Consider the following 72089-nt stretch of genomic DNA (forward strand, 5'->3'; position numbering starts at 1 on the left):
GGACATCTGCAACTAGATCAGGTTGCTCAGAGCCCCGGCCAACCTGACCTGGAATGTTTCCAGGGATGGGGCATCCACCACCTCGCTGGGCAACCTGTGCCAGTGTTTCACCACCCTCAGCATAAAAAATTTCTTCCTTATATCTAGTCTATATATATTTTGCAGAAAGGTGGTTGGAAACTCCTCATGGCTGATTCAATTTGGTTGGCCCTGGGAAGTTACTTGCTTAGGACATTGGTTTCTCCCTTCAGAAACACAGAATTCCTTCTATTTGCTGTGGAGAGAGTGGAAACACTTAACCTGTTTCCCAGACTGTGCCTCTGAGATAAAGTGCCCTGGCTCAGTACAGAATTGTCGTTGTTTAACCCCATCTGGCAGCAAAGCCCCCCCTGGTGGGATGGGGGAGAGAATCAGAAAAGTAAAAGTGAGAAAACTCGTGGGTTGAGATAAAGACAGTTTAATAGGTAAAGCAAAAGCCGCACACCCAAGCAAAGCAAAACAAGGAATTCATTCACTGCTTCCTACTGGCAGGCAGGTGTTCAGCCATCTCTAGGAAAGCAGGAGAAGGAAGGCAGGACTCCATCAAGCGTAACGGTTACTTGGGAAGACAAAACACCATAACTCTGACCATCCCCCCCTTCCTTCTTCTTCCCCCAGCTTTATATGCTGAGCGTGACGTCACATGGTGTGGAATATCCCTTTGGTCAGTTGGGGTCAGCTGTCCCGGCTGTGTCCCCTCCCAACTGCTTGTGCACCCCCAGCCTGCCTGCTCGCTGGTGGGGTGGGGTGAGAAGCAGAAAAGGCCTTGACTTTGTGTAAGCACTGCTCAGCAATAGCTAAAACATCTCTGTGTTATCAACACTGTTTCCAGCACAAATCCAAACCATAGTCTCATACTAACTCCTCTGAAAAAAATTAACTCCATCCCAGCCAAAACCAGCACAAGAATGAACACGTATACCAAGTTACAGTGCCTAAAGAAAATACAAATTCAGACTAGAAATAAAGTCTATGTATTTAACAAACAGAACAATTTAACATGGGAAGAACTTACCAAGGGCTAGTGTAGATTTTCCATCACTAGAAATTTCAAAATCAATAATGGCTGTGTTCCTAAGACATATGCTCTACTTCAAATGAACACTAATTCACAGTCTTTATAATGGCCTGTATCATGCAGAAGCATAGACTATTCAATCCCTTCTAGTTTTATGCTCTGAATTTTTGAAGATAGCTGTTTCCATTAACTGGAAAAGTAGAAAAGAAGCTTTTGTCAATAATAGCAGTGATATATGAAAGCAGAGGTTAAAATAAGCATAAATGGGACAGTTCGTATGCTGCTGCTTCTGTAGTAAACATAAGAAAGAAGACTCTCATGTCCCCTCCATAGTGCATCCGTTCTTTACTCATCATGTTATATTCCTGATAAGGTGACACACATTCATCACCTCTGCCTGTGAGTAGGAGAAAGCTTATAGCTCTTCCCCAGACCTTAGAAAGAAAGCCCTTCCCCTTCCATCTCTCTCCTAAATAAATTTATTTGAAATATAACATGAAGGAGAGAGGAGAAGATTATTGAAAAGTAGGGGGGCAAGGTGACAAAAAAATTACTTCAGTATGGTATGCACAAATATAACAATTCATAGGACAATTAATAAGGAATGCAAGGTTGCCTTGGGACAGGGGAGGGAGAGAGAAAATAAAGGAGGGAAAAAAAGAGGAACAAAATGAAGGAAAACAACCTTGAATTCACAACAGACTAACATGAGGTTTTGTTAATTTGCAGGGGCCCTCAACAAGCTGCCTGTTGATGAAATAAATAAGTAATTTACATACATCCATCAACAAGTCTATGAACACAATGATGGGATCACCAGACTTTTAACCTCTAAATTATAGAAGTGACAAGAATCCAGAAAACTAGTTAAATTAAAACACCCCTTGACACAACAGATACTTAATCTTGTAGGCTTCACAGAGGTTTTTGCTTTCTTTTATCAAACTCTGTGTGGTGATATACTAGATTACAATTACCTGGAGAGATATTCAGGATTTTATAGACGATAAAGCCAATATACTTTTATTAATCACATAGTAGAAACAAATATTTAAAGAACCTATTTCCAGAAAAAAAAGCAGAAGATATGACTATAACTCCTAAAAAGTAAAAAAGTGCCAGGGCTGGTTTAGTATAGCATGTACATGAGGGCATTAGTGAAGAATTATTAGTCCTTGTGGAGAGTGTCGTTGGGTATATATTAAGTTCAAGATTCTGTCTAAAGACAAATTCTTTTGCTCTAATTTAAAATCTATCTGTATATTGTATTCCTAAACAGGTCTGAGAAGAAATTTTCCTACGAAATTATTTTTTTATAGAAAACTAAGCTTTTGAAGAAACAAAATGTTACACAATTTGAACTCTGTTCAATTCAAATAGTAGTGAATTCAGAAAATTCAATGATATGTGATATGAATGACGCCAATGACTAGGTAGTGGTAGATAACTATTGCAGATAACATCATTGATAACAACATTGAGAGGGCTTTAAACTAGGTTTGAAGGGGGAAGGGGATAAAACCAGGCTCGCTAGAGGTGAGCCGAGGGGTGGCGTGCCGATGCCGGGGGCGAAATCGATAGCCCAGCTCAAGTGCATATACACCAATGCACGCAGCATGGGCGGCAAGCAGGAGGAGCTGGAAGCCATTGTGCAGCAGGAGAGATATGACTTAGTCGCCATCACAGAAACATGGTGGGGTGACTCTCATGACTGGAGTGCTGCAATGGATGGCTATAGACTCTTCAGAAGGGACAGGTGAGGAAGGAGAGGCGGTGGGGTGGCCCTGTATGTTAGGGAGTGTTTTGATTGTATAGAGCTCAACGATTGTGATGATGATACGGTTGAGTGTTTATGGGTAAGGATGAGGGGGAAGGCCAACGAGGCAGATATCCTGCTGGGAGTCTGTTATAGACCACCCAACCAGGATGAAGGGGCGGATGAAGCGTCCTATAAGCGGCTGGCAGAAGTCTCTCAATCGCTAGCCCTTGTTCTCGTGGGGGACTTCAACTTCCCGGACGTCTGCTGGCAATACAACACGGCAGAGAGGAAGCAGTCTAGGAGGTTCCTGGAGTGTGTGGAAGACAACTTCCTGACACAGCTGGTAAGTGAGCCTACCAGGTCGCTTGACCTGCTGTTTACAAACAGAGAAGGACTGGTGGGAGATGTGGTGGTTGGAGGCCGTCTTGGGCTTAGCGACCATGAAATGATAGAATTCTCGCTTCTTGGTGAAGTAAGGAGGGGGGCAGCAAAACCGCAACCATGGACTTCCGGAGGGCGGACTTTGGCCTGTTCAGGACGCTGGTTGAGAGAGTCCCTTGGGAGACGGTCCTGAAGGGCAAAGGGGTCCAGGAAGGCTGGACGATCTTCAAGAAGGAAGTCTTAAAGGCGCAGGAGCAGGCTGTCCCTGTACGCCGCAAGAAGAATGGGCGGGGAAGACGACCGGCCTGGCTGAACGGGGAGCTCTTGCTGGGACTCAGGAAAAAAAGGAGAGTTTACCGCCTGTGGAAGAAGGGGCAGGCGACTCAAGAAGAGTACAGGGATCCCGTTAGGTCGTGCAGAGAAGAAATGAGAAAGGCAAAAGCCCAGCTAGAACGCAATCTGGCCACTGTCGTTAAAGACAACAAAAAAAGTTTTTACAAGTATATTAATGACAAGAAGAGAGCCAAGGAGAATCTCCATCCTTTATTGGATGCAGGGGGGAACATTGTCATTGAGGATGAGGAAAAGGCTGAGGTACTTCATGCCTTCTTTGCCTCAGTCTTTAACAGGCAGACCAGTTATCCTCAGGGTACTCGGCCCCCTGAGCTGGAAGACAGGGACGGCGAGCAGGATGAAACCCCCATAATCCAAGAGGAAGCAGTCAATGACCTGCTACGCCACCTGGATGCTCACAAGTCTATGGGGCCGGATGGGATCCACCCGAGAGTGCTGAGGGAGCTGGCGGAGGTGCTCGCCAAGCCACTCTCCATCATTTATCAGCAGTCCTGGTTAACGGGGGAGGTCCCGGACGACTGGAGGCTTGCCAATGTGACGCCCATCTACAAGAAGGGCCGGAAGGAGGATCCGGGGAGCTACAGGCCTGTCAGCCTGACCTCGGTGCCGGGGAAGATTATGGAGCGGCTCATCTTGAGGGCGCTCACAAAGCATGAGCGGGACAACCAGGGGATCAGGCCTAGCCAGCACGGGTTCATGAGAAGCAGGTCCTGCTTGACCAACCTGATCTCCTTCTATGACCAGGTGACCCGCCTAGTGGATGAGGGAAAGGCTGTGGATGTGGTCTACCTGGACTTCAGCAAGGCCTTTGACACCGTCTCCCACAGCATTCTCCTAGAGAAGCTGGCGGCTCACGGCTTAGACAGGTGGACTCTGCGCTGGGTCAAAAACTGTCAGGACGGCCGGGCCCAGAGAGTTGTGGTGAATGGAGTTCAATCCAGTTGGCGGCCGGTCATGAGCGGTATTCCCCAGGGCTCAGTACTGGGGCCGGTCTTGTTTAATATCTTTATCAATGATCTGGATGAGGGGATTGAGTGCACCCTCAGTAAGTTTGCAGACGACACCAAGTTGGGCGGGAGTGTTGATCTGCTCGAGGGTAGGAAGGCTCTGCAGAGGGACCTGGACAGGCTGGATCGATGGGCCGAGGTCAACTGTATGAGGTTCAACAAGGCCAAGTGCCGGGTCCTGCACTTCGGCCACAACAACCCCCTGCAGCGCTACAGGCTTGGGGAAGAGTGGCTGGAAAGCTGCCTGGTGGAAAAGGACCTGGGGGTGTTGGTCGACAGCTGGCTGAACATGAGCTGGCAGTGTGCCCAGGCGGCCAAGAAGGCCAATGGCATCCTGGCCTGTATCAGAACTAGTGTGGCCAGCAGGAGTAGGGAAGTGATTGTGCCCCTGTACTCAGCACTGGTGAGGCCGCACCTCGAATACTGTGTTCAGTTTTGGGCCCTTCACTACAAGAAGGACGTTGAGGTGCTGGAGCGTGTCCAGAGAAGGGCAACGAGGCTGGTGAGGGGTCTGGAGAACAAGTCTGATGAGGAGCGTCTGAGGGAACTGGGGTTGTTCAGCCTGGAGAAAAGGAGGCTGAGGGGAGACCTCATCACTCTCTACAACCACCTGAAAGGAGGTTGTAGCGAGGTGGGTGTCGGTCTCTTCTCCCAAGCAACTAGCGATAGGACAAGAGGAAATGGCCTCAAGTTGCGCCAGGGGAGGTTTAGATTGGACATGAGGAAAAATTTCTTTCCTGAAAGAGTGGTTAAACATTGGACCAGGCTGCCCAGGGAAGTGGTGGAGTCCCCATCCCTGGAGGTACTTAAAAGACGTGTAAATGAGGCACTTAGGGACATGGTTTAGTGGGCATGGTGGTGTTGAGTTGACAGTTGGACTCGATGATCTTAGAGGTCTTTTCCAACCTCAATGATTCTATGATTCTATGATTCTATGATCTATATTGATAATCTGTGACTCTTTTAAGGGCAGATATTAATTTTATGTTCATAAAATTACTGCTTCAAACCTGTACTATTTCAGACACAATTAAAAATAATTTGATATTAAACCAAAGCACTTTGGTTTCTTGACAAAATGTTTAAAAAATCACCCCCAAATAGTCTGTTTTTTCTCTTTTCTCCCCCTGCCCATTACCCTTCAAAAGGAGAGCTTTTCATAGTTAATTTGAGAGGAAATGGCTTTCTTGCATGTTTTCCCTTGTATTTCCTACAAGAAAAGAAAATACCTAGTTCTGAGTGCACAGTTTGAATACTGCTGTAGTCCAGACTTTGAAAACTTCTATCTATTTCCACTTTACTCTGCTGGGTGTACACACAAAGCAGAAACTGTACTAGTGCTTGATTTAGGTTAAGAAAAAAAATCCAGGTTAGCTGACGTAGGGGAAGCAGAATGTTACTCGTCTGATTGTCTGAACAGCACAATAGGTGCACTCTCCCCCTCTGTGTCTGTGTGTGTGGCTCTTCAGTTCCTCAAAGAACACATTTCTTCTTCACAGAGAAAACAGCTATTTTCTTCTCTGCAAGAAGAAAAGGTGGGGCAGGGGGAAGGTTACACTTCAGGGAAGAAAAGTCTCTTACACTTGAATTAGTTTTGCAAAACCAGTTGAGAGTAATTTATAATGCTTCACTGTTAAATGAGTTCATTTCTGAATGCAGCTACTGGAGATGGAGGAGAGCAGCGTGTTGTTATTACAAAAGGCAGACAGGACCCACTCTGTGTGGGGCATGCTAAGCATTATCTTTATTAAATATTGATTTTAAAATCTTTAAGTCACTAAGAGCTTGGAGACACTGATTAAATTACTTGCTAATCTAGAACAATCTGGTTCTGTTGTAAACAGAATCAACTGAAATAATCTCAGGAGGTTTCTTTATGTTATGGGTAAACAAAAAAACAACCTACTTTTAGGCTCAAACACTGAAAAAAGTTCTGGAACTGGTGGACACACAATATTTGGACAAATTCTCGTCTCACATGAATAGCCATCTGAATTTGTCTCATAAATTTATGCCAGTTTGGCTTTATCTCTCTGGGTAAAGTAGATTAGTTTTGAGTAAAGACAAATTCTATCACTGAAAATTAAACACAACTGCCACTGCCTTCAATAAAATACCCTAAAGCAAGTTCTAGCTCATTTGTTTGTTCATGGTATGTTCTAGAGCAAGCTTTGGGGTATGCTGTTCATAATGTTTCTGCAGAGGCTTGCAAACTGGGACAGAGGCTAGTACTGCCAGGTATGGTCTTTAAAGACTACCAGAATTTTTTTCTACTACTTCAAATAAAAAAACAGTGATGATCCAGAATTTCAGACACAGTTCTTGTTTTCTGACTTAGATACTCCCATTCTTCATCTGGTTAACCTGTTAGCTGGTTCAGCCTTGTGTTAGCTGCTCTAATCAGTACTTTCTCTCAGATATATTTTCACAATTGCTAAAGATGTTTCTTATTTCATTCTTCATCCATATGAGAAAACAATATGCAAGAATATTTTCCAATCTTTAGTATACACATACAACCAGCATTTCAAGCAAGGATAAGTACAGTTAGGATTCTGAATGTTTATTTAGACTTCTTAACAGTAAAAAAATGCTGAGTATCTGCAGGTCCAACTTATGGCAGAAACTCAGGTTCCTCATAGTTTTTGAACTTCAGAGTATACCTTATACCTCTATACAGGGTCAATGAAGAAAAAAAAAAAGGTCCAGATAATTTAACAGCCAAATTACTTTATTTCTTTTATCTGAAGTCTTCATCTTAAACCACCTAACTGGCGATGAAGACTTTAATCTACTGATCATATTTCAGGTACCGTACATTTCTAGATAACTATTGACCAACTTTTTTTTTTTTAACAATGGTGGTAATTAATCATTTGACCTATTCAGTAAAGGATGTGTAGATGTAAAATCACTTAAAGCAAATAAATCATGTTTGGTGGTCTTCTAAAGCATATAATCTAGTTCAGTGAAAAGTCATAAGGTAAATACATGAATCACTTGTGAAATCCATAGCTTATTTTATCTAGAAGGTGAGATTCATCTCTATTGAAATATCTATGAATTGATTGACTTCAAAGTTAAATACATGCTCACTGCTTAGCTCTAGTGAAGTCAAAGGCATTTGGATCATCCCACATAAAAACTATATATTATTGTAATTTCTTCCCATTACCTGAGATCTCAATGGGAACATAACTACTAATGTATCTCTAACTTAGACTGTTGTAAGTGAATTCAGAATTTTATCACCGTCTTCAGTATTGCAAGTGTTCCCATCAAGGTTGCTTTCTGTCATGTCTATATTCGGTGTGACTACATTCAGTGTGCACAGTACTGCTGTGATAATGTAACATGAGATTCTAGTGCACAGCAAATAATTGGTTTTATGCTTACATTTTTCATGCCCCACAGTTTCTTCAGTTCCTGCCAGACCCTATTTGCCATTTTTTATTTATTTTTTAATTAAACAAATTACAAAACAGCAAAGTCCATAGGGAGGCACTCTTTTCCCTTCCTCTGCATAAGCCCCATATTTGGTGTTCTTCAATGTACTTCATGAACATTAATAATTTTCAGAAGACTAGTAACATTTTTGTATCTTTCTTATGTACCATTTTGTTGCACTTTTGACAGTATGGCATCTCTTCTGTTTTAAGCTCATAATTCCTGCAAAGTTCCTAGCACTTAAGACTGTCAATTCTGTATTTTATATGCATCCCTAGTGAATCTGGTACATCTGCTTACATATGATTAATAGTCTCTAGGTTCTGGCCACATATCATACATTCTAGATTTACACTTTTTCTACTGTGTCTCTTTCCTTTATCTTTTGTGAGTGATCATCTATATATTAATAATTAAACTTTCTGGGTAAACACTAATTCCAACTTGAGATGCTTATATTTAGGCATTACCATGTATATATCTATAGGCTTCTTTGGGCCTTAATTTAAGTGCATACAAACAAACATCTATGGTCTTTATGGGTGCCTTAGGTTGTACAAGTTGTCTACAGAAGGCAGTTAGCTGTGATGCAAGAACTATGTGACCACCCTGGCCTTTCTGAAGGGGCAACTGGAGGCCAGATAGAATTCCTTAGAGCATCATAAATGGTGCTGGACACCCACTTTCAGGCAATGGTGCCCAGGTGCCACCAGAGTCTCCCATAGGGCACTTTAAATGGCAGGAGATGTGTACATGGGGGCAAACCCCTACTCATTCACACACAGTGAAACTTCAGCTTATCTTGAAGTAGACATCCAGATTTTTGTCAGCTGTCTGAACTCTATTCTTTCCATTGAATATAAAGGGATGTTAGACATCTAATACACTGGTTCACACCTAAATCTGCTCTTAATTTCTTTTCTCAGGTTTGCATTCCATTTAAAACTTGACACCTTCTTTTGTAAATCTGTACGTAACTCTTCTTTTCTAACTCTGTTAGCCTTCTTTCAATTTATTTCTAACTACAAATCTCATGTTGGTGTCTTTACAGTGACTTACTCTCAGTGGCATTTCATTCTTCTTTTAGTGTTAGAACTTTATCCAAGATACATTCAGTCCATTTTCTGTCTCTTCAAGAGTAGGCTGTCACAAGAAAAATCTGTTCCAGGACATTCTAGTTCACTTTCAGCCTGTTGTACTGTTTCTATGATCATAAAGCCTGTTCACTCTAAATTCACGTTCCATGCCTTGCAATAAATGTTAAATTTAGGCTGGCTCCTCTGCCCAACTCCCTTATAGCAATCTTTGTGCAATGTAATACTGCCACAAAATTCTATGTATTTGTGATGGAATATTTTTTCACTGCCTTGGCCATATTTTCTACCATTAATTCCCCCTTCCCCAAGAGCTTGCTGTTTGTCCAAACCAGAATATCTTTGATATATCTTTATTTCCTCATCAGAAGTTAAGTACTCTTAAATATTTAGAGTTCCACCTTGTAATGTTTCTACACATTTCCTAGTCAACTATTTCAGGCAGAGTATCTTCTTTTCCATGTAAATTTGCTATGCAGACATAGTTCTACTCAGTTTTCTTGTAGAGAAGCCAAGGGTGCAAGGTTGTCAAACTCTGTACCTAAGTGTGGATTCCACTTCCTTCCGTGATTCCTGTTCAAATGTGAATTATCATGGTATTTTTTCATCCCTCTACTTCAAATCTAGGATATATTTTTGTCATTTTAAAATAATGTTATGCTGATATAGTTGTTTTAATGTGTAATCATATGCATATTATGTACCATCTCTGTTGTTTCTGCTTTGATTCCTCCTTGGCTCTCATAAAATCAAAATATAAGATTTATACTCTTCCAAACAAACTACACTGTCTTGATCAACTTTTCAGTTTCAGTTGACTCAGCCACTGACTTACCTTCAAACTGTCTTAACCATTGGATCTTCTGACTAATCTGGGTCACCTAGTAATGACTCTTTTCTGATAGCAGTTTATCTTATTCTCTCCTATGATTTTCAGTTCTCTTTGAACTGTAATACAGATTTTGCAGACTCCTCATGTCCTTAATAGTTATTGCTCCAAGGCATTATTAACATTTTCTGTGACTTGTTTAGGCTTCTTCTTATCGACATTGTTCAAGGTTCTCAATGGCACATCTTCCCCAGTTTGCTCAGCACAACCACCAGTTCCTCGTCCACAGTGCTTTCCTCCTGTTGTTTAGATCCTTTAACAGGATGATATTAATAAACTTTTTTTTTTTTTTTTGTAATGGCCAGGGCTTTACTCAGTAGTCACACCATTTTTCCTGTTCTTTCCTGAAAAAATTGTGAGAACTGTGCCATCTTTCATAAGGATCTAAGCTAGTCAAACTACCATTATAATTAATACTGCTACTATTAGTATTCCCCACCTCTGCAACACTTGTGTGCTGCACTTCCCAGCACTTCAGTTATTTCTGCAGAATATATATGTCGAAGTCTATGCAGTCTCTGTCAACAATTCAGAATCTACAGTATACTTAGAGAAGAATAATGTTGTTCAGTTAGTAGAAGCAAGTCAAGTGAATCATCAATATTGCATCAATATTTCCTGGGCTGCATTGATGTCTGGTCATTCTACATGCAGATCACAGAAGTTTGAAGCCTTTATAGAGGTTTGTCTGAGCACCTATTTGAACGCTAACTTTAAAAGTTCTTATCCCTTTCCACTGACTCGGCTGGATTCATGCAGCACCATTCACTCTTTGGTGCTGTCTAGTGGTGACTGGAAGTGTCATAGGGCTTGCTGAGCCTGTTGTGGCCTGATGTGCTTGTCTGCTGCACCTCTAGAGGCAGAGGACCAACTCAGAGGCTCCAAATTCAACTGTGATGATTAAACAGAGATTTTGGCATTACTGTAACAAGGCTCATTCTACTCCAAAAGCAGAGAACATTATTTATTGAGCCAGGGGAGGCTCATTGCTGGGCACTGGAAGTAGGCATATGATATTAACTTAAACAGTTCTTACTCCATGCAGCAGAGAGGAAGAGATGGTTCTTGCTTGCCCCAGGCTGTGATTGCACATAATGTTATACACAAGTACATCATGGCATGGTGCTGGGTTCCTAAACTGCTGAATTAGACTGTAATTGCAGAGATTTGAGAGAGAGAGCCTCAAAGGATTAAAAAATTGCCTAATTTATGTGACATCTGAAGCTGTACAAGCTGTTGTCCATGTTGTTGCTAGAACAATTTAGCCTGTAATACTGGTCGCTACATAAACTCAAGAGAGATATCCTCTCTAAAACTCTGGTTCCTTACCTGCTGCATTACTTAGTGCTGACAGAGCAATAAGTTCTTAATTAGACTATAAATTATTTGCAGTAGAAACAATGGACAAGATTCTCAGCTAGTACAAAATCGGTATAACTCCCTTGACTTCAACAGGAAAATGCTGATTTTTATAGTGTTGTCAACTCTTAAAATTTTATTGGTGGTCTTGCCATTTGTGATGCTTTTCTTAAAATCTTGGCTGCAGGAGATGTGTTTAGGTGAGAATCTCAACTTTTTTTTTTAAATCTGCATCTCGACTTTGCAGAGAAGCAGAGCTTGAAAACACGGTTTCAGAAAATTGTCAAGGCTTCAAATACACTTTCATGATTTCATTGGATGACTCCAGAAAAGGCCGCAGGAAGAAGGTTCAGTTTATTAATTTTAAAAACTTGGATTTGGCAGTAGAGAATTTGGCTTGGTATTGGCTTTGATGTATTTCTGTTGGGTGTCTAACAGACTTTGGAAAACTGTGGATTTACTAATACTAGCAACACGTCTACCGCTCTTAATGCTCTTCCTGTTGCTAGTGGTATAAATACATTTATTGTTACTACTACTACTGCTGATATTTTGTGAAGGGGGGGAAACACTTTTTACTTGTTTTAATAGGGACGATGCAGCTAAATAGGAGAGCTAGTGTATCTTACTCACAAACCATCAGTGATCTGGAGATGGAAGATTCGATGCCTTCTGCTTGGCTCCCCATACTGGATCTTGAGGAGGGAGCTTTAGGGACACATGCTGTAATGTGTTCTTTGAGGAAGAAGACTTGAGGGTGGCATATTTGAATGCATCATCTGAGAACATCTACTCCTCTTTGTGAAGTGAGATGCATTGAATAAACAATGGACGAAGACAATGACTTGTCTATTGTCATGAAACCCAAACTTTTCATTCTGTTACCCTTTGGCAGAGCTCTCTCTGACTCACCTGATAGTACAGGTGTCCCTTCTGTGTCTTCTTTAATAAAGGTGAGTGTGAGAGGGAGCTTGTTTTCACTCCCTTATCAAGGGAGAAAGAAATTGCTGGCTGCTACAGTTTATCTGAAAAGTGTATTTAAAAAGGAAAAATAACAAACATAAAAATTGTTGTTTTCTTAAGTGAAGAGGTAAGGGACTGGAACATGGCAATTATATTAAATCAGGTTGCATTTTAAACTGCTTTGTGCTCTCACAGGAGAGACGGTTTTATACTGAGTTCTGTAAATGGGCATTCTGAAACAGAAGACTTAAAAACTGTCATACTTAATGATACCTACAACAGAATGCCAAGAAGAAGATAAAAGATCAACTCTGTTATTCCCACTTTGGCTCTCAGGAAGAGGTTCGCCAAGTATCCTTCAATCTTTTAGAAATCTGTGAAAACTAGCACTAGCTGAAAGGTTTTCCACGTTTAATAATATGAAATAGCTTTTCAGTTAACCAAAATGTTCCTGAAAAAATATCCACTTTCATGAAGAACATCTGGTTCGGTTTTCATGAAAATACATAAAGCTGTAAATGGAACTCATTGTTAGTGGAAAAAGAATGCATAATACTTATTAAAAAGGAATAAAGAAAAATTCCAAACCACAGAATGTCTCTCTTTATACTGTGCTCACAAAAGAAAATTTTCTGGTCAACATGTTCTAGAAATTTCTAGAAATTCTATACATAGTCAGAACTGGATATTGCTATTTTAGAAGTGAACTATTCCAGAATAATGCAGTAACTTAATTAGAGCAACAGTGGGATAATTCTACCCCAAATATTGATGGGTCCTGTCAAAATCTCATGAAAGTCTATGGTAATATTTCTGCTGAATTCTGCTGCTATTTAGTGAACTGGATTTTATCTTTTTAATAGTGTATTAGCCAAAGGCCTTATTAAGGCTGGAGCAACAGAATATTAGCTACAAGACCATTCTTACTTCAGGAGTTTATTATTATAAATAGTTTTATTTATTCTTCATTCTGAAGACAATGGCTATGAACTCTACTCTGGCACCTTACTCTTGTTGTTTTTATCAGGAGTTAGGGATTTAAATAACTTTGAGATTCTGGACCTAAGACTTTAGGTGCCAGCAGCTGTGGCAGAGTCAGGAGTGGTAGTCATAGAATGATAGAACAGCCCAGGTTGAAAGGGACCTTGAAAGATCATCTGGTCCAACATTTCATGGGAAAGGGAGCCTACATAAGATTACCTAGCACCTTGTCCAATTGCATCTTGAAAACCTCCAGTGAAGTGGACTCCATCCCTCCTCTGGGAAGTTCTTACAGTGGATCATTGTTCTCACTGTAAAAAATTTATTTCGTATATTAAGGTGAAAGCATTTCTGGTGCAACTTGTACCTGTTGCCCCTTGTCTTCTCCATGTGGCTCCTTGTGAAAAGATAGTCTCTGTCCTCTTTGTAACTGTCCTTTAAGTACCGGCATATTGTGATGAGGTTCCCCCTGAGCCTTCTCTTCTTCAGGAAGAAGAGACCTAACTCCTTCAGTATTTCCTCATAGGGCAGGTTCTACAGCCTTTTGATCATCTTTGTGGCCTTCCTTTGGACCCTCTCCAGTCTCTCTGCATCTTTTTTGAATTGTGGGGACCAAAATTGAACACAGTACTCTAGACGTGGCCTGACAAGCGCTGAGTAGAGTGGGATGATCACATCTCTATCTTTGCAAGCAATGCCCCTGCAGATGCAGCCTAGGATTCAATTTGCCTTCATTGCAAACTCCTGAGCTATAAACTCAAGACAATCCTTTCTGTGGAAAGGAATATTTGAATACATGTTCATTTAATATCAGAGAAAAGATAACAACAATCAAAAAATATTTATGTTTCTAAGTCCATTTCACATTGTACTTGGCAAAATGAAGCATTTGGTGTTCAGTGACAATGCCAGGGCAGGCCAAATACTACAGAACATGCTTGAATGAAAATAATGAATTAATTTGATGGCCTTCCTGTTGTTTTTTTCTTTTAAATATTCATGTAAGAAAAATTGCATCCATTGGAACTTGTGGAAACAGACACTACAACACTTCTGATCACCACAGTACAAGCTTTTTATTTTTTTCTGATGCACTGATGAGCTGCTATAAAGCATATCGGATGAAGAAGCCAAATACAAAATAGGCATAATGAAAAGTTAAAACAAGGTTTTGTGAATGTTATCCTATAGATTAAAATGAAAGTACATATACCATACATGGAATAATTTCAAATAATGACAAAGCTAATAAGAACTAAAGTCCATCCACATATATAGAATTTACAACAATAGAAAGATTACATTTAGTGATTGCGTTGTTAAATGCTAATTTTCCACTCACTTCTAGCCAGAGTATAAGAGAAAAGTTGGGATTAGTAGAGGCATATTATTTTGATTTATTGGCTCGCTGAGTTTATTCATTATTTGTGAATGATTTTTTTTTGCTGCTACATAGGTCTAATTAATTGTTACAGTGCTAAGAAGGTTTTTTCATGAACAATTTTATCATTCTGTGTCACAAGAAATGAATTAGAAAATAAAATATTAACAAATGGTTCTATTTCAGGGTTAACCTTGATGAAGGCAACAGCCTTGCCTTTTTCTTGTTCTTCTATTTCTAGTATGACAACACATCTGTTGTCAGCAAAAGCTTTACTTTTGTTATTCTGTTATTCTGTTGTGTATCCTGACTGATGAGGATTTTAGGGTGTCACCAGGGATCTTCCTTCTGCAACAAAAACAATTCCATTTGAAAGAGTGAATCTCAGCTGTTAATTGTGTCAGGACTATGAAACTGTGTTCAAAATTTCTGTCCAGTGGTACATGCAGAACAGTATGTACTATTATGTATAAGAATAATATATTATTCTTTTCTAGTAATAAGTACCAGATACGGACAAGAGAGCTTGAAAACTACAAAACAGGGCCGAAGTGACCCACCCTAAATGTATGCACACAAATAAGGAAGCGCTGAGAGTTCCTGAGGACCAGAAGAAAGCAAATGTCATTCCTATCTTCCAGGAGGGCAAGAAGTACCCAAGGAGCTGCAGGCTGGTCATCCTCAACCTCACTTCCTGGGAAGGTTATGGAGCAAATCATCCTGGAAACCATTTCCAAACAGGTGAAAATTAACAAGGTGATTAGTAGCAGCATAAATTTGTGAAGGGGAAATCATGGTGGACCAACTTGATAGTCTTCTAGGATGAGATTACTGGTTGGGTAGATGAGGGAAAAGCAGTGAATGTTGTTTACTGTGAATTAAACAAGGCTTTTGACACACCCTGATGGCACTTTATAGTCCTTAATGTCCCTGACCAGCCCCACCTGAAGCCCTCCCCCACATCATCTTCTCCACCTCAGCCTGGGGCCTTCAGTTCACTGTGAGGGTGGTGTGGTCTGAACAGTAATGGAGTCTAACACATTATAAAACAAACTTTATTAAGGCAGTAAGAAACATGAGCAACAACGTGCCCACACGGTGACTCACCCGATCACTGATACCAAACATAGGATCACAAGCAACGCCGTGGCTCTGGCAGGCTGCCAGGGACACTTAGTGTCCAGGTCATCTGGCAGCAACAGCCAATCACTCAAATGTCTTTTGAATGTGGGTAAGAGTCACACCACCCCTTGGCTCCACCAATGGTATTGTGATTTGAGAGAATCAAATGTGGTTGGCACCTTGCCAATGCTGCCAGGATCGGTCAAGAGGCAGGGTGGCAAGTGGCATGGTGTTAGCAGTCTGTTTACTCTGACAATGTCGGTCAAGGGGCAGGGTGTCAGGAGGCAGGGTGTCAGGTGCTCAGACATTGGAACAGGTTGCCCAGTGATAATGTGGAGTCTCCATCCTTGGAGATATTCAAAAGCTGACTGGACACAGTCCTGGGCAACCTGCTGTAGATGACCCTGCTCTGACCAGAGGGGTTTGAGTAAGTGATCTCCAGAGGCCCTTGTCAACCTCAAGTGATTCTGTATTATATTAAATATCTCAAAATAAATTAGAAGATATGAGCCATGACTGAGTATGAAAATAAGAAAGAAGAAAAACATGGGGGAGAAATGTAGCAAAAGGTGAACAATGATCCATATTCCCAGGGTTGCTTAAGGTATCTACAGAGGTATGGAACTCCTCTGATTGAAATTAGTGGTAATTAGATGCCTTAACACTACTAAGGCTCTGGCCAAAGTAATCACTACAAGATTAGTTGATGTCACTTTCTTTAGTTTTATGGCATTATTTCCATCCCTTATTAAGGCATCTGTCTCTTTATTAATTGGTAAAAGCAGTGCACCTCACCTTCCATCTTTCTTCATCCAGTGTAGCCATCCCAGTGCCACGATTTACTGAGCCAAAAGAGGACGTACCAGCATGTCACAAGATACTCTTATTCTGCAACTAGAAATTTTCCTGCTGGTGGAAAGAGGGTGGAGATGAGTTCAGTAGGCCTAGCTATGTAAGGGGTGCTTACCCCTAACATGCCTCTGTAATTTAGGGGATGCCACTAATTTAGTCCTATATGTTGCTGTTGGATCAAGTCTGCTACAAGGGAAACAGCAATTCTGTTTCACTGCTGTAGCTAAACTGTGAAAAATATAATAATCTCATCCCACGTATTTCAGAATTTAGAGATATGTTAACTCAGAAAAGAAGAATACTGTGAAGATATTTGAAATTAGTCCTTAGGAGAGTCACTAGATGTTCAACAAACTAGAAGAAAGTAAAGTTTGGTTTCAGAGGATATGGGTCATGCTTTTCATTGGTATGAATGGAACCTGGTTCTTTCTATTATGTTATTATTAAACAATCTTATGGGTGCTTTCTTTTTTTTTTCCTTTAGAAGGAAAAACTTGTTCTGTGCATGAGTGAATATTTATTTGTAAAGTTCATTTCCTCAGTGCTACATATGCTCTACTTCAATAAAATACACTGCTATGACTATACAGCAAATACACAACTCTTGCAAAAAACAAAACATGCCACTCTATTAAAGGTATCAAATACTTTATAATTCACTGACGTAAATCAGTAGATAGCACAGTGGAAGTGCAGTACATCACCTTGTGACATGGTTAGACTATGCACTGATAGCAGTACTGCAATGTTTTTGAAAAGCTAATTTACCCAGACATGGCATGCTACAAACCAACAGAATGATATTGAATACAAAAGGGTAATTTGTATGTGGATTCAAGGCTAGAAACCAGCCTCACGATACCATTCTGCATGTCTCAGCTGATAAAATATCAAGGCTTTTCCATTCACCTTTCCTCAACTCCTAGTTTTCCCTCATTTAAAGGGCCAGTATTGCTGGCTGTATGCTTCTACATTTTTCCTTGATATTAAACATAATTTCTTATTATTAACCCCCTCAGTTTTTAGCAGCTTGCTCTTTATCTATTATAAAATACAGTTGTCTTTCATATAATAAGATGGTGAACTGCTATAACCTCCAATCTTGTAGGTTACAGCACTAACTCTGTAATGGAAGAGCTGTAATTCACACATGAATACAAATTCTTTCGCAATATTTCTGTTATTTCAGACAGTGCCATTACATTTTTAATTTCTGTCTTTCTAAACATGATTTCCTTGAGTTTCTTTGTCAGACCACAGGAGGGGCTCCACCACCTTTTAAGGAAGCAAGTTTCCCTTCCATTTAATCCTTCTGGTTTTCAGAGTTCTCTCATCAGGCACAATTTATGTCTGGACGATTGCCTTGCCAATCCATGACAGTTGCCTTTATGGCAAAAAGTGTGTGTCCACAGGCCTCTCTGGCCATCTGAGCACGGATTCCTTGGTAGAAGTGTGGAGGAAGATGTCTGTGGCTGATTTTTTCAGACACTATCATCAGAGCACTATGACATTTTGTTGCAGATGGAACAGAAGATGCAGTCCTGGTAAGGGAAACATTGCAAGCCACAGGAAGGTTTCCATTACTTCTGAATTACATGTGATCCAGAAGAACTGTGTGATCAAAAAAAACCTGGGACTGCAAGAAGATAGAGAAGTCATCTCATCTATTCTACAGCCCCAATACAAGATTAAGTGTCCTTGACTGTTCCTCACAGATGTGCTCTTTAAAACACAGCCTCCCTAAACTTGGTGACAGGACTCATAGATTTTCTTTCCTTACGGTTGAAACTGAATCTTTATTGAACCAACTTAAACCCATTACCCTTGCTGTAACCACAGGGGACATGAACAGTCTGTCTAGTCTTTTACTCTCTACAGCTACTTTTTACATTATTATGTCTGCTCTCAGTCTTCTCTTCTATAAACTAAACTACCCCAATTGTTTCAAACTCTCCTCATCAGTCTTGCTTTCTAGATCACTGATAATTCCCAGTTGGTCTCCTTCAGCTTTTTTTGAAACTAGTCCACACTTTTTCTGAAATGCAGTTCAGAAAATGAAACACAGTGTGCTTGCTGAGACTGAGCACAGTATGACGCTGAGGAAAATGAAAGAACTATTTCATATCGTACAAATGATATTGCTCTTTACACACCTTAGTAAGTTGTGCGTCATTTTTTTCGGTCTTTTCATTTTTTTAGACCATTCCTCCAGCTTCTCAAGAAAATTCTGATCTGGTTCTCCAGTATATAAAACAGGGAAAGGAGTTACTGAGTCAGTACCCATTCTTTAGTAAAGAATCTTGGCCACTTAGTGGATCACAAGCTGAACATGAGACAGTGGTGTTGGATGGTGCCCATACACATAAGTATGCTCTCCACCCCAGTCACTACTGAAAACACTGAGCAGCAGCAGACCCAGAAGAGGCCCCATCAGAATTTTGCTCGATACTTCCTTCCTGATTAATAGAACTGCTTACAGTGGTTGTACGGTTCTACACACACACTTCACTATATTCATATATAAGGTGCTGATGTATTGGTACTGCCCAGACATATGTTGGCCAGTGTTTAAGCAAAGCCTTATTGTGAGCAATATATGATTTGATTGGTGTTCCAGTGCAGCCTACACAGCACTGAAGCTGCTTTCATTTGTCATCTAAGTATTTCAGGGCAAATTTCATTGGCCCAATCTGACTGAAAGTTTTGAATCCCCAGTTCTCTAATCTAGTTTAGTTCTGGCAAAAAAAATGGTCTAGGTTTCCTTTTGACTGTGAGACAGAGCAGGCATTCTCATTGATTTTGCTTTGTATTCACATCCACATAATAGAAAGCTTCCTATTTTTTTTTGTAGAAAAGCAATAGAAAGCAACTATTTTTTTAATACAAAAATGAAGCAAATGTGGTCTTGTTTTGTTTACATTTTGAACAGGTTCAGGTTGTTCTGACTGAGCTCTGAGATCATGCCAGAGCCATGAAGATACGTTTGCAGAGTTTTGAGGCCAAACTGATAAACTATGTCCAAAGTATCAGTCTGGACTGGGCACGCCTCTAGCTCTTCTCACAGTTTTTAATTGGTTCAGTGTGAAAACAAATTCAATTTTGCCTCTACTAAAAAAACCCAAAAAAACAACTCACAAGCATAAAACACCCCTGTGATGCCTGTCACAGGGAAAAACTGCTCAATTCATGTGGTTAAAGTCAGAATAGGACTGAAGCAGTTTATTGATTTATTAACAGCATGTAATTAACTTGCAATCAGTGAACTATGTATTCAGGATCTGTATCAGCAAGACAACTGACAAACCACAATACTAGATACAGAATGTTAATGGATACCTACAAGTTTCTAAACAACCTTCTAAAACAAATCCTGGGAAGTTCTAATCACACCTATACACACGCAAACACAAGCACATTCACATGGCTACATGCACCCCCCCCAACACACACCTCACAGGCTGTGTGGGTTACCAGCATCCCTCTCTCTATAGGGTGTAGTCCCTACGTGCACCCCCCTTCCATGGGAGATGCAGATGCTCCAGCACTACATGGGCCTGTGCTGCTCCCTGCAACCCCCAATGCACATGATGGGGAGAAACCCACATGAGGTTGCGCACGTGCATCCAGGGGTCCCTGCTCGCTGTTCTTCAAGGTCACACGTATGTACCTGGAGGTCCCCGCTTGCTAGCATCCAGGCCATTTTGCCAAGGAGGGTTTTGGGGACACTCCTGTAGTGGTTAGCTGGGGTGCTGCTGGTGCTGGAAGAACATCAGCACCTGTGCTCAAAGTGCCTGTGTTTACACTGGGAAGGGCTACACTGTTATCACATTTAAATTTAACTGATTTTCTCTAGAGGTCCCACTTCTGTCCTGTGATCATCTGTCCTTTGTGCATCTGAACAGATTACTCACTGACTATATTTTTTCCAGTCATTGATGTTCAATAGCCTATGAGGCTGGTACATTTGGATTTCTTTTGTGATATATTGGAAAGGCAATTCTTTGTGGTTTTCATATGCTTGTTTTTAGTGGGATGTTTTCTTTGTTTTTTAAAGAAGGGGGTGAAGAAACTGAGTAGTGTTTTCCTTTTTAAATCCCTGGAAATGGGTCAGGATCTATTATTGTTATTGAAAGAAATTGTTTTAACTAACATTTCTTCTAATTTCTTCTAACTCTCCTCAGTTGCGTTAGATCTCCACACAAGAATGTCATGCTGACTCATACTTTTTTGTTGGATTGTCTTATTGCAAATCACAAGATTACCCCACTTTTAATTTCTTTTTATTTTGATTGTGGAGGATTTCCAGAAGCCTGGAACATTTTCTGGGGTTATTTTTCTGGTGAAAACATACATGGGTACTCATTAAGGAAAGTAATCTTTTTAGATGTAGAAAAAAGTAATTAAGGGCACTTCCACCTTCACTAAAGCCTTCTTACCCCACACCAGCACACCTGCTTTTGTGATATTATTTCTACATTTATTGTTTTCTAGTTTTTCTAGTTTCAGCAATATAATTTCTGCAGGTGTGCTATCTGTAAATTCTGAGCTTTTTACTTTTGCTCTGCTTATCTATTTTCTTTTCATTCATTTTCCCTTAGAGGTCAGACAAGTTTACTGGCAACTTGCTGGACATGCCATTGCAGTTTTTTTCCTTTCGAGTCTATTTCATATCAACATCCTCCTCCCCAGCAGCACTTGGGTTAGATTTTTGTGTACCAGGCATCAAAGAGATACCTGCTGTTTTTTTTATTTTTTTGTAATACTATTATCCATATGAACAGCAACCCAGGGAATGTAGCCTTGGCTTAAGGCATTGCTTCACTTCATCTATTTTACAACTCTCAGCTTGTGATCATCTCACTGTATAATTAACAAGAATAGTGCAGGATCACATGGTGAACCATAACACTAGAATTTACTGTCACTGAAAAACAAACAAAATATTGTGTAAAAGAAGGAAAGTTATTCTGAGACCTACTGAGTAGTTGGTTTGTACCAAGAGAGAGAAATCTCATAGATATAAGAGGGTTGGAAGAAGTCAGATGGTTGAAACTGCTCTAAAAGCGTACGTTAGAAAGGCTAGTACCCTGCTGACCATGTGTGACTGGAAGTAATCTTCTGAGATTAAAGAAGTGAAGGGGTCTAAACCAATAAAGTGCTCAATGATTTCAATCCCCACTTACGTCATTAGAGTCAAGAAGGTCAGTTAAACTCAGTATTTCACAAGTTCAGAACCAAACTCATGGAGAAAAATACTGCCATACATAAGGTTAGGCTATATAGCACTCTATGAGACAAATGAAGATCTTGGAGCTTTAAGGTTGGTGGTAAGGGAATATGTTGGTGGAGATCTCCAACAAAAGCTTATTTGGAGAGGCAAGTCATCACTATAATATTAGTACTTACTTGGATTATCACAGAAGCTATTGGGAAACAAAATTCAAACAAATTCATGTAATTCTTAGAGATACAAGTGAGTGTATCCCTATAAAAAGGCCTGCACAGATGCATAGTACTGATTAGTCTCAAATCTAAACAGTTCACAGACTAAATAAGTGTACTGGTTTTGGTTGGGATGGAGTTAATTTTCTTCACAGCAGCTCGTATGGGGCTATGTTTTAGATTTGTGATGAAAACAGTGTTGCTAACACAAGGATGTTTTAGTAATTGCTGAGCAGTGCTTACACAGAGTCAAGACATTTTCTGCTTCTCTTGCTGGGGTTGCACAAGAAGTTGGGAGGGGACACAACTGGGACAGCTGACCCCAGCTGACCAAAGGGATATCCCATATCATATGACAATGTGCTCAGCAATAAAAACTCAGGGAAAGAAGGAGGAAGGGAGGACATTCAGAGTTACGGCGTTTGTCTTCCCAATTAATGCATGATGGAACCGTACTTCCCTGGAGATGGCTGAACGTCTGCCTGCCAATGGGAAGTAGTGAATGAATTCCTTAATTTGCTTTGCTTGTGTGTGCAGGTTTTGCTTTTCTTATTAAACTGTCTTTATCTCAACCCATGAGTTTTCTCATTTTTGCCTTTCTGATTCTCTCCCCCATTCCACTGAAGGGGAGTGGGCAAGTGGCTGTGTGGTGCTTAGCTGCCTACCGGGGTTAAACCACAGCCAATAAGGCAAACTAAAGAAAGTTTGATTTATTGCTTTTTAGAGTTAGGGAAGAGAGACCCAGAAAGTGTTAAAATTTAAGGACCTAGATACTTTGGTATGAAAATAAAATTAACAATGCTGGATTTCATCTGGTCATGTGAGAAAGGGAAAGCCACAAAATTTAACCTTTGAAACAAGGAACAGTTTAAGATATTAAAAAAACAATGGCAAAGATATGCAATAAGAAGTAGTAAAGAGTAGGCTGTTTCTTAAGCTTTGTCTCACACTTTTTCAACAAATGAGTCACAAATTCAGTGTGGGTCATATGGAATCATTGAGTGCCATGATAACCAGAGCAGATCAGTAAACCCCAGTTATCCTATAGACAGAAAAGCAGCACAGCAAGGAGCTGTTGAGTTTGGGTAGAAGGTCCTCTCTAGTATTACAGGTTTTGCTTCTCAATTTTGGTACTGACATACCTTGACTAGTCTGGAGCTTTCACATTTCATTTGAAGTTTCTAATCCAGTCTAAAGGGACATTTAACAGTTTATAGCTTCTATGGGCTGGGGCTCCTCCTCAGCTTTTGGTGCTGTAATGTGGACACTATAGGCTGGAGAATGGGGATTTATGTGAATACACCTGAATGTGTTGTGCTCCTTATAATCTGACACTAGCCTGGTTAACAGAGATTCCTTGGGACATGGAGCTGCCTGCAGATCAGCCTTGGTTAATGGTCTGTGCTGTTGCTGGCAGAGCCCCTGTATGGCTCTGTATGGTTAGGTGGTGCTGGGGTGGCAGAAAGAGCATCCCCAGACCAAAAGGAAGGACCCATGACCTCCAGGGAGAGCAGCCACTCCCTTTCATGGAACTGAGACAGATGCCTGGGCAAGGCAGGGCTCTTCTGAGCTGGCGTTGGATCTCCAGAGGAATGCTCATTTGTTCATGTACACTCCTAACTTTTACCTACACCTCTACCTAAAAAATAGCTGAATATTCTTGCTAATCCTTTGGGGGACTCGGAGATTTAATCATCTTCCCAGGCAGCAGAGTTGTTTATTTTGAAAGGAAGATTCACAACCCTCAAGGGTTTCCCAAGCTTTCCTATTATTTTTCTTTCAGAAGCTAGAGACAATCATTCCTTCAATCAACCATCTTGTGGAGATGCTGCCCCTCTCTTTTCATCCAACATTTCAGGTTAATGGAACACTGAAGATGTGGAAGGCCTACATTCAATAATTACCTTTCTCTGATAGGGTACAATTTCCCTTTTGAATGAAAATTCTAAACAATAAGTCATGACTTAATTAGAAAGAAGAAAAAGTAATACGAAAACTGTTCTTCCTTGAGAAGCTGTTCCCTTTCATCTCTGAACTCTGCATTCATTTTAGAAAAGTGGAAGTGAGCTTTTTCCAAAGGGGAGCAAAAGTATTCTTCCATTAATAAGGGAAGGAGGACAGCAATGTTCCAGAGCCCTTGTTTGTGTAGTTCACATAAAACAGTCAACAAGTAAATTAGTTAACTGCCATTTCAGAAAATGGATTAGTATCCAGGTCTCCATACTCAAAGCTGTATCATGCCATATCTACGTCATTAAGCTTGCCATGGTAGGAAATTATACTTGCTCTTCTTGGCCTCTTGCACAGCTAATTCATCAGTACAAAGAGGAGTGTCTTCCAAGAGAGACTGAGAGACCAAATCCATTCCTGCTTCCTGGCTTGAATACATAGTTCAATTTTTGGAGTACTCTCTGAGAGTTAGAAATCTCCAACTCTTCAGACAAGCCCACATCTTCAGTGACTACTTTAATCCCTGAGTGCACAGATAAACTGTTAGGGAGGCAGCAGTCTGAAACACCGCTCTGTTTTTTGTTCTTTCTTTTATTTTTCCCTTCCCTTCCCTTCCCTTCCCTTCCCTTCCCTTCCCTTCCCTTCCCTTCCCTTCCCTTCCCTTCCCTTCCCTTCCCTTCCCTTCCCTTCCCTTCCCTTCCCTTCCCTTCCCTTCCCTTCCCTTCCCTTCCCTTCCCTTCCTTTCCCTTTTCTCTCCTTTTCTCTCCTTTTCTCTCCTTTTCTCCCCTTTTCTCTCCTTTTCTCTTCTTCTCTTCTCTCCTCTTCTCTTCTCTTCTCTTCTCTTCTCTTCTCTTCTCTTCTCTTCTCTTCTCTTCTCTTCTCTTCTCTTCTCTTCTCTTCTCTTCTCTTCTCTTCTCTTCTCTTCTCTTCTCTTCTCTTCTCTTCTCTTCTCTCTTCTCTTCTCTTCTCTTCTCTTCTCTTCTCTTCTCTTCTCTTCTCTTCTCTTCTCTTCTCTTCTTCTCTTCTCTTCTCTTCTCTTCTCTTCTCTTCTCTTCTCTTCTCTTCTCTTCTCTTCTCTTCTCTTCTCTTCTCTTCTCTTCTCTTCTCTTCTCTTCTCTCCTTTTCCTTTTCCTTTTCCTTTTCCTTTTCCTTTTCCTTTTCCTTTTCCTTTCTCTTCTTTTCTCTTCTTTTCTCTTCTTTTCTCTTCTGTTTGCAAGGTCTAAAGCTTAAAGTATATTTAGGTAACACCTGCTGGATTGGACTGCACTTGCAAGTCTGGAGAAGCAACACTGTGTACCTGAAAAGGTTTCAGTTTCAGCTCATCCTCGAGTTGCCCCTTACTATCAGGATTTGGGTACATCTGCACATAGGCAGATTAGTGGGGGAAACACACAGTGCTAAAAGAGTTTTGGAAACTACAGTGTCAAGCAAAGGCTTCAGATGATTTTTAGAAATCTGACTTCATGGATAGAACTTGGTATTTAAGGTCTTTTATGTTTCTATTCTTTGGTAATTTACAGAAGAATCATAAAGAAAACCTAAAGTATCAACAACTGGACTCAAATTTCCTTCATACTATAGCCAGGATTTTCCCACCAGGCCATTTTTTCCATTTCAGTTATTTAATTATTGTTGACCCTAGACATAGCTAGACTAAATATGAATGAGTTCAATATGCCCAAGCTCCAGTCCCAAATTTAAGTATTACTCTGTTAATCATTCTATCAATTGATTTATTTTTTGTAAAATAACGTGATATGATTTGCCTAAGAAGAAAACCCCAGAAAGATAAAAGAAGCAGAAGAGGGAACATTTAACCCAGACTAGATTAGCATGTACTGTTTTCCTTTGGGGATAAGAATAAAATAATTGTAAAATAGTGTTTATAATTACCACATTGGATAAAGGTCAAATAAAAGCTAAGCTTTATTATAATAGCTTCATTTTAGAAATTAAAGGGAAATCAATACAATTCATTAATAGTGAGTTAGGGCTCTGGATCTCTCCGAGGTACTTATAGGGCCCCCATTAACACAGTATCTGAGCACTTACTAATCTTATAATGTATTTATCCTCCCAACACTGCTGCAAGCTAGGTTTCTAATCCTTATTTCATTTTGCATTGGAGCATATCCCAAAAACTGTGGGGAATTGTAAATGAAGGAGAGAAATTTAATCATCCCTTGTCCTAGGACACTCTGTCATTAGTAAATCAGTGAATCATATAATGATAGAATAAAACAGGTTGGAAGGGGCCTCAGGAGGTCTCTAGTCCAATGTCCTGTTCAAAGCAGGGTTATCTTTGGGGTCAGACTATGTTGCTCAGGGATTTATGCAGTTAGATCTTGAAAATCTTCAATGACAGACACTGCACAACATCTGTGGGCATCCTGTACCAAAGCCTGACTGTCCTAATGCAGCAAAACCATACCAGTACTAGGTTCAGGGTTTTTCAGGACTGAGGGCATTGTGTATGGCATCCCATATTCTGCACAAGTTTTATAAGTTTCATGCTTTTCTCTCAGGGAATATGGCTAAAACTTACCTATGTAATCGCATAGAGCTCCAGTAAGAGAGACTGAGGTTGACTTTTAACCCTGAAGTTAGAATTACTCGTGTAGAAAGCCCAGGTGCCCAGCTTGAGATGTAAAAAGATTAGTTTTAGCCGTCTAAATGCCATTGTGGCTAGGGTTCCTCTAACCCCAGGGAGAAGTTTACAAGTAAATCTCACAGACACTGGGGGTTCTACATCTATTCTATGCCATTTCACTCTCGACTAGCTTAAGATGGAGATACAGCTGTCTGACTTCTCCAGATCCCTTCTGCAGGCACTTTTATTACCCCAGTCCCGGCCTCATTGCTCAGGGATGAAAATTACACAGGGCAATTACAGCTGTTGAGATTTAGGCAACATAACACTGACCAGAGCACTGCTCAAGTACCCTGAGCTTTGTGCCAAAATGATTTGCCTGTGGGGAAGAGCACTGCCCACCAAAGGTAGTTGGAAGAGGATGCCATGCTGTGCAGAAGCTCACATTTCCCTGTGATGACTTGGAAGTCTGACACTGAGCAAAGCCAGCTTTTGCCACATCATGAAGACAAAGAACCTCGGAAATGTATGTATGTGGAGTAGTAGTCAAAGAACAAACAGAGAATTTATTAACTTTAAGGTACACAGGTTCATAAGCCAATATTTCACTGAAATTGTAATAGCAGCCTAGGAATAAACAAATAAAATAGATAATAATAAAAAAACCCCACAACAAACATCAATATAAGAGGTGAACATATAAAACGTAAGATTCAAAGTGATAAGCATCTCACTCACAATAGGTTTGGGTAAATAATAAACTTGAGAAAAATACAGCACAGTTCAGAATTGCACCAAGACCAAAAGCACCCAGTATACAAGGAAAAATGTATCAATTCCTTTGTGTTCTCAAAAAGTACACTTATTGGAGGGATAAAAGATTAAAACAAAAGAGGAAACATTTGATGAAATCAAAACAAAGAAGCTTTCAGAAGCATATGTTCAGAAACCTATATTTTGGGACCATTTATATTTACTTCAGAAGTATACTTATATTTCAGAAGCAGATAGGTATAGTTTGTGAGGAAGAAGTGTTGGGCATCTAGTCCAATGCTATTGGCCAAAATCTGGAATCAAGATACTCTCCCAAAACCTGGAACTGAGCAGATGATAGATGAGTATCAGACTTTGGGTACAAATCAGAAGAGGGGACTGGCCCAACTGCCCCAAATTTCACATACAACACACTAAGAATCAGTCACAGTTGCTGCTTGAAATAGAGGTATTATCTGTGTCATCTATGAGACCACCATACTTATGACGCAACTCACTCACCCAGCAATTCTTAGCAAGACTTACCTGTTAAGAGCTCAGTTCCTAAACCATAGCCTTGGAGCTGAAAAAAGACCAGATTGCCCTCAGAGAAAGCTTTGCTTGCTAGAATAAAAAGACTCAAAGGAGAGATAAATAGATCCATGACAGTTTCTGGAAGAGGAATAAAACCAGACAAAATCTAACTGTTCTTTATCAACCCCTAAAATTTAAAACAGAATAATCCCTGATGCAGGAAGCAAAAATGGATGATCCCAAATATTTTTCTCTTCCCGCATTTGCACATATTTGATAACCCTTTGGCCAGACAGTTTTTCAGAAGGTCAGACAGATTTTTTTCTACAGACAATATGTTGCACAGAAATGCAATAATTTTTTGATGATACAGAGGACAGTAAGATCAAGACAGATGATTTTTTGCAGGGTAGAGGATGAAAAGCAGTAGAAGAGCATGACCAGAGGTTCCTGTCAGCTCTGACGGGGTCAGACTTGCTGGACTAGCACAAAACAGTGAAAAATGTAACATGTGAAATACACCTTGGAGAGATGTTGACACAGCAAGGTGCACATAAAGATCACAGGTAAAGTTCAGATAATCATCAATCTTGTCCCAGTAGGCAATGGAAGGATGCAAAGACTCCCAGAAAGTAAACACAACCACAAAACAAAATTCTTGCTTTATAGCAGGACTCTACAAAAAGTATCCAGGGGACACAAGATTCAGTTCTAAATGTAGGGTCTGGGAAGCCAAAGGAGTTAATTAATAAATCCGCAGTCATGAAAAACCATGAAGTCTGTGTTGTCCAGAGACTCCACTGAGAAGAAAACTGACATCACCTTTTAACATCAATACAGACAAAATTGGAAAGAAGTGACTTATGTATCTTTACTGAAACAGGATGCCACAATTCTCAAGCAGCGAAGAACTATTTAGCTTTCATTTATGGACAGAAAATTATTTATTTATGATAAACCAGATGGAGCAGCCCATAAAATACTATTGATTTGGGAAAAAGAATAGAGCCAATAGCCTTTGTTTATGACTATAATCAATTCATCAGTTGATTGATCTATAGTATATATCATATACTATATAAATGTTGTATGTTGTATCAATATGAGTGTGTGTAGGAGATACAGCCAGTGTGTTTCTTACTTTTGAAGGTAAATATACATATATCATTTATATGTATATACACATACATGTTTTACTTGTATATATGCATATATACTCTAATATATATTTATACTTACACATGCAAGCATGGTCACACATAGAATCATAGGTATCATGGATTCAAAGAAAAATAGATTAGAATAAGTCTCTGGAGGTCTCCTAGTTCAATGTTCTGTGCAAAGCAGGTGAATGTCAAAGAAGATCAAATCTAGCAGAGCTTTAGAAATGTGTAAGAGCAGATTTCAGAGGAGTCTCTCTGGCTACCTGTGCCAGTGGTTAACAGCTCTCACTGTGAATAGATTTTTTCCTTGTGGTTAATTCAAATTTCCCTTGTTGCACTTTGTTCTCATCACTTCTTGTCCATCTACAGTGCACCTCTGAGAAGAGCTTGGTGCTGTCTTCTCTACAATCCATAATTAAGTAGTAGAAGACAATGATTAGATTACCCATTAGACTTCTCTCCTTCAGTCTAAACAGACTCAGCTTCCTCAGCCTCTAGATCATGTACTACAACCTCCTAAACACCCCCCCCACACACACCTTTACCTATGAATTCTCAGGTTATAGACTGAATTCAAACCTGACTGAAACTTGGTGGTTACCAACACACACTCACTGCAGCTTTTGACTGAAGAGCTTGTGAGCAGCAAACAATATGCATATATACAAATATCGTAATCAAAGTATATGAAATAAAAAATAGCATCCAGTGCAATCTGGTTCTACTGCAGAGGATAATATCAAAAGTAAGTCTTAACCTCTACTAACTATTAAGGGGAAGAATGGAATATTCTTTAGTTGCATTCATATGACAATTCTAAGTTGTTACAAGGAAAATGCATTTGAAGGATATACCAAGATTGTTATAAACTGAAAAGCCTTAAAAAGCTGTGATTCATTTACAGTAGTAGCAATATTGTTAAAGCTGTTAACATTGTTAGCAACATTCTTAACTCTGTTAAGGCTCATCAGATAGCTGAAAAAATCTTGAGAGACTCCAAAAAACTGGTCCGGGAAGAGAAATTAGACTTTTTCATGTTGTTTGGAAAAAATATTTATACTTGATCTTTATTCTCACTTTCTTGAGAAAACCTAAGTAGAAGATATGATTTCCAAAGTAGTGATCACCATGTCACATCTATCGTAGACTGACAATAATAAAATCTGGCAGTGGCCCATAGAGTGACAATACAACCATCTCTATCTTGTGTGATCTAGTGAGCTTGTGGAGAATGGTGTCAAAATAATAAAGTGCCTCCTAAAAAGAGGCTGCAAAATCTGTATTTAGTGCTGGTAAAATACAGAATGTAAACAATGACGCATAGGTTGCCACTGTGGATATTTTGTTCATTAGAAAATTGACAGCAAGAACACTAACATTCTTAAAAACTGACATTGTCTTGCAGACTTAGACACAACACAGATAAGACACCAAAAACTGGCATGATTTGAGGTCACCGAGTTGCTGCCAGTTCTTCAGAATGATGTTAGCTTGTCGACAGAGTAAAATCACAGTATCACAGGATATAGTTCTGCTGTGATATTCTTAGTCTAGAGAGAGACAGACTGTGAAAGGATAGGTATCATTGCCTCAGAGCCATGGAAAAGGCATCAGAAGCTGTAAGCCCTCTCACAAAAAGCTCTCTGGCTGCAGCCCAATAGCCAGGAGAAGTCAGTCCCAGGACCTTGATTCAAGGAGAACTAAATGACCTAGTGCTGCTTGAAAGCACCATTGCCCACACATCAGGAGAGCACCAATTATGTCATCTCAGCTCCAACTTATAGTAGAGAATTTCTGAATATTAGTTAGTGGGTGGTGTGTGATTTTGAAATATTTTCTTTCCCCAGTGGTTATTGTTGTCTGGTGACAGCCGTTGTACAGCTGGTGAGAGAAGAGGTAGGTAACTGCATCTTCAAGTGATAGTCCTGATTGCTGCCTGGAGCTACTCTGCATTGCAGGGGGCTTGTGTTACACAGAACCTGAAGTTCATCCATCAGGTTCCTTGGCAACCTCTAAACCACACATTGCTAGAATTATTCAAGAAAGGGAAAAAAAGACAATTCAATCCTAGCCTTTGACCAATACCTAGACTTACATAAGCCTTCCTGCCTGTTTTCCTTTGGACTTTCAGAGTGGCACACAGTTGGAACTTGCGAGAAGGACACTACTTCTGTGGATTCTTCCTTTTTATTACCCTCATTTATCAAAGATACAGAAGACATAAAATCCCTGCATTCTCATTCATACAGAGAGAGGTTTTCCAACAGCCTATGCTTGGGGAGAGAATGGGAACAGTGATTCTACTCACCTCCTTTTCCCATGAATAAGGGAATAGAATCAGGACCCTGTCTAGACAAACACAGAACTAATGAATACAACAAATGAGGAAAAAAAAAAAAATCACAGAACTGGCAGTTAATTAATTTTTGTGTTTCCAGCTGAAGTGTCTGATGGGAGAAAATAACTAATCATTATTGTTTTGTTGTTTTGGATTAGAGATATGTGCAAATACTTGATTTAGTCATGAAATTTTTTGATTTATGTTCTACTGAAGATAAATGTTATAACTTCAAAATTAGGCAATATTATGGAAACAGATGGGATTTGAAATGAACAACAATAAAGTTAACTTCCAGCATAGAAAGACTGCATGTCAGCTCTCTAGCTAACTTTTCAGGATCATTAATAAGAATTACAACATTCTTAAATATGCAGTCTCAATGCATCAAAGCTTCCTATGGGCATCTTCTGTGATGCAAGCTTTATGGATCAAGCACTGGTTTGAAATCTTTGTAAAAGAGCTCCGCTGTTACTGAACAAAAAATACAAATGAAAAATGCAAAATTGTGCCTCTGTTGGCCTAATCACGAGTAAGGGCAGGGATAAGATTGTGTCTACTTATGATGTTGGGATTTGTCTTTCCACTTAACAATGTTTATTGAACTAAGCTGAACCCACAGAACGAAAGGATCTGTAGACATGACACACTGATTTGGCTTACAGGGCTGGAAGCAGACCAGTCCCACTGAGTCCTCCTTGGATTTATTTCAGTCCCCATCCTACACAGCAGGAGCTGCTGTTTAGCTTCAGTCATGCAAGCAGTCCTGTTATTCAAAGGCACTGTTCAGGCCTCCAGGGGGGAAAAAGGAATACCTCTTTGTGGAGAAAGGTTTGCCAGATTTTCAATCTATGCAAAGAATTGCAGGCCATATTTATCAGTTTTCTAAGCATGAAATTTGCAAACGCATCAAATCTGAATTTTAGGTGTGACTTTAAGTAGCTGTCAGACTTGATGCAAATACATCTTATCATATGCAGTCACTCTTGAACTTTCCCAAAAGTAAAAAAAAATCAGAAGAAAGCATTATTTCCTAAGATTATACCTTTGGACTGCTGAGAAAGATGGGAATTGGGTGCTTTGGTCCTTTTATGACAATAATAATAGCAACAAAAACCTTTCAGGAATCTAGTATCATAGATACAAACACAAATACCACCCAGGTTACAAAATACTGCAGTAGAATTACATCTTATGGACAAAGGAAATAAAACAATGAATTGTTTTATTGAATGAATTTATTTATTTTAATGAATGAAATTATGAGAGATTATTAAAAAAACGCAAAAACTCAAAAAAAAGGAGAATGGAAAAGCCTAGTTCTTTAACCCAGTTAGACAGGAGCTATTTTTGAAAAGATAGTATAAATGCAAGAAACAGATCAAAACAAGTATCTCTGAAAGAGGACAACATTCTAAAGGAAATAATCCTACTGGCAAATCAAAGTAAAAGTCTGTCTGAGTCATTGAAGAATAATTTCAAACTTTAATTTATTTTCCAGTCGTCTTGAAAACCAAAAGTCTATAGGAGTCTAGTAGTTTGTTTGAAATATATCTCAGCTAGATCCACAATGTGAAAACCACCGCAAGGCAAAATGCCTACAGATACTTGCAGGACAATAGAATATTTCATGTGTGTATATTTATATTAATATATATATTTATAATGCAGGCTTCAACTGAAAGAAAATGTCAATAATGCTGTACTTCATGGCAGAAGTGAGCCAAGCTATCTGCTGTTAATTTCCAAAAATGTTAACTTTCCCTGCTACATTTTAAAATATACTTTCCTCATCACTAAGTTCATAGATCTATTTCCGATTTCCAAGGCATTCTTTTGGAAGCTTTTTGTGAATCAATTTTTATTTCTTATTCTTTTAATTATTGTTATCATAAGTGAGATTAAGGTCTTCTTTTGTTTCTATTTACTATTTGTATTGCAAGAATATCTAGAAGTCCCAATTATAAGCACATAAGAACTTATTACATGCTTCATGTTGTACAAACACATATTTAAAAATTATGCCTGACCCAGAGAATTTACAGTCCAAGTAATTCTATTGTGTTTAAGGCATTTTATATATATTAGCCAGGGGATGATATTAGTCTGGGTTACACTATTGACTGAAGTACAGCCTAGAACAAGTAATTTTGTTTTCCTACTTTTTTTCTAGCCCTAGAATGAGAACAGTATAATATTAACTCATCTTTCCCAGGAGAGTGCCAGATAAAATCACTACTGAATTCCTGTTTAGTGATTTAAACTTGTTAAAAAGGGTCTAAATTTTAGGGTTTGTGATTATTAAGAGTTAATAATCAGCTGTCAAAACCAATTCATGTGAGGCATGCATGAAAAAATAATAATTATTATATTTTTGACACATATTGAGGTTTTCAAATTTATTTTTGTTCTGCATGTTTATAATTTCTTTTTTTCCCCATAGAATAGAGCCATTCAAAATCCATAGGATTTGAATCGCAGTATGCTATGCGTTAGGTAAGTCTTGCTATTGCTCTTTTTCTCCATTTTCTTTACCTCAAAACAAGCCGTAAGAGTCAATATTGCCTCTTGAAATTACATTCTTCTGAAGTATTTGTACTCATTTGATTTATGTATTACTGATAATTTTCATAGTTTATCTCCTTCTTGACTGGACAAAACTTTCCTCTGATCTAATCATAAAATCCACTGTTAAAGTTTTCAGCTGACTCCAGATGTGGCACATCTTTCTTAAAAAAATGAAACAAAATAGAAAATAAAGATCCCTGCTTGTCTTACTCTGTTTATCTCCCTGTGTATTTGTGTGCTACCGCATTTATAAAGAGAATCACATTTATACTAAGGGCAGGGTACAGTGTGCTTTGTTTTGAATAGGTTATTTGCAGCATAATAATTTTGTGAATTATCAATATGCTGCAGAGCAAGGGGAAAATGTGATTGTGAAGGGCATGATGATGATTCAATTGGTTTTGTGGCCATAATGCATCATTTCCAACTGGCATTTCAGCATTTGTTCTGTCTTTGTATTACCTACTTGTACTGTATATTCAGAAAGTCTCTTCTGTAGCAGTTGTGCTCTTTTTCTTTCATAAGAATGGTAATTGCCAAAGTTTGGAGTGTGTGAAGGACTATGGGGTGGCTTAACCAGTGTTCAGCGCTAGCTTTTTATCAACCCTCTCCTGCCAGCAGCCTTGAGAGGCCGTACTGAATTCTCATCTTGCACTGTATCTGTACACAAACCACTACCTCAGCATGAAGGACTTGTGTGGTCCTATCTCCCTCTATGCCTACTTGGCTGCTTCTTGTAGCTTATATTTATGGACAGCTTGGCTCACCTCAATGCATATTTGCTTCCTTCTCCATCAAAATGTTTATGTTTCTGCAGCTTGTTTCTTCTTGTCATCCCATCTTAATTTGATCAAAATGTTTAAATATTGACGTAGTCAATACACTTGAAGGATAGAAAGGGACATCTCCAAGAAGTGACTCAGCTGACCTATGCTGAAATCATCCTCTAGCAATACCTCTCACTTCACTGAGTATAGATGGAGTCCATATAAGCTACTTACTTTAGAACAACAGTGTAAATGAGCAGGGCTGATTCACATCCTTTGTTCCCTTATTGTAGCTCAAAAATGCATTTTTTAAATTGGATTTGGAGTGCTTTTATGCCCCTCTGTCCCTGAGGCACTGTTTATATGTCTAGGTAAATTGTTACCTGAGCATCAGAATTAAAGATGTTAAGTTCCTATTGGCTTTAGCCTTATTCACCTCCCTCTTGCCATTGCATAGCACTATCCCATTTTCTGTACAGCCTCTGGATTACTCCGGATTTCTCCTATTACTTAGCTAACTTGCTAGAAAAAATACAGTGTTTGAGTGACTCAAAACTAGGTGCATTGATTTGGGAACTGACAGGCCAAAGAGAACTGCTAATTATTCTGCTGTCTCTGCAAGCTATTAGGTCAGTAAGTAGGTCACATAATGTAGGTTTCTACATATAGGCATCCACAGGTGCTGTAGGTGTCCAAGCTCCCATGACAGTCCATATGCATCACCCAGTCAGTGTGGTAACAGAGCAAAGAGCTGCTCAGCTGCACTGTAGTCGCGCTCAAGACTCCGCAGACAGACTGACTACGTATCTTTTAAAATATGGTTAAAATGTAGTTAACTTCAACACCTAGTTCACATACAAACACATCCATGTAGTCCTTTACACTCTGGTGTCAAAATCTAGAGCCAGATCTATTCCTGTGTTTGATTCAACTGGCTTCACATGGGTGCTACGTCCACCTTTTGTACGATTTGAAATGTTCGAGCCTATGGGTCTCCCACAACTGCTGTGATGTGCAGAACAGTCTTGTGTGGGTTTCTTGGCAGTTCATCTAAAATGGTATTAGATTCCTTCAGTTAGGAAGAGGGGTTGGTCCTGTTCTGCCCATGTGCAAAAATTGTTATCTCACTAAGTGGGATACATGGGCTCCAGACCTCCAGCTCCAGCTTTCTGGGAACACAAGAGCCAGCTCTCCGCTTCAGTCTTGATACTGCACATTGCACCTTAGGGACATAAAGCATACATCTGCGCTAGGAAGCTACATGAGGCAGAGCAGAGTTGAAGTACTGGCACTCGATAGCTCATATTTTAATTTTTCGCATGTTCTCTAGCATGATCTTGGCCAATTAGCTCTCATTCAGAAAAGGCTGGGCACAATGTAACTATGTGCATGCGAACTAGTGTGATCTACACCAGTTGTCCTCAGAGCCTGAAAAATGCTCAGGGCCCACGTTGTTTATTAAAGTGGCACAGCAAGAATGTAAGCAAGAATTCAGTTCTGAATAGGAACATCTCATTTTCTGTGTGAGTTATGTGCTTGCGTTGACATGTGCTACTGTCGAATGGGCAGAAAGACGAAGAATGTAAGTGGCTCACATTATATACCTTATTGTGTACATTGTAATGGATTCTGAAATATTATAATCTTCTTAATAAAATGTATATTACTTGGTAATAGATGCTACAGAACAGTAACTGACAGGAAAAAAACCCACAACCTTCATATTTGAAAGAGGTAATGACACACTAAGAGTATTCAGTTTCACGGTGACCACTTGAAAAGGTTGTTCTCTTTGATATTGGCAGTGCTAATTGATCTAAAGAGAAGTATCTATCAGCATTTCATAAGTTTGAATTTCAAAGCTGGATCACTGGATTGGCAATATTTTTCTGACACAGAACAAATAATTTCCAGCTAGACTTAATCTGCAACATGCCATGATTTAAATCAGGTAGGTGATAGATGCACTTTGCGTGTAAGTGAGCTTACCAGAAAATTGCTCTTCACAAGTGCAATATGAAAGTGTACAAAAGTGTAGAAGCTACACAGTTGATGTGTAAGTGCCGTGGCGATGAAACAGCTCTAAGTAGAGAAAAGTTACTTTTAAGTTAATGTGGCTGGGGGTGTCAATAGAAAGGAAAGCAAATGGAATAGGGACAGTCTTTTGCTACGGTGACTTCAGAAGCTGAGAGGATATCTCCCAGTGAATGGAAAGATCTCGATTTCTCTTTTGAGGGTTTTTTGTTTTGTTTTGTTTTGTTTGTCTTGAAATCAGTGATTCAACACAACTTGAAGGTTCATATTTCATATCGCTACGTTGTGCTTTGTGTGGTATGATGACTGGATATAAACTGACATGCTGCAGTGCTCATGTCACATGGCATCAGATTTTTTTTTTCTTTTTTTTTTGTCAGCTTGTAGGCACCATGGATGCTTTAATTTGCTCTTCTAATTGTAAGAAAATGCCTAATTCCAACTCAATATTCACCATTACAATACTTTAGAAGGTATTTTAATAAGTAGCATATGATGGTTTTCATCATTTCTTGTTCAGCTTTTCAATTAACACATCCGTGTGGACAAGCCAAGGTGAAAAGTGAGAGACATAGAATGACCCAGGAAACTGGGCCAGTCCTGCAGCTTCCACTAGCGATTTTTATCAAACAAAAATGATTACAGAGAGGAACAAAACTCGTTGATTATGTCTATTTAGTAGTGAAAAGCTTGTATACCGTGGCACAGTAAACTGTGAGGAGGAAATTGGCTTCCTGTTCTTTGCAATAGGTGAAAATATGAATGTTGAGTTTGAGCACAGTGTTATTTATGCACTAATATCAAAATTACAGCTATGTGCTGCGTGTCACTTCACAGTTGGAAATCAAATTATACTCCTGCTGGAATATTGGCACATTGGTATCAGCTGTAGCAGCTGCTTTTCCTTCTCTGACTTTTCTTACTGTTGCTGCTAATGAAAAAGGAGGCTGCTGTCACTGCTCTTAACAGCACTGTTTTTCTCCTCACTTGAAAAGCAAGCAGACGGTCTGGGTCTTCTCATGGCACAAAAGGAAAGGAACATTTAATTGCTGCTGAAGTACTTGTACAAAAGGTCACCAAACAATATAAGTTCTTATTTGGTACTGAACTTTGAAGTGAAGAATTATGGATTGTAGAAGGGATCCAGCAGTTAGCTGATGTACCAGATCTCCAATATATAGAAAAGAAGGACAAAGAAGGCTAAACTTGATGGGAGTTTCCTAGTAGGCCAGGAACAAGCTCGCAAGCCATCTGTAAAGAAGGTGCTCATGAAGCATGTTTAAGGAAACCATTACCACTTTTCATCCATGGCCTAATACCAGCACAGAAGGAGGAGCACCGAGCAACTGAGTATGCAGAAGCTGTTGGTCTTAAACCTAGAAGAGTTATGTATTGACAACGGCACAGCTTCTCAAAGGTGGCATGAGGCACTAACTTATAAGTACCTAAATACTTACAAGGCTTCCATACCCATTGGGGCCCAAGGGAATAGTGAATATGCAGAAAATCTCTGCCTCATTAAGAAAGTTCTAGACCTTCTAATGTTAAATCAATGATTAATTAAAAACATGGACTAGCCCCATCTTGCAAACAATGACAAAAGATAAATTGAGATTCTTTATAAAAATGTAATTTTAAATTCATGTTGAACATAAAATGAAACCTGCTCCTTACCTGAGGGATTTTTTCTGCTTCACATTAATAAAAAATCAGTTGTCTAATCAATATCATGATATCACAAATTTTGTCTTCTGGGGTTGAAATTTTCTCTTGAACTAAAGGAAGGTTTTATTATTATTACTATTATTATTATTATACTTCTTTGTCTATGAGACTTTTTTTTTGTATTGTCATTGCTCTTATTTTGCTTATGAGTTGAGAGACACAAGTGACACCTGATAAGCATTGCATGTTTGCTATACTGCAAAGACATTTCAGCAATAAAAGACTTATTTCATTTCCAGAGCAAATCAATCCCACAGCCTCTCCATCTCACATACTTTTTTCTCGCTTCTTTAAGTGTTTTCCCTCCTCAAGAATTTTGTGGTATGTACTGCATCTTGGAAACATGCAGAGAAAGAAAGGTAAGGTTTTAACTTGGTAGGAATCATAGAATATAGGGTTGGAAGGGACCTCTAAAGGTCATCTAGTCCAACCCCCCCTGCCGTGGGCAGGGACATCTGCAACTAGATCAGGTTGCTCAGAGCCCCGGCCAACCTGACCTGGAATGTTTCCAGGGATGGGGCATCCACCACCTCTCAGGGCAACCTGTGCCAGTGCTTCACCACCCTCAGCGTAAAAAATTTCTCCCTTATATCTAGTCTCAGTCTACCCCCCTTTAGTTTAAAGCCATTCCCCCTTGTCCTGTCACAACAGGCCACGCTAAAAGGTCTGCCACCATCTTTTTTAGAAGCCCCCTTGAAGTACTGAGAGGCTGCAAGAAGGTCTCCCTGAAGCCTTCTCTTCTCTTGGCTGAACAACCCCAACTCTCTCAGCCTTTCCTCACAGGAGAGGTGTTCCATCCCCCTGATCGTTTTCATAGCCCTCTTCTGGACCCGCTCCAACAGGTCTGTGTCTTTCTTATGCTGAGGTCTCCAGAGCTGGACGCAGGACTGCAGGTGGGGTCTCAGCAGAGCAGAGTAGAGGGGCAGAATCCCCTCCCTTGACCTGCTGGCCACGCTGCTTTGGATGCAGCCCAGGATACGCTTGGCCTTCTGGGCTGCGAGCGCACATTGCTGGCTCATGTCCAGCTTTTCATCCACCAGCACCCTCAAGTCCTTCTTGGCAGGGCTGCTCTCCATCCCTTCATCCCCCAGCCTGTATTGATCCCGGGGGTTGCCCTGACCCAGGTGCAGGACCTTGCACTTGGCCTTGTGAAACCTCATGAGGTTCACACAGGCCCACTTCTCCAGCTTGTCAAGGTCCCTCTGGATGGCATCCTGTCCCTCTGGCATGTCGACTGCACCACTCAGCTTGGTGTCATCTGCAAACTTGCTGAGGGTGCCCTCGATCCCACTGTCTATGTCATTGATGAAGATATTAAACAGTACTGGTCCCAGTACAGACCACTGTGGGACGCCACTCGTCACCAACCTCCATCTGGACATTGAACCCTTGACCACCACCCTCTGGATGCGACCATCCAACCAATTCCTCATCCACCACACAGTCCATCCATCAAATCTGTATCTCTCCAATTTAGAGAGAAAGACGCTGTGGGGGACCATGTCAAAGGCCTTACAGAGGTTGAGAAAGAGACATCCATAGCTCTTCCCTTGTCCACTGGTGTAGTCACTCCATCTTAGAATGCCACTAGGTTAGTCAGGCAGGACCTGCCCTTGGTGAAGCCATGCTGGCTGTCTCGAATCACCTCCCTGTCCTCCATATGCCTTAGCATAGCTTCCAGGAGGATCTGTTCCACGATCTTCCCAGGCTGAATAAAAGCTGAAATCATTGGCAATGTTCTGATTTACACCAAGTAAGTATTTAATCTAGAAACTTGATGAGAAATTGAGACCACTCTTACTCTTTATGCACCATCTGTACTCCAAATCATCAGCACATAGGTTGATACGATTCCTGCTTTTAAAGATGTCAAACATGTTTACCAGTAATAACTTCATGCCTTCTTTGTACTAGTGGACCCAAACCAAACTTCAGGTCATACTGGTACTGTTTATTGTGTACTGTATTGTGCACCTTTTCCTTTGTGCTTGGCAAAAAAATCTGAAAAAAAATACCAGAAAGAAGTCTTTGTTCCTTTAGCTCAAAAAACCCGGCATGTAGTCTAGTTTCAGTCCTTGGTGTTAATTGAAGTCCTGGTCCTCGCATTTTTATGACTCTGTTGGTTTCTGCCCTCTCCCAGTTCAGCACCCCATTTCTGGATATTATTCAGTGTTTGTGACCTGACAGGATCATCTGACCTGATGTATGACATTATCCCACAGTATTGCATCAGTAAGTACATCAGTAAACATAGTATCCTGAGAATTGAACTTTTCATATATGAATTCATATCCTGTCTGTATATTCTGGGATTTCTGTGGTATCTGATCAGAAATCAACAGTTCTATTTCACTACAATTTATTTCTCTTTCAGTCAATTAGAATTCTGCACTTAACAAACTTTCCCCTTAAAAAAGTCTGGGAAAATAACAATCCACTGAATTGCAAGGAAGGCTGTAATACTGCCTTATACTCACCAGTGAACGAGATGCACTTGTATTCAAATACTAAGTAACATGCCAGTAGATGGAGCTGATGAACATCCAGTTTATACCCAGAATTTTGTAGGCTTAGTATATGTTTGCTCGTGACATGTATTAAACATGGCTTTTCTCATCAGCTTTTTACCCCGATTAAAGCAGCTTTTAGAAAGTGGAATCAAGAATCCAGTTTATTTAATTACCAGAATAAGACTTAGAGGTCTTAATTCTTTCTGATGACTGATCTGGGCTTTAGTTCTACCATTTATTTTAGTAGAATTCTGAAATCCTTATGTGCTTTGTGTTTACAGCTCTCCACCTTTAGATCCCTTTGATGAGTGGGCAATGTGTCTTGATCTGAAGTTTGATGAAGTCATACAGTTCAGTAGCTGAAAAAAAGTAGCCACCTATATGTGAGTTATCCTCAATAAAAAAACCTGCAGGCGTGACCAGTCTCATGAGACAACCACATGAAAACCAGCTGCTTTTTCCTTCTGTTGTGGTGAGTATGAAAGGAATCTTCTGTATAAAGTGTAGAAAATAGGAGGAGGACAGATTTTAACCATGGTGAGGAAAAATGTTTTCAAATGAAATTCATATCTGCCTAGGCCTTTACATAAGATCTAAAACAAACTAAGTCCCTACTATTGATAAAAGCGCTATACTTCTAGAATCCAATAAGTTAACCCTGCTCACATCTTCTCTATTATTCCTCTCTTCCCCAACTTGAATAAACAGAGTTTCCAAGAAGAAAGTAATATTAAAGTACCAGTTACCTAAGTAGCTTTGTCAGCATCTTCTTCCCCTTACACCCAGCAGGATGACTCTAGGTGTGTATTCTGTGAGAGCTTGTTGATCTTTTTAAAGCTAATTAGCCTTTGATTAGGAACTGAAAATCAGGTACTAGGACCAGATTTTCCCACCATTGATTGATGAATTAATTAAAGGCATCTAGATGGAACTTAATGCTGGAAGTGTGCCATGTTGATTGTCCTTTAGCATTTTGCAGGAACATTTTCAGCATTATCAATCTAACATTGTTTTACAAGAGTAAGTATTTAGGACATAGTTTAAGTAGTGGGTAGGTATCTAGAAAGGCAAGTCAATCTGGGGGAAACAGAGACTCCAACACAGTAAAGAAACAATCCTGCAGAACCCCTTACACTTACGTGATTTTCAGAATGGATGAAAACCTGCAGTTCAAAGTGATTTTAGTACTGCATTTTGGATACTCACCTAGAGAAGACAGCACCAAGCATATCCTAAACCAGAATGAGAACAAAGTTTGTGCAATCTTACATGAGCCAAAAACCTCTAGTGCTACATCCTCTACTGGTGTAAAGCAACATAGTTCCATCAATGCCTCTATGCAAACGCACGTAGCATGGGGAATAAACAAGAGGAGGTAGAGACCCGCGCACGCCTGCAGGGCTACGACCTTATTGGAATCACGGAGACGTGGTAGGATGGCTCCTATGACTGGAGTGCTGGGATGGAGGGATACAGGCTCTTTAGGAAGGACAGGCAGGGAAGACGAGGAGGGGGTGTCACCCTCTATGTCAATGACCAGCTGGAGTGCATGGAGCTCTGCCTGGGGATGAGGATGGGGAGCCAAATGAGAGCTTGTGGGTCAGGATTAAAGGGAAGGCAGGGACAGGTGACATTACAGTGGGGGTCTGCTACAGGCCACCTGACCAGGAAGACCGAGCGGATGAGGCCCTCTATAGACAGATAGGAGCAGCCTCACGCTCACAAGCCCTGGTCCTCATGGGGGACTTCAACCACCCCGACGTCTGTGGGAGGGACAACACGGCAGGGCATAAGCAACCTGAGAGGTTCCTGGAAAGCGTTGATGATAACTTCCTTCTCCAAGTGGTAGAGAAGCCAATGAGGAGAGGTGCTATGCTGGACCTTGTTCTCTCCAACAAGGAGGGGCTGGTGGGGAATGTGAAGCTCAAGGGCAGCCTGGGCTGCAGTGGCCACAAAATGGTGGAGTTCCAGATCCTTAGGGCACCGAGGAGGGCGCACAGCAAGCTCACTCCCCTGGACTTCAGGAGAGCAGACTTTGGCCTCTTCAGGGATCTGCTTGGTAGAGTGCCATGGCACAAAGCCCTGGAGGGAAGAGGGGCCCAAGAAAGCTGGGTAATATTCAAGGATCACCTCCTCCAAGCTCAGGAGCAATGCATCCCAACAAAGAGGAAGTCAGGCAAAAACGCCAGGAGGCCTGCGTGGATGGACAAGGAGCTCCTGGACAAACTCCAACATGAAAAGGAAGCCTACAGAGGGTGGAAGCAAGGACAGGTCGCCTGGGAGGAATACAGAGAAACTGTCCGAGCAGCCAGGGATCAGGTTAGGAAAGCTAAAGCCCTGATAGAATTCCATCTGGCCAGGGACGTCAAGGGCAACAAGAAAAGATTCTATAGGTACATCGGGAATAAAAGGAAGATGAGGGAAAATGCGGGCCCTCTCTGGAACAAAACGGGACACCTGGTTACCTGGGACACAGAGAAGGCGGAGGTACTCAATGACTTTTTTGCCTTGGTCTTCACTGGCAAGTGCTCAAGCCTCACCGCTCAAGCCGCAGAAGGCAAAGGTGGGGACTGGGAGAATGAAGAGCCACCCACTGTGGGAGAAGATCAGGTTTGAGACCATCTAAGGCACCTGAAGGTGCACAAGTCCATGGGACCCGATAAGATCCATCTGTGGGTCCTGAAGGAACTGGCGGATGAAGTTGCTAAGCCACTATCCATCGTATTTGAGAAGTCGTGGCAGTCCGGTGAAGTTCCCATTGACTGGAACAGGGGAAACATAACCCCCAGTTTGAAAAGGGAAAAAAAGAAGAGCCTGGGAGCTACAGGCCAGTCAGTCTCACGTCTGTGCCTGGGAAGATCATGGAACAGATCCTCCTGGAAGCTATGCTAAGGCACATGGAGGACAGGGAGGTGATTCGAGACAACCAGCATGGCTTCACCAAGGGCAGGTCCTGCCTGACTAACCTAGTGGCATTCTAAGATGGAGTGACTACACCAGTGGACAAGGGAAGAGCTATGGATGTCTCTTTCTCAACCTCTGTAAGGCCTTTGACATGGTCCCCCACAGCGTCTTTCTCTCTAAATTGGAGAGATACAGATTTGATGGATGGACTGTGTGGTGGATGAGGAATTGGTTGGATGGTCGCATCCAGAGGGTGGTGGTCAAGGGTTCAATGTCCAGATGGAGGTTGGTGACGAGTGGCGTCCCACAGTGGTCTGTACTGGGACCAGTACTGTTTAATATCTTCATCAATGACATAGACAGTGGGATCGAGGGCACCCTCAGCAAGTTTGCAGATGACACCAAGCTGAGTGGTGCAGTCGACATGCCAGAGGGACAGGATGCCATCCAGAGGGACCTTGACAAGCTGGAGAAGTGGGCCTGTGTGAACCTCATGAGGTTTCACAAGGCCAAGTGCAAGGTCCTGCACCTGGGTCAGGGCAACCCCCGGGATCAATACAGGCTGGGGGATGAAGGGATGGAGAGCAGCCCTGCCAAGAAGGACTTGAGGGTGCTGGTGGATGAAAAGCTGGACATGAGCCAGCAATGTGCGCTCGCAGCCCAGAAGGCCAAGCGTATCCTGGGCTGCATCCAAAGCAGCGTGGCCAGCAGGTCGAGGGAGGGGATTCTACCCCTCTGCTCTGCTCTGCTGAGACCCCACCTGCAGTCCTGCGTCCAGCTCTGGAGCCTTCAGCATAAGAAAGACACAGACCTGTTGGAGCGGGTCCAGAAGAGGGCTATGAAAACAATCAGGGGGATGGAACACCTCTCCTGTGAGGAAAGGCTGGGAGAGTTGGGGTTGTTCAGCCGAGAGAAGAGAAGGCTTCAGGGAGACCTTCTTGCAGCCTATCAGTACTTAAAGGGGGCTTCTAAAAAAGATGGTGGCAAACTTTTCAGCAGGGCCTGTTGTGACAGGACAAGGGGGAATGGCTTTAAACTAAAGGGGGGTAGTTTTAGACTAGATCTAAGGAAGAAACTTTTTATACTGAGGGTGGTGAAACGCTGGCACAGGTTGCCCTGAGAGGTGGTGGATGCCCCATCCCTGGAAACATTCCAGGTCAGGTTGGCCGGGGCTCTGAGCAACCTGATCTAGTTGCAGATGTCCCTGCCCACGGCAGGGGGGGTTGGACTAGATGACCTTTAGAGGTCCCTTCCAAACCAAACTATTCTATGATTCTATGTTTCTGTGTTATAGATACTTTGACAATTTATACCAATGAATGAACCTCCTTTTTCAGTTTTCCTGCTTCTAATAAACATATGAATACTCCACAATTCAATAGTATTTTTTTTCCAATGTACCTGCTTTGACACACTGACAAAGCAACTAATTGCCTCTAGGTAATAGAAATTTTTTAAGCAAGAGTTATAAGTTGAAAAGAATCCAGGAATGATTTTTTTTCAAGAGGTGATTGAGACTTAGAATAATTTACACCAAGAGAGGCAAAACAAAAGCTACATGACTGTTTTTAAAATTACACGTGGGTTTTCCATTTTACAGTAAGAACTTGTATCAGCAGGTGCTAATCTTGTACAAATAACCTGCATCTTACCACAATAGGATTGCTTTGACTGGCATGGATAAACAGTGATACCTAAATACAATCTTATGAAATAAATGAAACTATTTTTAAATGGTAGATGGAAACATAATGGGTTAAAATGTTGCTGAAAAAAGTTCTGCTGCTGCTTTTAAAAAGCCATAATATTCTATAAAGTTGTCTATAGAATGGTACTATTTTCCTACTTGGGTTTGTCTGGCTATGACAGTCATTCTTGGTATGCTTACAGATTTTTTTAGTATCCTCAAAGTATATTTTAAGAAACTGCAGTGCATTTGCTATAGCCATAAACCCTAGATATTTCTTATACATGAAAGTTGAATAATTCCCACCTAACTTTAGCAGCGGGATTAATCTCAACTAACTCTAGACATCTTCAGTATAGACATCTGTACTTGAGAAAGTTACTGGAGGTGCCATGTGTAGCCAAAGAAGAAAAATCAGCAGTGTTGGAGTTTTTCATCTAGCCTGTTTTAGAGAACCACTTGAGGATGGGATGAATTATCCCTCTGGAGTCAAGGGTTAGATCTCAGCCCAATTGCAAATAAACATTGAAGTATACAAAACAGAAAGGTAATATTCTCAGTTCAGTTTTTAAATGACCAAATATTAACAAGTTTATGTGAATCTATCCCATAGCTCTAGGAGAGGGATGAACAGTACAGATGTTGGGCATGAATATGAAAAACTGTTTAGGAAATAAGAGAGGAGGTAACATGTCAGTTTTTAGTGTTTTCTTTCTGTTTGTGAAGAATTTTTACACAGCTTCAGATCTTGAATAATACTCGAGCCTACCCTAAGCATATATACAACTTTTTATTTTAATAATACTAAAATAAAGCTGGTCAAATGTTGTACTTTTTAGTTCAGTGGTCAAATAAAAAAAATTGGGGGACTGGTCAGTTTGGCTTGAAAAGAAACTAAAACGTTTTGGGTTTGATGCTTTTAGAAGACTGAAAATAAATTGAATACTGAAAGGTGCTGTTTCTACTAAAACAAGATGTTTCCTTTCACATGGAGTTTATGCAGAATATATCCTCAATTTTCTTTCTTTTATTAGAACTGTTTCTAAGCAAAGTATGCTGTTTTGAACGGTAAAGTATATTCTTTTAAAATGGGAAAAGTTTCAACATTGCCTTACTTTTTTGTGCTTGATACAAATTGCAGAGCAGAACCTAAGTGGCTCTGCTTGAATAGAGGAATAACCATTCTTAATAATATCTTTAGAGAGACTTTCTGTGCAAGCTGCAGATACTTCCACAGGCTTTGTTAAGTTCAGTTACTGCGTAAGATTTTTGTATACTCAAAGTCTAAATTATTTTATTATTATTTTTAGGCCTAACTGATAGCCACTGTGCAATTTGTATACTGAAAACAGGAAAAGAATGGTTTAGGAGAGAATCACAGAATCACAGAATGGTTGAGGTTGGAAGGGACCTCAGGGAGTAACCAAGACCAATGCTCCATCTCAGGCAGGGCTACCCAGAGCCCGTTGCCCAGGACAGCTTTTGAATGCCTCCAAGGAGGGCAACTCCACAGCCTCTTTGGTCAACCTTTGCCACTGTTTGGTCACCCTCACAGGAAAAAAGCATTTCCTGATGTTCAGAGGGAACCTTCCATGTTTCAGTTTGTGCCCATTGCCAATGTGCAAGGGCACATTGCTGGCTCATGTTCAACTTGGTGTCCACCATAACGCCCAGGTCCTTTTCTGCTGAGCTGCTTTCCAGATGGGGGGCCTCAGCTGGATGTACTGCTGCATGGAGTTGATCCTCCCCAGGTGCAGGGCTTTGCACTTCCCATTTCTCCAGCCTGTCAAAGTCCCTCTGGATGGCAGTGTGACCCTCTGGCATATCAGCCACTCCTCCCAGTTTTGTATCATCAGTAAATTTGCTGAGGGTCCACTTTACCCTGCCATTAACATTTAATGCTTAAACAATCACAATGTTTAAGTGTTTATGTAAGTATTGTCCATCTCTGCCATTCCTGGAAAAAAAAAATTGGATTTTTTGCATCCCATTGAATAAGATTTTTTTTTTTAAAGTTTGATATTTTAGGTAGCCCAAATATGGAATGCTATATAAAGTTAAAAACCTAACAAAACAAAAATGGGGGAATGGAACATGAGAAAAAACCCACAAGTTGAGGTTTGGACTGGGTTTACAATTCATTCAGTCAGTTATTTCTTTTTCAGTCATATTTTGTGTGACCACTGGAGGTGCCTTGTTACCTTATTGAAAATTGTCCTGGAACAGTTCCTACAACCTGAAGATTTTATATTACTATTTTTGCAATAGAGTTCATTCATCATAAAATGTTCATACTGCATTTGCTAGAAATGAATACTGGTGGCATAGTAAAGATGAAACATTATAATGTTTAATATATTAAATATCCTAAGTGTGTTACAGATTACAATGTAGCAGCAGTAGCAATTGCTAATAGAAAATGAAAGATAGGTAAAATAAAAAATCTTAGTCACATGAAATGATAGATATCTCCATTCTGCAAGCAAAGAGACAAGGAATTTCACTATTTTGTGACTGTAATGGAGAAAAATTTACATTTTTGATTTGCTGTAACATTATGTCACCTAAAAAATCATATGCTACATGCTTTTTTAATCCAAATATATATGCACACATATACTGTGTGAAACTCAACCATTGCACAAAGGGTTAACTACAAACATTAAGTATCTTTTACATTTACTTTGGTTATGGTCCTTGTTTCAGCTATACTTTCCCACCAAAACTGAAGTCCAGTGTGTTGTCACTTTTATCTTTTTTTTTTCCCCCCAGCAATTAATTAATGTTTGATATAGTACTTTAGAACATAAATAAGTATTTCCCCTAAAATATCCCAGGATTACTGATTTTGGATATGTTTTAAAAGTAATACCCTATTTAAATGCTCGGATATGAGGTTCAATACCTGCAATTAAAGGAACAATTTTCTAAACTTTAGAAAGGGTCTCTTTCTCAGATCTTTCTCAGTGTAAGGAAACATCCTATTTACCACTAGCGATCAGATATAAGGATTATTACAAAACAGAAGAGTAATATTGTTATAATTTATAAGACAAATCTGAGATGAGATTCAATACATAGACCTTTAAGTTTCAAAATAATAACTTTGGCTGATAGTTTAAATCAACATAGCAGACCAAGTAGTGCAGACATTAAAATCTGTCATTTTCACAAAGATTATCACAGTAATAGTACACGAGTAGCTATATGCATGGAAAATAATTTCATCATATTGCAATGTATGTTCTGACTCAGCAGTGCTCTTCTCTACAATGTAATAAAGCAGACAGCAGTGTAAATCATTTAGTGCAATACAAGTGTAATGAGAGAAAGGACAAACCAATGTGCTGGATGGATAAGAATGACATCAATACATTATATTTTGACAGATTAAACATAGTAAAATATTAAAACTAGAATGTATCTGAAGTGTGATACGATCTCAGAAGGAAAAATTATTTTCTGAGTCCTCAGGAAAGAGGTTATTAGTTATAGAAATAAATGGTTATTAGAAATAACCATTGTCAGTGGAAAAAAGAAAACCTTTTACTAAATATCATTGCATTAAACATAATTTCCTCCCTTCTTTTAATTTATTCAAATCTTTGTTCAGCAAATAAACTCTGCTGGACATCAGCCATCTGTGTGAAAGAGTTTAAACTTGTCAACCTTACTGAATCTAATTTAGGCATAGATTGAAAATCTGAGTTTCAACAGGGCACAGTTTATTTAAGAAGCTGTACCCATTATCCAAATATGACTTGGAAAATAGTGACATGAAAGTGCTGTAACATGTTTATTTGTGAAAATTCTAAATCTTAGACTTTTGAAAATGTTGTAGTGTACATTTGCAGCACAGACCTAAGTATAGGGGAAGGCGAGTACAGTTAAGAACATTACTGGAGAGAATATTGTTCCTTGGAGAAGTGACGATTCATGATCAACCCACTTTTAAAGCATGTGAGAGATCGTTAGGTCCTGCTTGGAGAGATGCATTTTGTGATAAGAGGGATGGATACATCACCTGGCTACTTTTTCCCTGTATGGCTGATAATGTCACAACTGTGTTAAAATATTTTGGGAAAAAAGAAAGTCTTGAAAAGGGAAGGAAGGTCAGGAGATGGTTTTATTTTTTTTATGGTGAGGTTTTTTCCACCAAGTGTATGGAAAAAACAGAGGTGATAGTAATGAAATAGGGACTAGAAGGACATTTTGGCTGTATTGTTGGAAGCAGGAATTACTTTTGAGCAAAGATAATATGAGACACTACCACCTACAGAACAGATGTCATGTTAAGGCTTTGCAAGTACAGAAGGGCCAAAAGCATGATGTGGTCACTTCTAGTCATCCTTCTGAAGTCTACCTTGTGATCTAGTATTGACACAGTTGGACAGGTAATGTATACCTCACCTTCATCTGAAATACTCAGCGGTAGAATAGTCTAGCTACTGTCAGAGACGGGATCGGGGGTCATTGCACTGTCACAAGGCAGTAATGGCTTGTCGTCCAGGAGAGCATCCTAAAGAAGAAAGGTTCTGGCAACCTCAGGAAGAATCAGCAAGTTCAAATCAAATGTTTTAAAAGTTTCACTTTCCACAAACTTGTATTTTTCAAGTGAAGGGAAAAGGAGGGAAGGAAAGGGATGGAAACAGCAGGGAAAAGAAAGGTTTTGTATTTTTTTTTAAATCTCTCCACCAATTCTAATGATTACTGAAAATTTGACGTGTTTTACCAGTTATACTATTAATAAAGCAAACTAAAAAGTCAATTGGTTAAAAATCTACTGAAATATAAATTGAAAGTGGACCAAGGAAAAATGTGTAAATGGAAATATTACAAAATAATAAGAAAGAAAATGGAATTTCTAAATCTCTTTGAAAAATGTTTACAACAAAAGCTGCAATAAAAATAGCTTCACTTATTACACTGCTGCCGAAATTTCTGAGTTTTTCATCACCCACATGAAAAATATTTCAAATGAATTTTCATAGCATAGTGCATTCATAGATAAGGATTTTGCTTTATTCCTTCGTCAATGATTCAACATTACAAAATGGAATATTATGTGAATGTGATATCATGCATCATTTTTTAAAGCTCTCGTTTCTGGATTTGCTGGAGGCAAATAGAGATGAAGACGGTTTGTTATCTTGATGCCAAAGGAGAGGAAGAAGCAAAAAATGAAATAAAAGCTGAAATAGTTTGTAAGGTTTAATAAAATATTGTGGCATCACCTTTGTCTTCATTTGTGATTCACCAAGAATCTTTGGACCTAAAGCACCATCATAAAGTCTTGAATCCCAAGCCATAACATGTTTTTTTTCTAAAGTGATGAATATCTTCTGTAGAGATGGGTAATACATTAGACTGATGAACAGCAAAACCTTTCTAATTATTCAATAGTTATCTAAGAAAAGCAGTTACGTAGTATAAAAATCCTTCAACACTTAAAACTTTATAGCCATTAGGTTGTTTCAGGCCACAGTTATTACCAAAACAGAAGTAATCTACTATTTATCAGGTTATTATTTGAGAAACTTCTCTACACAGACTTATATCAGTCCCAGGAATATGATGCATAGAGAAATGTGCTATATAAGTTCTTTAAAATACATCTGTGTTTGAAGAGTGGAAACAAGATTGGTAGAAAGGAAGTATGAATTAAAAGGTAAAATTCATAGAACATAACAATTGACTGCGCATAAGGAAAATTTCGGAAAGAAGAGAGCTATTATGATTATCAAACTATTTCTGAGGGAAGTAATTGAATTTCTAACACTGTTATCATGTAAGACTGGACGAGAGGGAATATATATATATATACACTCAGATTCAAGCATGAGAGACGTAACTGATAAAAAGACCTTTTATGTTTGAGGGTTAAAATACTTAAGAACATATCAAGGACTTTGAACTACACAGGAGAAACACAGCCGGAATAAGCACCAGTGAGTTCAGCACTCGTCAGTGTGGAGGTGATCTGGGCTAGGCTTTGACAAACAGCAAGTACTTCTAGGCAAAAGCCTCCTTTTTCTTAGCCATGGTTATAGGATCTCAAGTTCTCCTTAAATATTTCCCTTCCCTTCAGCCATTCTCCCCAAGCTCAGTAGGACTGTGCAAGATACTATTCAATGTGATGAAAGTGGGGAACTGGAGAAAGTGTTCCTAAAGTATTTACATAGTGGGGTTTTCATGAAGCCTGAAGAAAGAAAGGGGTGATGTTCTGTTATGCCGATTTCTCTTCTACCTGGATTAGGACTATTTGTTGATGTTTTTATCTCCTTCTCGGTAAAGTGAAGGGTTAAAGTTGAAAACTTGAGGTTTTCTGCTAAGAAAAGGAAAAATAGTGACATATTTGTTATACACAAAAGGTATTAAATAAGATGGCAAGAATACAACCAAACAAGTATATTGGAGGAAAAAAAAAACCAACAAAGAAAGATAGCAAGAGATGTTAGATCATTCTCCCAAAGGTTTTCTACCCCTATCAAAGTGCAAGATCAGTGAAGAAGATAGATAAAATATTACAGGATAGAATAGGGAATTGAAGCATAAAACTTAGAAATAGCCAAAGTACTGTATGAAAGCTTTTAAAATATGTATAAAGAACACTAAAATATGCTGACTGTCTGTGCTTTGCACACCATGTATCCATTTACCTGCAAGACACTAAACTCAGAAAAGTAGAGTTTTGAATATGAGTACAAAACCACCGGATCTTCAGATCTGGTGGGCTTTGCTACAGAAAAGCTGACTGGGGTAGAGAGGTCTGTTCTTAAAGTACAGCTATACTTGGAGAAGTGACTATCTGAAGTACTTACAAATTCCCATTTCTGCAGTTAAAGAGTACTTCACAATTGTTAATACTTTTAGTATCAGAACATCTTGGAGAACTGTGGAAATCTTGTTATGCATATATTACAGACAGAGAACATAAAGGTGAATTACTAGTTCATTTGAGAAAAAAAATATTATTTACCACATTAAGAAAATTTTATTTTGGGACTCAGGATACTATTTATAGATTGCTGAATTTTTATCAAATTCCTATAATGGGTAGACCTAAGGCCTCTTGCCTGCTTGTAGCAGTATAAATGTTGGTTGCCTAAAGTTAGTTACTCTAAACTTGTTTTACAGTGAATAGAGAGAATAGTCATTTCCAAAGGGCACTACATATCATGCTTAGACAGGTAACCAGCACATGGGGTTATGAATCAGCCTCTAATTTAATCTATAAAAGGAACACAAAATATCTTCTTTTGATTTAAATGGCTAAATTTCATATATGTAATTTCATATATTTCATAAATTTCATATACCTGCCTGAGCACAGGTATCTAGTGCCATTTTAAATACTTGAGGGCATCCAAGACCTCTTGCAGATACAGCACAGGACATATAATGCCCTTTGGAACTAACAGCCAAAGCTGACGAACGCTACACTAAAGAGGGCACAATCCTCAGCCGGATGGTGGCTGAGCTCACATTGAGGTAGAGGTAGGGCTGGGTCAGGACAATCCTCTGCTTGTCCTCATCAGGTTGGGCTGCCACAAGACTGTGAAATCCCAGTTATTTATAGGTCCAGCAAAAGAGAAACAAGAGGGAGATGGACTCCAAAAGAGTCAATGAATAAAATCATGTAATAGGTTTGGTATTGGGGACTGGAACATGAGATCCTCCTGGCCGTTTGTTCAGGCATCCCAGCCTTGGCTCTGGGAGTAACTGCCTGAACTACCCACACTCCTATGCGTCTGTGCAACTCCAACATCTCCTACAGTTGCCACACTACATGACCTCTCGCTCTTTAATATAGGTCAGCATAGTCACTGAACAGAAGGATTCGGTATTGAGGCTCTGTAGGCATGTATTCCACTTTTTCAGGAACACACAAAAAGCTGGAGAGTGTGGCTCACACACCAAATGCCCACTTAGAGTCTGCATTCTAATAAGAGTTCATGAATTATGTAGGCAACACGAGAACATTTGAAATGGTGTTTGCATCTGCTATGAGACTTAAAATTTAATGGGTTTTTAAGTAATTAGCATGAGCTATTTACCACACTGAGATATACTGTAGGAGTAGCTGAATATAAAAATAAATGTGATAATACTATGCATAAAATGCTAATTTCTTGGGGCATTATATTTTATTTTTAAAAGGCAGTGCTTAAGCAGACTATCCAAATTGACAGGGAGAATATGAAATAATGTCTTTTCTCTGTGTTTTTTTTTTAAAGAAATCTTTTGTCATTTACAAGATGACAGACTAGTTTTATGATAGCTTTGATGTGACATAAGGCAGCGCATCCATAATCTAGCATGTCACAGCCATTTTTAATACGTATGGTATATGCTCAGCTAAGCTAGGAATCTCAATGAATGATCCATTCTCTGTATTTTCTTATAGGAAGCCAGTTCTGCAGTTAAGAAACAAGAGTTGTAGTCAAAATTGTCTGATGTTTCTGCCGCACTCTGCCATCAGCTAGTTTAAGGGACTCTTAATCTGAAAGATTAAGCAAAAAACTCACCAGCTAGAAGGTAAAGCCAGACCATTTAAAATCAGAACTACTGTGTAAGTAGTTTTTTAACTACGAAGATGATAAATGATTAGGCTGAACTGGAGGACTGGTAAGTTCTCCTTGTCTTGTAATAACCGGTTCCTTAAAAATGTCTGTTTCTTATGATGGAATGTGACGGGAACACATTAGGACACGAAGTGATGTCTATATATTAAATGACCAAAGATACGATGAATCTACTCAAGGCAAGTGGAGACTTTGGTTCTCCATCACCTTTTAGTTCTCCATCACCTTTTAAGAATGGGCGCTTATCGGAGTAATGTCTTTTTAAGGCAAAGCAGGGAAAGACATCTGGAAAATGAGAGCCCTTGATTCTAGTTTGACTCTATACCCATCAGGTTAAGATAAGTAACTGAGTTGCCACTGACAAAGACTAAGAATAAAGGGTAATGTATTTGGCAGGAATCTGGTACATGGGGATCTAGACCCTTTCCTATTTTTACAATTTAGACTAGGAAATTTCTATATGAACAATAAAAAAGTAAATCAAGTCACCAGGATTCCTCATTTCCGTTTGCATGTCCTATGCCCACTGTGTTGCATTTTTCCTCTGAAAACATGACGCTCACACCTGTAGCTGGATTTTGATCCAGTTTCAACAGGAAAAATTATGAGCCGTCATGCAGAGTGCCTTGTGATCTGCTCTTAGGGTACCTGACTGCAAAATGAACAGTATGAGTGAAAACTCCCTGGGGATGAGGCAGCCCCTCTCCCAGGAATACTGTTTCCAAAGCAAACACGCTAACCTATTCTGCAAGACACCAACGCCACCATGTTGTATAATGAAAACCATGTTACCTAATTAAAGTTAGTCAAAATATGACGATGACTAAGTCTGGGCTTGTCTAGCAAGTTATGTGATGGTTCTTCAACTAAGGATGTTGCTAAGCTTTCACGGGTTCCTAAAAAGCTTTCAGAAGAATTAAGGAAACTTCCTTAATTACTGAGGTGGACAAAGATAAGTTTTCTGAAAAATTGTCCAGGTTTTGGATAGGTTGCTCATTTATACAACACTTGTGTAATCTGTATCTGACCCAAAATGATAATGAAATGATTCATTTATTCAAACATTTTTGACTCCAAATTTATCAATATAATTTAAAAAAACCCAACAACAAACAAACCCTTAAAATATGTACTGAGGTTTTCAAAGAAGTCTTCAGTATGAATTCCAATCTTCATCCTTAAAAAGATTATATAGTAAAACTTGTCCTGATGGCAGTTGGAGTAGAGTTGGAACAATTCCAGAAGCTTTAGAAAAATGACTCCCATCATATCTGAAGCTAAATTCTTCTCCTGTTTGTATCCAGTGCTCTACAGGCTCCAATAAAGTTGTTCCAGCATGCATTTCAAGGCAGAGTTTGGCACATGGGTTTCCAATTTTGCAAGGTTTATGACTTAAAATATTTTCTTTTTTTCCTTGGGCCAGCAGGAACAAATAATACAATGGAAACACGTTTGCTGGCCCCAGAGGGCTAAGTGCTTTGCACTGTTCCACAAAGACCTCCTCTGAGTGACACCGACAGTGACACTGATGGGATTCAGGGGGAACTATTTCCAGCTGCCTTTCCTGAGCCATAAAGGTAGAGCTGCTCTGTTATAATACCTTTTGTGGCGAGAATAAGAAATATCAGTGATGTATTTGTGAGGATGCCACAGAATCCTTAAAATGAAAGTACATCTTCAGTATTTTCTCAAGTGCTAAAGATAGCTTTAGCAACTTTAGCTTCCATAAACACATAAACAATATCTCTGGAAATAATACAAAAAGAAAATATATTTACTTACCAAGGTCTAACACCTTGGTCTAACTAGTAAGTAAAAAATAAGACATAATAGTAAGGATATCTATGCCTGATCTTGCTTTCTACAGTATTGTTTTTTGAATCGGATTATGCCTCAAATATACATCCCTCTTTAGAAAAGCAAGAATATCCCTAATTGCCTGTATAGCAAACTTGGCTTTGGATATTCAAGTTAGGCCAGCTGGGAGGTCTGAAATGGCTTTCAAAAGGGTTTTGTGATTTTAACACATTTTAATTTGTCAGCAGAGGAGTACGTATCTTACACTGAAATGCAACTACTGGAGAAAAAATTGATAATCAGTAAGTTATCTCCAAAATCTTGAAGTTGTATCATCACATGAAAGAAAAGGAAATGGGTGGTTAAGGGAACAGCACCAGCCATTACATTTTCTCTACCACAGCACCATTTTGCCCCAAGCAAGCAGCGAACACCCCAAGCAGTGTGTTTTACAGCATGCTGTGACTCCAGCAAGGGCAGGTGTGGGTTGTACGTGCCTGCGTACATTACAGTATTTCCAGCCAGAACCAATGAATTCTGATTCTTTCAGGCTATGTCTACAGGAGTAAATGAAATGAGCCAGCGACAACACTGGAACGTTACATTTTGACCAGGATCATGTAAACCCTTCTGGTTGTCTGCATCTGAGGGCTGCAGTACGTGGGAGGGGAGGGCAGGGCAGGGAGCGTGAAAGCGCGGGGAGGGATCCCTCCTGTGCTGTGTAACACGTCCTTTCTCGCAACCTGTTCCCTTCTATAAAGGGATTTAATCAATGAGCACACATTGTTTTTCTGCTTTATGAAACTATCTTCTCAGAGATCAGGTGACTCACAACCAGAGAATACATTAATTAGTTCAAACCAACCTTTCTTCTTCTCCCCCTCCCTCTTCCCCGTCGCAAGAGGCTACAGAGTAGAGTCCAACACTTTCTGTTTGCAAACAAAATTGCAGCATCTATCTTGTCACTTTGACTGTGGTTCTTGCCTAATTTTTTTCTTGGTTGTTACCATAGTAGCAGTGTGGTAACTTTTTGACCCACGAGAAAAAGACAAAGAGACAGAGTAATGTGTAAGTAGCTCCCAAGCTGAGGATTTGATTGATCTACTCTGTGCTAGAATTAATTCTTCCATTTATTAATGTTTTCTGTTGAACTGAAACTCTGAAACCTGATGATCCTAAATTGATTCAGATTGAATGCAAGACATGATTAAAATTGTGACTAGAAGTCCAGCAGAAAGAAAGTAGCAGCTGAACCTTCACTTGACAGGTCCATACATATCAGATGATGAATATGGGAAAACTACTCAGGGAATATGCTGAGGGGTTTTTTTCCCCACCTTCACATTAAACATTAAAGAAACGGCACTATGAGGAAGAACATGATCCAATACATAAGGGTTTCTTCAAAAACCTTGGACTGTGGCAGCCCCATCAGTTTCAGCCTGAAAAAAAAGTATTCATCTGGGAAATCCTTCTTCATTACAGTGCAAAAAGTTGGAATACTATTAAAAGTCAGAACGCTACTCCCAGTATAGCCCTCTTCATTTGTTATTTTGAACCTGTCCCACTGCATTTTTGCATCTCTTCTCTAATAATTTCAAACATAGTTTCAAGCATTCAAACAAGTATTAAGCTAATACTGTAGGGAACCTTCTTGGCTTATCTCTTCTCTTGCTACCTGTTGTTCAGTACCAAGGGGTCAGCTCTTCTGATAGCTGCTCACAATCATCTACTTGCTAGATTTCAAAGAAACAGTCCGTGGCTACCTCTTCAGCTTGGGAAAAGCGCTTAATGAACAGAGCTGCTTTGTTGTTCTCCTTTATATCCCATCTTAAAAAAATCCTTTGTCACGTTGGCTGCAGTGGTGCAGACTGCAGTCTCTGGGGCACAGCAGATAATTTGCCTCAGCGATTAATACAGGCTGCCTTGACTTGATTTTTGATGAAGAGTTTTGGAAGCCCCTATTTCCTGAAAGCTTATTTGAAGGGTAACTGGTCATTTAGATTAGCAGTTCTTGCTGCTGTCAGAGAGGATCACTGTTTTAAGACTCTGGCTTTGGCATTCATATGTATGTTGTATAAGTTACCCTGTTTCTAAGCCTTTGGGCCACGTTTAAAATGTTTGGAAGAAGCAGTCAGCTTAATGGAGACTCCTAGACTTGCTGACTTACCAGCCTAGAGGTCCCAAACTTAAGCAAATATTACAAATGGAACATCAATGATACGTTTAGTTCAAGCACTGACATTGGGCTTGGTCTCAGTTCCTTCGGACATACGTGTTAATTCCGCTAATGAATGAGTGTTACAGTTCTGTGCCTGATTCCCAGAGACTAGAACCTCTTATGGTGACAATTGCATGGTTGAACTTTGTATGGTTCAACTTTTAGCTCACACTGCAGTAATTCATGCTTATCTGGTATGGGGCAAGATGGTGGTTATTTCTCTCTTCACCCATTGCAAATTTACTGTGCTAACCTCATTACCAAACAACCAAAAATTCTTGAGCCTTCCTATATACCTGATTCTCAGGATGGTCACCACGATGGTCACTCAGTAGTTGTGACATTGGCCTTTTAAGGGAGGTAAGTCCCATTTAAACTATTTGAAGGTTTCTCATTAAACTTAATGGGTTTAATTGTAAGAATCCATAATTATTTTCACATGTTAAAGAGAAAGAGGTTTCCTTGAATTGCTTGTAATGCATACATGTTTAGAGACAGATCTTTTCTGAAATAAGAGTGCAGAGTTGCTTAAGTGGGTGCCTTTCTGTGAAATCCTGGATTTTCATTATACTATTTACTCTAAAAACATACCTTGGTAAGGGAAAAAATGATGTGCAGATTCAATACCACCTGCTGTAAGATTAAATAAAACAGCTCCTATGAAAAAAAAATAACCTACATTGCCAGAGCAGAAGGGGTCAAACAATAAAATACCCATTGTCTCCTGTCAAAGTAAATCACGCTAACAGGTTGCTATGGCACAGGCGTTATGAGATACTTGATAGCAATATTTTTAAGATGGGAAATCTATATTATCTAACAATAAAGGCGGCATGGTGAGAAATGTTTATCTCAGGTTATGAACATGCATCTGGGAGCAGGCAGGTGACGTGTTGCCTAGCATGTGACTTTAATTTCCTGGGATCAGTTAGGCCTGTTTTTTTCTCCTCAAAGTCTCTGATAAAAACACTGCTTGATAATATTGTCTGCTTTGATCCATAAATTCAGGAAAGACTTTTGACTAGTTCATACAGGCCTCATGGTAACACAAGGATGGTCTGCATGGCCTCCTCCTGGAGCTGAGCTGCCAACTGGGCATCACCGATGAGACACCTGCAGCCCCATCAGTTTACTCGTGGTTTCCACAAATTCAGTGCTGAGTCATGACTAATTCCTTCTCTCTTCTCCCTAACTTCTTCCGTGGGATAGATACTCTCTGAAGTTGTGAAGGCCCATATCAAGCCCCATAGTCTCAATCACAGAGGGACCAGCTTAATCCCTGTTTCATGAAGCATGTTTGAGTAGGGGAAGGGAAAAATATTATCTCGTTTCCTCTTCATTCACTAGCAACTTGACTTTGTGAAACCAAGCTCAGGAGACAAATTACCTTTTTGTTTATGTAGTGGTGAAGGTACAGGAATAGGGATAGAACAGAATTTATGATTTTCTGGATTAGACTTAGTACCCTCGTATGTTGCTTTGGGTAATTACAATGTTCATGACCAACCTTAATTTGCAAGGGACCCAGGGTAGTATTTGCTTGCTGGGGAAGGTAAAAGTTTGCAGTATACTTCCTGCTCTATTCAAACCCCACAGTCCTCTACCTCTACAAGTTGTTTTAGTCATTGACTGTCTCTGTGTTTTGTTTGTACAAACTCAGCCCAATCAGCATCTGATCTGGGTCTTTAGGCAATAATCTACTACAAATAATTATTAAAAACAAGTCTTTACGACTGCTGCCAATTACCAAGCTGAGAACATCTTGCAAGGAAGATGGTATGTAGGGAGGAAGGAATGACACACAGGGAATAGATTTGATTAAATATGCTGAACCACAATGTCAGCTTTAGACCTGGACCATTTCATTATCTTGATAGCTGCTTTTGGAAATTTAGGAGTATACTGATAGTAAGCAGGCAGTGAGTTTGCATGTGCAGTCAGAGCTGTAACTGCAAAATTATGCTCTTGAGATTTTGCTCTCTGCTTCCCCCCCCCCCCCACTTTCTACATTTTCACAATACATCATATTTTTCACTGTGTTTCTAAAACTTCACAGAAACTTCTGAGATCTCCATTCTCCCACTCCACGCCTCTTGGAATCTGCACGTCTGAGCAGAACCAGAGTTTGCATTGCCAATAGAGCAGACATGGAAATGAAACACTTCTGATTTCTCTCACCCAGAATTTTTTAGCTAGAGTCCATCTGCTCACCAGTGCCTATTTAGGAATGCACAACACCTTTTCCATCTTCCATAGCAGCCAAACTGAACAAAAGTGGGTGGAAATATTAAAATGACACTTTTGAACCGAACTGTAACTTTTTATTAAATGAGAGGGAGAGAAAAAAAAGAAGTGACATGTCTCCTTTATAGACTCTGAGCTGGAGCTGAAAAGGCAAAATCTATCTGTTAAAATAATCATGGCTAAATTTTCAGTAGTGAACAGAATTTTGCCTCTGTCACCTCTGACGTCAAAAAATAGCCCTTTGAGTAAATAGCTCATATTGATCTGTAGTCCATTGTTAGAAAAAAAGGATCATTTAATGACAAAAAATATTTTTTACATGGATTGCAAAATTCTGCTTAAAGATGGAGGGCATGATGTGCTTCTGCTGAAGGCTAGAAAGGTGATACTTTTAAAAAACTTGGTTTTCAAACGAACATCTGAAAATTATTGCATGTGATGTTTCACCCACAGAAAAATGCAAATGCAAAGTTTGGCACTGATTATGAACTAGGTGTTAGAGGCAATAGTCAATGGGCTTGAATTTAGAATGTAAACAGCTTGAACAACTTCTTATCACATTTCTTTCACCAGTCTATTGTAGCACAAGATTCGAGCACTTCCCCACATGCAATAGTGAACATTTTACTCCTCTTATCTGTAATAATATAATTGACATTACACAAAGCAGCTGCTAGGCACGTTCATTTGCTATTGCTTTCACTTCAAATTGCACTGGCTGCTGTCATACCCTGCTGCTTTTAAAGATGTACCTATATTGTGACTTCTACTGCTGCCATGCCTGTCCTTCTCAGAAGAGATGTAAAACCATAAGACCTGAGCATGTGCGGTCATGAAGAATCTTATACAATGATATGCTTACATCCTTCAGCTGCCACTGCTAATGTCACAATCAAACTCTTACTGCTGTAAATATTTTCTAAGGTACAATGAGGAAAAAATAAATTTTTACCCATCACCTGAAAATCGGACTTTTCAAGTTATCATGAGCTACACATCTGAAGATCAATGCACCTCAAATCACTAATTATTTTGATGATGGCTCTTGAAGTTCAACACTGATAGAAAAGTGAGCTAGATAAACATATGGAGCACCTGTAACAACGATTAATACCAACAGCAGCTTTGGGTATATACCACCACTTCAAATGAGACTGTTTATTTAGTTGGCTACCTTTGCAATTTTGTCTTGAAAATTATATCTGATAAATCTGTCTAGCTTGTCTGTAGGCATCGTAACATCATGCCTGAGGTTGGGGGGGAAAAAAAAAAAGATTGCATCCAGTGATTCCTTCCATGAAAAATTTGTTTCCAACACATCCTCATATAGTGATATATGTTACATAAGGAGCCTGTGTCTGGAATTTTAATTTGAAAACACCTAGAAAAAGGCCTCAGATTTTAAAGAAGAATGCAGAGGTCTATTAGTAAAGATAATTAATCTTACCACCCAAGTGTTTGGTTTGGATATCAAGAATTTTTGCACAGCTAGGAAGTTCCATTTATATAATTGATTTTCACACCTGAAGTAGTCACCCTAATCTGCCTTTATAGATAATGTAGGTATTCAGCACTGATGAGATAGGTCACCCTGTAACGATTCTGGATGTGCTTGTTTACCTCCCCTGGTTGGAAAAGGAGGCCAGCTTGACTAGTTCAGATGATGATATCTACAGCTGTAGATGGCAAAATTATGGAGGTCAACCCCATCTACAATGCTCAGAGTTATCATACACATAAAATGGCCCTCTTCAGCAGTTTTTTGTCCAGAAGCATACCTTTTCTTTGAGCGGTGAACAGCAATCAGGTCTACCTAGCACATGCCAAAATTTGCTCTCGTTGTTTAATAGTTGTAGTTCTTCAGGTATCATTTATCCACTGACTCACCAGGTATATATGTGGTACATTCATATGACTGTGTAACATCTCCTTTTTCCTCCACTCAGAGCTCGATCTTATACCAAAAAAAGACCAAAAAACTGGAAAGATTTCTTTTTGTTTCAGTGGACTTCAGACAGAGGCCTCAAAGCACCCTGAAAAAGGCAGATACCTTCCTTACTGAACACACAAACCTTGCTGTACCTCCATTATGTAAAGTGACAATAGAATTGTTTGTTTTGAACTGCTCTTTTATTCTATTATAACCATTCTTTTTATGTGCTCTTCTGTATCAAATGCCAGGTGACAACAGGCTGGCATGCTTAACATTAATGACTAACTGATAAACAACGGAAGTCAAATGATCTGCAGTCTTTGATTATACTTATGGTAATCCTTTGAATAGGATGTTTTGCATAATTTACTCCTGAAAGTGTCAGCTTGCCATTCTTCTGGCAGACAGGACATAGTCCAAGTAATTCACGTGACTCTTGGGCATATGATTCAATGAGTGGCTGGTGGGTTTTTTTCTATATATAATGATACATTATCATAGTCCATTATTGAAAGCTTGGAAAAAAGCTCTCAACTCTTAATACAGGTGTCACGCTTGACTGCTACTGTAGGTAGCACTGAGACTCAAAACCACCATAGTGTGTTGGGTCAGAGATGCAAATGTGCTACTTTGGGTTTGGTTGCTAAAGATTTCTGTATAGAGGAAGTTTCTGACTCCTTGCCTTGCAGACGTTGTACCTCAAACTGTATCCTTGAATCATGAGCTGACTAGCGGACTACATTTCCTGGAAAATCTGTCTAAATTTTCCACTATATGAAGTTTTTCAATCTGTAATATCTCAGAGCCATGGAGTGACAGGCCTTTAAAAATCTATACTACTGAGCAGAAATTCCCGTTGCCTTGGAAATACAGGGAAACTGTTGAAGCTGAAAATATGTCTGATGGTATCAGAGAAAGGGTTGGTGTCTGTTAAAGAACTTGGAGTAATAAGGCTATTTAACATTTATATCGCATGTTCATTTACAGGTGAGATATGTCAAGATTATTATTATTATTATTGTTAGCCTCATTTTCCAGAAAAGAATATTAATCCTGCAAAGTTGAGAGAGTTAAAGTGAGGCTCCAGAGTGCATACAAGTCACTGCATGCACAAACTAAGACTGTACGTGGAAAAGTTATCCTCTGAAACATTCAATCACCTATAACATTATATATTAATAAATTAAAAAAGCAGCATAGCTAGCTTTAAATATCAGTATTTACCAGACGGTGCAAGGATTCCTGAGCTTTGCTTATGTACCACTACTAGTAGCAGCTGGTTACTCATAACCAGGACAACTTCAGGTACCAACAACAATAGCAACAAGAGGAACAGACACTATCTCCTCAGGTGCTGGCTCTTTGCTTTCAAATGCCCAGGAGATGTGCATCAATCCCCTCTCTGAGTGAGGGTTTCAGCAACTGAGATCCTCACTTTACCTCCTTGTTCTTGTTGCTGTGATTAATACCTCCTCACTGACCAGACCCCCCCATCAAGAGTAACTGCTTGCTCTGAAACAAATGCATGCAGGCTGTCAGGAACCGATCTTATCTATTCTGTGGAAGTGGTTATTGTGCCACAGTTCGGGAACTCATTTCCACTGAGTTCTTTCTTACTAGTCTGTTTGCATACAACTGCCTTGAGACCTACCTGAAGATGGTTGTAACAGGGTATTTGGTAAAGGGCTTCTACTGGCCTCTGTTGAGCCCACTCTTTGTGAGACATACATACAGAGGCTTGTGCAGACAGTGCATTACCTGATTTACCATCATTTGGGCCCAGTGTTACCTTCTGCTATGGAGTTTTGTATAAAGGCTTGTGTTTGACCCTCCCAGAGAATAAACAGAGTAACTTGGGTGAGAAAAAAACCCCAACTATCTAGATGTTCACTTAGGGGCTTAATGCTCTCCATGTATTTAATAAGGAATGTAAGAACATAGTGTGGAGTAGATGGTTTCTCTAGGTGGCCAAGGCCAAGATTCATGAAGATATATATTTAAGTACTTTTCATTTGAAACTCTCAGGACAGTTTGTCATTTAGAGACAAGGCACAGACAAGCTCAAACACCTCTCTTGTCTCCTGTCTGGTACTTTGATTTCTATATACTCTCTCTCATCTTGCTAGTAGGGGAACCAAGCAAATTACATGTACTGTGGCACACCTTCACAGATCCATTTAGACCCAGTCCATGTGATTTCAGGACTTATATCACTCCTTGATTTCTTACCTACCATTTTGGGTGTGATTAAACTCACTTAGTTTAGTTACCTAAAATCTAAAAGTCTAAATCTGAGCTAGTCACCCTAGACTATCCCTGTAATCACTGGTGAAAAAATAGCTCTAATGCACAAATCATCTGATCCTAGGAAATGTGGCTAAAACAGGTAAGATTAACTATCCTCTGGAGGATCCTATTTCTCTACACAGACTATAAAAAAGTCTGAGAATGAGCTGTTGAAATTCAGTTACCATTTGTATGTCTGAAATTAATTGTGATGAATCCCACTGTTTATGTCTCTTAATCCAGCCCTGACACCTCAGTCAGAGAAAATCTGGAATCAGCGTTTACCAAAGGTACAGAGGTTTTAGCAGCTGTTGTGTCAGAGAATACATCTTAAATTTTAAGGACTGCCAGACTCTTCAGAGCCCTACCTCACCTCTCAGTTCCTGGCTGTCATTCTCCTGCTGTAGCTTTTTGGTGGTGCAAATTCCACGCCCTCAAGATCAGGAGGCCATGAACAACAAATGAACATAGGATGGCTTTGAAACAGCTTTGCTCTACTAGACCAAATAACTTAGTGGTTAGTGTTTTCATCTATAGGATGGAAAAAATTATTTTTGTTTCTTCATTTGGAAGAAATGTTTGAATCAGAAGCTATTGCTATTCTGTGGCAGGTGACAGTATCTTCTTAAAGGCTTTTCTATTTAGTAAAAATATCTACATGAAACAGGTCTTCTGTTTCCTATGTTAGTATTTTACTCAATAACATTGATTTCAGATGAAAAATGGCTGCCATATCTTATTGCCTAGTTTCAGGGAGCACTCACAGCTAATGTGTTTTCAAACTGCTTTAGTAGTTAGATATGCACAAAAAGTGGGTAAAGTTTTACTTAAGCTGCAGAAATAAAAATATTCAGTTAGAAATTTCAATTAGATCAAAATAACACAAAGATATTTTGGCAAAACAAATAAAATACAAAAAAAAAAAAGAGAAACTGTTTCAGTTAATTTCAGATTATCTTGTCCAATTTTCCTGTTGCCTTTTTTAATGTAGGTCTTTCTTCAACAAAAATGACATTTTAAGAAGAAAAAATTTACAAAGTTTCATTAAAAATGCTAAAATGAAATGTTATGGCATTTCAAAAATGAAGCATTTCATTAAAAAAGAGATGTAAGGAAAATATTTTGACTTTAAAAAAATCCTTCTTTTTTGGCCAGAATTATTCACTTCAGTTGATAATCCTTTATGCAGAGAATTTACTATTCATAGTGAAAAGTGTCACTCAATTCTACAAGAACACCTCCTAGGGAATAGGCGTAGACCCTATCTTTCTTTTTTGCTAGTTTTCTCCTTGCTAGCCCTGGTGTTTCCCCACTTATCTCAGTGCTTTCTGCAAATCCCAGTCTTATCTGCCTAACTTACCCATCTGTCAGGAGTACTGATATTTAACTCAGAGGTGATACAATACTTGGCAATAGTGTGCTTAAAAATGAGTGTAGCACTCCCCCCCATGTCATTTATAGTTAGCTTTTTGTGAAATAAGTTAAGAAAAACATTGCCATTTCAGTGAGTCAGTACAGTTAAAAAATATTCAGCCAATGCAGAAGTTAGTTATGTGGGTTTACAGTGCTGAGAATCTTGTCCACAATTTCTGCGGTGAGAAGTCAACCTTTGAAATAAATATGGACTTTCCCACACTTGTCCCTGTAATGAAAATGTTGCTATTCTACTGGCAATCATTTTCAAATCTTCCTTTTTTTTCAAATCTTCCTCTTTTTTAACAGTCAGCATTTGGAAGGCTGGGCCCAAATGTTTTGTAGAGCATTTCTTGAAATACTCCATTCTCCTTTCGATTCACTGGATGCTGGAGAATTCTGTGTGGAGGATGACATTTTGTTTTTCTCAATAGCCAACAGATTTTTATTCACATATTATTCCTGTGAACTTTCAGTTCCTTGTCCTCATGGAATGAGCTGCCATTCACATTTTTAAATGACACTGTATAATAGACTCATTCTCTCCTTAGGTGAACTGGTCTATTTCTTATGCTGCTTGGTGCATTATAAGAATACAGACCCTTTCTTGTAGCTACATGCCATTTAACCTTCACAAAACTCTTAGTTCCCTGGTTTCTCTTAGCAAAAAAATTCATTACTTTCTCCCTATAAAAGACTTGCTCTATCCCAGGGACATTATAAGTGAATTTATACTTAGCATTAGATCTGAGGATGTTATGGATCATCAGATAATATTGATTCTCTAATGAAATAGGCCCAGTCTGTGGTCAGTTGAGTTTTTGAATTACTACTTTCCTTTTGTGAATGCTATATACTATTCATGCAGTAAATATCTGCAAGATTAAATAAAATAGCTGCCCACACTGTTTATATAATCCACCTCCTCTTCCTGGGCTACTCTGGTATGCTTGCAAGGAGTAAGCACGTGTGATTGACGTTTCCAACATTTGTTCTCTATGGAGCAAGTTTTGATACAGACACTATACTGATATCATTATATTGATAATAACAAATGTGTTCTACTTTGCAGTCACGTGGTGTAGACTCAGTGCTTATTAAACAAGGTCAGCAGTTATATAGCTATAAACTGGCTAATGGCATCTTCATAATATAAAATGTTAACAAAATATATAAATTAATCTTAATCATTACATTTATGCGATGAGAACATAAGTAGAAGGAAAACTAATGGGAACCGGGATAAAAGGAGGTCAAATACTAAAAAAGAGTGTTGAAAACTTGGTCTGTCCAGGCTAGCCTTTCACCTTATTCATTCACAGAATAGGGTGGGAAGTTATCCTCCTTGCTCCAAAAAACAACTTTAGAGAACACGAAGACATTTATCTCAGGCACTGTTCTTTGAGAAAAGTGATAATTTTAGAATCATAGAATCATAGAATCATTGAGGTTGGAAAAGACCTCTAAGATCATCAAGTCCAACCGTCAACCCAACACCACCGTGCCCACTAAACCATGTCCCTAAGCGCCTCATCTACATGTCTTTTAAATACCTCCAGGGATGGGGACTCCACCACTTCCCTGGGCAGCCTGCTCCAATGTTTCACCACTCTTTCAGTAAAGAAATTTTTCCTCATGTCCAATCTAAACCTCCCCTGGTGCAACTTGAGGCCATTTCCTCTCGACCTATCGCTTGTTACTTCGGAGAAGAGACCAACACCCACCTCGCTACAACCTCCTTTCAGGTAGTTGTAGAGAGCGATGAGGTCTCCCCTCAGCCTCCTTTTCTCCAGGCTAAACAGTCCCAGTTCCCTCAGCCGCTCCTCATCAGACTTGTTCTCCAGACCCCTCACCAGCCTCGTTGCCCTTCTCTGGACACGCTCCAGCACCTCAACGTCCTTCTTGTAGTGAGGGGCCCAAAACTGAACACAGTATTCGAGGTGCGGCCTCACCAGTGCCGAGTACAGGGGCACGATCACTTCCCTACTCCTGCTGGCCACACTAGTTCTGATACAGGCCAGGATGCCATTGGCCTTCTTGGCCGCCTGGGCACACTGCCGGCTCATGTTCAGCCAGCTGTCGACCAACACCCCCAGGTCCTTTTCTGCTGGGCAGCTTTCCAGCCACTCTTCCCCAAGCCTGTAGTGCTGCAGGGGGTTGTTGTGGCCAAAGTGCAGGACCCGGCACTTGTCCTTGTTGAACCAATTTCCTCTAGGCATCACAGTTATTTGTTAATTGTGCAGCCAGTGAGGGGCAAGGAGAAAGGAAAAGCTGCCTTTCTCGTCATCAGTCCTAGTAACAACCCAAACTAGTGCTTAGGCAGTGCTGTCTAGTCCTGTCCAGACCAAACACCCCAGGGGGAGGGGGCTCCTCTGAGGCGTGGCTCCCATCACACCAATATGTCGGCTGAACAAAAATTGAAGAAATACTACATTTTTAAAGCAACATGGGGGGATCTTGTTTATTTTGCCAAACCAAAAAAAAAATTATTATTTGATCTAATCTGTAGAAGAGTGCGGAAAGATATCTGCATAGCTGTACTATGTCCTATGCATCACATTGATTTTCAGTTATTCACAGATGGAATACCTTATTATGAGGTTAAAAGACTTGGGTACATTTAGGACCCCTAGAGTTAGGCAGCAGCTAAAGTGTTTTTGAGGTTTGAAATTTTAGACTCGGGTACCTATATCCATTTGTGATTCTAGCCCTATATCTATATCTATATGAATCCTGTCACCATGACCCCAGATCTTGGTAGAGACCCACTGATCTGAATTCAGTTGGGTAAAAATATTGGGAGTCAATAAACACCTGGTGTTCATCAGGAATACGGAGAAGGGCAGCAGAAATAGCAAAATAAACAATAGAGGCAGGCTGTTAGGCATGCTACACCTAAAGGGCTTCAGATTTGGATTCTCCAGTTGGCAGCACCAGGTGTATTTCTTTTCCAGCCTTGCTCAAAGGACACGGGAGATGTGGAGACTATAGATAACTCATTAGGACTGGTTCAATGGAAATGAAATCACCTGTAGTCAGCAAGATGCTCAGGTTTAGAATCTTCACCGAATTATATTTCTGTTGAAGGCAATACAAATCCCTGGTGTGCCTATCATTAATCTGAGATGTGTAACTAATCCCATTCATTTCAAAAGGTGTATTTTTAAAGTTTTTGTAATTCTACTAGCTTCCATGGGACTACGCACCTGCTTAAAATTAAGCACATGCTTCTGTGCTTTGCTGGATTTGAGCTTTGGATTTAGAAAAAGCTTAAAGACTGACAATAATAATAACAATAAAACTGCTATAATTAAGACAGTGACACTAAGATGGTTACTGCTGTGGCTACACTGAGCGATATATACCGTAACATACAGCACAGTAACAGTAATTACACACTTCACTAGTTTTTATTGTAATGTATGCTATAGTGTAACTTAATTTCCATCTTGTGCATATTAACCCAAGATACATTTGGAGTGTTTACTACCTAGGTTGTTTTAACAGAAATGAGGATTATGTGTTTAATGTGCATGTAGAATAAAAATAACATTTGCATTACTTATATGGAACCAGGAGTTATAATGAAGCCTTACATCTAACCACGGGACTTTAGAATATTAACTTATTAAAACATCCTGCTTTGAGACTGTATTCAAGCAAAATTTTTGCTTTACAACCCTACAGCCCTGAGTTCCTAAAATATTGCTTTTGTTGTCAGACCCCTTCAGGCAAGAACTCATTATGTTCAAAGTCTAATCAATGTATATAATTGCAAAGCAAACAATGCTGAGCTACAGTGTTGTCAAATTAAACCCAATTTCATGTACTGTAACTAGTTAAGTACTTGAGTGCTTCAGCAATTTATGTTATGTGGGGCACCCAAGCAACTTGGCTGTACTTAAGAGAATATCATTACTGTAGCCCCCTTTTCCATCTGTGGGGTTTATAACTCAGCTGTTTTAATTTGCTTTGGGCTGAGCAAAGGTATACAAGCTTTTCAGCCAGATGTTGTAATTCTGCCTCCCTTATAACCTGCAAAATTAAACCGCTGCAGGTTGGGCTTCTTTTGGACAGTTTTTCCTTATAGAATAGGAATGGATCCTTGTTGCCATTTTGGGAGGTTTCATTCATACCCATCAAATGAAAAAGTACACTAATTTTTCATACTAGTGTGCAACTCGGCAGTCCTACTTAGTAGCTGCTGCAAAAGTTAGGACGGTAAACCAATGTAAACCAAGCTCTTTGCTGATACCAATGGTGGTGGCTGAGTTTCCAGCTGAGTTTTACCCAGTGTCATCTACAAAAAAATACTTGCCGTTCTTATTTCTTCAGTCTCCTCTGCTTCCACTTTCCCAAGCTGTTCATTTCTTTATTTCATAACAATCTGGCTATGGGTTTGTGTCAGGTATTTACAGCCTCGTCTTTGTTCTCAAACCTCTTCTCATTTGTGTGTATAGATTAGAAACCATGAAACAGACCTTCCCAATCAGGACCAGGGTACTTTTTGCATGTGTAACCTGAGGACTAAAAAATTTATTTTTTTCTGGGATTGATGGTCAGTGATTTTCTCTCCCCTCAGTCATTTGGGAGACTGATATTCCCCATAAACTTGACAAGTAACATACTTCTTCATTTTTGTCACAGACAGACTTTAAGACCAAAAGTGACCATTAGGTCTTCTAGTATTATCTCCAACTATATAAATTCTAACCATATACGTCTTAGTTTTCAAGCATTCCACTGAAAAGGGCAGATCTTTGTCTCTTTTGACTCCTTTTCAGACATTCTTTCTGGGAGCTATGAGGAGTCACATTCTTGTGTACTTCTTATTTATTTACTTTTGAACACCTGATTGGTTCATTACAGCTAATGGAGTAGTTCCTGTACACACATTTACATGCAGCTAATGTGTAGCATGTCATCTGGAACTAATGTTCTGGTATAGACAGCTTACTTGGTAATAAATCACTTTCACCTATACTTACATGGGCTTAGAAGGGGATTTTTTTGCTTATCAACAAAAAAATCAATTTCTAAACCAACTGCCATTTTTCCTATTTCTTTCAAGTCTATATTAGTTTGTCACTTTTCCCCATGCTGAGAAGATCTGACTATAGCAGTAATGCCACTGACATTACTGGACTCATGGGATAGAGAGAAAATTCTTCACTTGATTTGTGATTCCACATTTGAATCCTTCAATTATTTAGGTTTATATAAGAAACAGGCTGTCCTCACTTTGACATAGAACAATACACAACCATTTAAGTATGTTTAATCTTAAATATAATAACTAATGCTGTTATGACTAATCGTGTTCTTAAAGAGTCATAGTAGATTATGTATTCATGTATATCTGTTAAAATTTTAAAGCACAATTTTGATTTGTGATTTATGTTACTACATTCAATGGTAATTTTCCTCTTTTTTTTTCTTCCCTTTCTTCCTCCTCCCCATAAAGCTGATAACAACCTGGCTGCATTTATTCAAGATTTTTAAGGAAATATCTGTTTTAATTCTGGTTTGCCCTTCATGACAACATCTTAATATTTTTTCTATAGAAACACCATGTCTTTCCATGTGTGCAATATATGGTCCCAGAGCTGACTGATCTAGCTGTGGGGCTGAGAACAATGTGGTCTCTGTGAAGCAGAACTAATTAGCACAGATATAAAATTGTACCGAGGTTTTCAGGACCCAAAAGGCCAGCTTTGTAGACTGCAGCCCTGTGCCATGAAGTCAATCATGTTCAGAGAGTGTCTAACATGGTGCAGCACTGCACCAGGTAAGCACATGTGTCCCGCTGAATTTGGGGTGGTAACACCTATAATTTCAAAAGATTTTATATGTTTTGATGTTCATCTCAATGTTAGCCTAGTATAGAAAAAATGTTAGGGCTGCAGGCAGATGACTAGGTCTCTGACTTTGTCCTGGCTTGAGGTTAAACTAGCTGAACAGGAGGAGTAAAACTATTTGGGTGTGACATGGGTGGAGAA

Source organism: Aptenodytes patagonicus, chromosome 3, assembly GCF_965638725.1.
Source record: "Aptenodytes patagonicus chromosome 3, bAptPat1.pri.cur, whole genome shotgun sequence".
In the NCBI taxonomy this organism is placed as follows: domain Eukaryota; kingdom Metazoa; phylum Chordata; class Aves; order Sphenisciformes; family Spheniscidae; genus Aptenodytes; species Aptenodytes patagonicus.